Raw genomic sequence first — 72,089 nt, forward strand, 5'->3', positions numbered from 1 at the left:
TTTACCAGATGTGGATCAAGTACAGTAAAGGATCTTAGCATTAGGCGGACGACGTCGTGGTCCGTCCATCGCGTGCTTCCATAGCTCCTTATCTTGTTGACGAGTCTTGAGCCTGTTGTATGTATGGGTTGGCTCCTCCCCTCTTATCATCGTGAATCTCCCGAGTTCGCCTTCCACCAACTCCATCTTGGTGAGCATGGTGACGTCGTTCCCCTCATGTGAGATCTTGAGGGTGTCCCAGATCTGCTTGGCATTGTCCAAGCCGCTCACCTTATGGTACTCGTCCCTGCACAATGAGGCTAACAACATAGTAGTAGCTTGTGCATTTTTATGAATATGTTCATTGATAAACAAAGGACTATCCGAGCTATCAAATTTCATTCCACTCTCTACTATCTCCCATATACTAGGATGGAGAGAGAACAAGTGACTACGCATTTTGTGACTCCAAAATCCGTAGTCCTCTCCATCAAAATGAGGAGGTTTACCAAGTGGAATGGAAATTAAATGAGCATTGGTACTTTGAGGAATACGAGAATAATCAAAAGAGAAGTTTGAATTAACCGTCTTTTTTTCTCATAGTCGTTGTCGTCGTCCTTTTGGGAAGAAGAGGATTCGTCGCTGTCGTAGTAGACTATCTCTTTGATGCACCTTGTTTTCTTCTTCCTCCCATCTTTTCTTTTGTGGCTCGAGCTCGAGTCAGTGGGCTTGTCCTCCTTTGGATCATTGACGAAGGACTCCTTCTCCTTATCGTTGACCACCATCCCCTTGCCCTTAGGATCCATCTCTTCGGGCGATTAGTCCCTTTCTTGAAGAGAACGGCTCCGATACCAATTGAGAGCACCTATAGGGGGGGTGAATAGGTGACCCTGTAAAAACTTGAAACTTAATCCGCAAAACTTGATTAGGAGTTAGCACGAATAAGCCAAGTGGCTGGAGAGGAGAACTTGCACAACACGACAACCACAAAGAGATCAACACAGAGATGGCACAGTGCTTTATCCCGTGGTTCGGCCAAGTCCAACACTTGCCTACTCCACGTTGTGGCATCCCAACGGACGAGGGTTGCAATCAACCCCTCTCAAGCGGTCCAAAGACCCACTTGAATACCATGGTGTTTTGCTTTGTATACTTTATCCCGCTCGCGAGTAATCTCCCCAACTTGGAGCCTCTCGCCCTAACACTTTGATGTTCACAAAAAAGCATAGAGTAAGGGAGGGATGAGCAACGCACACAAGACACGAAATCAAAGTACCAACACGCACACAAGTCACAACAAGAGCTCACAACACAACCCGGCGAGTTCACAACTCAAATGGAGCTCTAGTTGCTATCACAAAGAATCAAATGCGCGGAATCGAAGTCTTGGTGCTTAGGAATGCTTAGAGAATGCTTGGTGTACTCATCCATGCGCCTAGGGGTCCCTTTTATAGCCCCAAGGCAGCTAGGAGCCGTTGAGTGCATTCCAGGAAGGCAATTCTTGCCTTCTGTCGCCTGGCGCACCGGACAGTCCGGTGCACCACCGGATACTGTCCGGTGCGGATTTCTTTCCTTCTTTGGCGAAGCCGACCGTTGGCGCTTTGGAGCCGTTGGCGCACCGGACACTGTCCGGTGCACACCGGACAGTCTGGTGCCCTCTTCTAGCCGTTGGCTCGTGCCACGCGTCACGCGCGGATTCCGCGGCCGACCGTTGGCCCGACCGACTGTTGGCTCACCGGACAGTCCGGTGCACACCGGACAGTCCGGTGATTTATAGCCGTACGCCGTTAATCACTTACCGAGAGCAGCAAGTTCGCCTGAGCCAGCCTGGCGCACCGGACACTGTCCGGTGCACCCAGACAGAGCTGACTTTGGCTGAACAAAGCCATCTTTAATTTCAACTTGATTTTTCCTGTTTCCAGCACTTAGACAGAATACATTAGTCTCTAAAACAATGTACTAAGTCTGAGAAACATACCTTTATACTTGATTTGTACTTTGTCCACCATTTAACACTTAGGCACTTGTGTTGGACACTAAATCACCAAAATACTTAGAAATGGCCCAAGGGCACATTTCCCTTTCAATCCCTAGTGGAAAAGATCCCAGTGGTCTATGACTACCCATATGTTTTTCCGGAGGAATTGCCAGGAATGCCACCTGATAGAGACATTGAGTTCGCAATTGAATTGCAACCCGAGACCGCTCCTATCTCCAAGAGACCCTATAGGATGCCTCCCGCGGAATTGGCAGAACTGAAAAAGCAACTGCAAGAGTTGTTGGACAAGGGGTTAATTCGCCCAAGTACTTCACCGTGGGGATGCCCGGCCTTATTTGTGAAGAAAAAGGATGAGAGTTTGAGAATGTGTGTTGATTACCGCCCTCTCAATGCGGTGACTATCAAGAACAAGTACCCACTGCCCCGCATTGATGTTTTGTTTGATCAGTTGGTGGGAGCCAAGGTATTATCCAAGATAGACCTTCGCTCGGGCTACCATCAAATCAAGATCCGTGCCAGTGATATTCTGAAGACGGCTTTCTCGACCAGATATGGGCTCTATGAGTTCTTGGTGATGTCTTTTGGGCTGACCAATGCCCCGGCTTATTTCATGTACTTGATGAACTCAGTTTTCATGCCAGAGCTGGACAAATTCGTAGTGGTTTTCATTGATGATATCCTGGTCTATTCCAAAAATGAAGACGAGCATGCTGAGCATCTGCACATCGTGCTTCAACGACTGCGCGATCATCGTCTTTATGCTAAGTTGTCTAAATGTGAATTCTGGCTAAGGGAAATTAAATTCTTGGGTCACACAATTTCTCAGGATGGGATATCAGTTGATCCTAAGAAGGTACAAGAGGTAATGGATTGGAAACCCCCGACTACAGTGAGGCAGATTCGGAGTTTTCTAGGTTTGGCAGGGTATTATCGACGATTCATTCCGGATTTCTCTAGAATTGCCAAGCCAATGACTGAACTGTTGAAGAAGGGAGTCAAGTATAATTGGAGCCACAAGTGTGAAGATGTCTTTCATACACTAAGGCAGCATTTGACAACAGTCCCAGTGCTAGCTCAACCTGATAACACCAAGCCCTTTGAAGTATATTGTGATGCTTCCGGTACTGGATTGGGATGCGTCTTAATGCAAGATAACAGAGTAATTGCTTATGCCTCCCGAGCACTCAGACCCCATGAGCAGAACTACCCTACACATGATCTGGAGTTAGCAGCCGTGGTTCATGCTCTCAAGATATGGAGACATTACTTGATGGGAGCTCACTGTAACATTTACACTGATCATAAGAGTCTCAAATATATTTTCACTCAGGCAGATCTTAACATGAGGCAGAGGAGATGGTTAGAGCTAATCAAGGACTATGATTTGGAGGTGCATTACCATCCTGGTAAAGCCAATGTTGTGGCAGATGCTTTGAGCAGAAAGGCCCAGTGCAATTGTATGAGCATGGATGCAAAAGTCACCACCCTGTGTGATGAGTTGTGCAAGTTGAACCTAGAAGTTGTTTCTTCAGGTGCCTTGAATTATATCTCGGTGGAACCCACATTACAAGAGCAAATAGTCAGGGCACAGATTGAAGACAAGGGTGTTCAGGTTATTAAGGAAATGATCAAGCAGAAAGCAGAAAAATACAAATGCTTCCGTCAGGACAGCAAAGGGATTCTATGGTTTGGAGATCGATTGGTTGTTCCCAAGGACCCTGAGCTCAGAAAGAAGATATTGGACGAAGCTCACCTTTCAAAATTCTCCATGCACCGCGGTAGTAACAAGATGTATCACGATCTCAGATCCTTATACTGGTGGACCAGAATGAAGAGGGAAATTGCCAAGTACATATCTAAATGTGACACCTGCCAGAGAATCAAAGCCAGTCATTTGAAGGCAGCAGGCCCTTTGCAACCCCTTCCTATACCATCTTGGAAATGGGAGGACATCTGCATGGACTTTATCATGGGATTGCACAATACCTCCCAGCACCATGACTCCATTTGGGTCATTGTGGACAGATTGACCAAGACCGCTCATTTCTTACCAGTGCATACCACCCACAAGACAGAAAAATATGCAGAAATCTATGTTGATCAAATAGTGCGTTTGCATGGTATTCCAAAGACCATTGTATCTGACAGAGGAGCACTGTTTGTGGCACGCTTTTGGGAGCAGCTACAAGAATCACTTGGGACCCATGTAATACGAAGCTCAGCATACCATCCTCAAACAGATGGCCAGACAGAAAGAGTAAATCAGATCCTCGAAGACATGTTGCGAGCCTGTGTACTACACTATGGAAAGGATTGGGACAAGTGTTTTTCTTTGGCAGAATTCTCCTATAATAACAACTATCAGTCCAGTTTGAAGATGGCACCTTTTGAAGCCTTATATGGGAGAAGATGCAGAACCCCGCTGAATTGGTCTCAAGCAGGAGAGAGGGAAATATTTGGACCAGACTTGGTACTTGAAGCAGAGGAAAAGGTCAGAGTTATTACGAAGAACTTAGAAGCTGCTCAGGCCAGACAAAAGAGCTATCACGACAAGAGAAGGAAGCCTCTACAGTTTGAAGTGGGAGATCATGTTTATCTTAAGGTATCACCCACCAAGGGTGTCCAGAGATTTGGGATCAAGGGCAAGTTAGCTCCTCGCTACATTAAACCCTATGAGATCAAAGCAAATTGTGGACCCGTAGCCTATCAATTGGAATTGCCACCCCACATGTCAGCAGTTCACAATGTGTTTCATGTATCTCAGCTACGGAAATGTGTTCGCCTACCCACTGAAGTGCTACCTGAACCAAACATTGAGATAGAACCAGACTTGTCCTACCAAGAGTACCCCGTCCAGGTATTGGACCAAAAGGAGAGATCAACACGGGCAAGGTCGATCAGAATGTATAAGGTTCAGTGGAGTCACCATTCAGTAGAAGAAGCTACATGGGAGACTGAGGATTTTCTACGCTCTCGCTTCCCCGACTTTCTGCCCCAAAGAGTCGGTACGTGACCCAAAACCCCACCCCCACCTGCCCTTTGAATACAAATATAAGAAAAACTTAGATGATAAGGGTAGTCTAAGTTGTGGTTTTGACTTAAAAAGGACTTCCTTCTGAAGTCGCAAAGAGAATGACATTCGAAGAGCAGTTAACTAGAGAGACTTGAGCAAAGAAAGGGGCAACACACCAGCACACCTTCTTGGCACCCCTCCAAAGGGCTCTCCCTAAAATCTCAGGACGAGATTCCTTTAAGGGGGAGGGCTGTAACACCTCAGGTGTTACTTAGGGTTTTCACTTAAGACTACACAAGCCAAGCCCTTCATCACATGTGGTTGAAATAGAGCAAAGTACCTCAAACTTGGAACTCAAGGTCCTAAACAAGTGCAACCCATCTTAGATATCATACCCTAACTTATCATGCACATCTAAAGGAGAGAGTTGCCCAAACCCTAATGCAAACCCCTTTGGACAATGGGAACCCTAGAAGTAAGTTGTTGGAACTTGCTCTCAGCAGCAAGAAGGCCAACAAGGGTGAACAGTGGTGACAACAGGGTTACGTGCACGGGGGCAATAGCTCTGTCAATCTAGCCTCTCACGGGCACTGTGCGGGGGTATTTATAGGTATCTGAGTGCCCAACGTCTTGTGTTAAGGACGCATGTGCCCTCAGACACCTAGTTTATCCCCGGAATATTCCCATAAAGTAGGGTTACAAGCTGTAATTACAAGTTAAGCCCGTAATACAGAGGCGGCCACGCGGGGCCCATTACGATGGGCCAGATCACACGTGGGCCTTGGGACTGAACGAGGCCGCGCCGTGGGAGGACATCGCCGCAGGCCTTCGTCAAGGTGCCGAGTCCTGCGAAGGGTGTCCCTGCCCGCTTTGACTCTGTTGGACCAGCGGCTGCAGCGAAGGCCTCGAGCGAAGGGTGGCGTCTTTGCCTTCGCCCCAACATTTGCCCTCCGAGGGACCAGTTCGACAAAGTCACCTGGTGCCGAAGACGTCGCTAGATGGCGGAGACGCTGCCCTCACTCGAAGTGGTTCCGCGGGGGTTTTTGATGTGACCGTTGATGGACGGCGTACTGTTGGATTGCGGGTTTCCCGAAGCGTCGCGGCCTGTCGGATTGCGGGTTTCCCGAAGAGCCGCGCCCTGCCTATAAAAGGGGGCGGGGGCGGCGCTGTTTGAACTTTGCCTTCCGCGCTCCGTAAAACCCTAGCCGCCCGCCGTCTTGCTGCTCCTTTTCCTCCGCTGCTCCCTTTGCTCGCCGGCGTTCTGGCTCGAGTGAAGCAGACCGCCCGCCGCCGCCGACGGTACGTAGCAATGCCATCCTCTTCTTCTTCCGCCGACGCCACGGCGCCGGCCGCCGCCTCGTCTGAGGAGACGTTGAGTAACGTGATGGTGGAGGAGTTGCGCGCCGGCGACTCTGTTGAATTTGGTGTGTCACGGATGACGTTAGCCCGTATTGAAGATATGCAGCGGTTGGGCTACTTTGGCGGCGGAGTCGCCCGTGCTCCGGGGACGGAGGAAGTCCCCGAGCCGGAGGGCGAGTTGGTTGTTTTCGAGGCGTTCTTCGTCGCCGGACTCCGCTTGCCTGCGCACCAGTTTGTCGGCGAAGTCCTGCGTAGATTCAGCGTTCAAATACATCAGCTGACACCGAACGCCATAGTGGCGCTGGCGAAGTATGTCTGGGCGACGACTTCGTACGGCAGACAGCCGTCAGTTGAAGTTTTTGCGAAGAATTATTGTTTGCATTGGCAGAAAAGGATGGTTGAGGACGGAGTTGCCCAGTTCGGGTCATGCACATTCACGCCGAAGACCGGCAAGACCACAATGCCAGTAGTGGAGTTGGTCCCGTGCGCCCGCAACAAGTGGGGCAATTGGAATGAATTTTGGTTTTATGTTGCTGAGGCTACTGTCGAAGGCCATGAAGGGCTCCCCGTGTCCGAAATGTGCTCTCACTATTACTCTGCGTATCCGCCTTTTGAAGTGCCAGAAGAGGATGCAGACGAAGGGGCCCTTTGGTGCGCCGCCGGTCAGAGCAGCGGTCGTGATTTAGTTGAAGAGTTCGTGGCGTACGGGGTCTGGCCCTTGGCGCACGGCTGGGCGCTGGGCGAAGTATGCCCTCGCCAGATGCCCTTTCACGGAGGAAGGGTGGTGCGAAGTCCTGCCTTCGCACTGAATTTGCGAAACCGTGACCCGGCCGCCTTTGTGCGTGATGCGGAGGACTTGGCGGTGCGGCTCGTGGGGCGTTACGTGCCGAGGACGGAAGGCCAGCGCAGCTTTGATATCCGCGGGTCAAATGAATGTTTGAACAGGGTCTTCGAATTAAATCAACTGCCGTACGACGGCTACCCTGGTCAAGACGAAGCGGACCGCCGTGGGAAGAAACCGGCGGTGGAGACCGGAGGCGACCCTGCGCTGGTGGCCGCCGCCTCCTCGAAAAAGAGAAAATTAGGTACTGCGATGGGAAGACTTGGGGTGTCTGATAGTTTCGCTAGAGAGTTAATGAGGACGTGTGCGGCCCCGAGGGAGAGGATGTCTTCGCCCGAGCTCCGGGAGTCTTCGGCTCGGATGCTGAGGGTTACCGGGGGTTGTTGGCCTAAAGACATTCCTATCCCCTGCGCGGCTGAGGAGGACTGTTTTACATCTCGTATGGTTCATCGGTGGAGAGTTTTTCCTTATGGGCGAAATATCGGTCATGTTGTGTGGGCAGTGATGGACAAGGATCGCCAAGGGGCGGCGCGAAAACGCCAGGCGACCGTGAGGGTTCACGAAGCTCGGCCGAAAAGGCAGCGGGGAACGGCGAAGGCTGAGGCCTCCGGCGGAGGCAAGCCGCCGCTGCCGGCGAAGGTGGGCGCCTCTGCGCCTGGCAAGGCGCCGGAGGCCCCAAGCTGACGAAGGTGGTGCCGTCTGTCAGCGGAGTGGCGGAGGCTGCGAAGGCGGCCCGAACGTTACCGCCGCCCGGCAAACGCGTTGCCGACTTCGGCACCGAGATTAATGTGGAGGATTATCTTGGGGGTAAGTCTATATAACTATATATATATATTTCCTTTTTTTTTTAATTTGTTGACGCGTTGCAGGGTCGGACGAGGGCCCGCTTGCTCTAGTTGTGCCTGGCGCGGCGATCGCGACGGCTGCGCCAGCGCCGAAGGCGGGGGGAGAGACCCTTGGCGCCGGAGGCGAGGTGTCTGCCCTCGCGCTGGTCAGGGACGAGGCGGGCGTGGCGACCCGCCGGCTGAAGGGAGCGACGGAGGCGTTGAGTCGAGCGACGGAGGCGCTGAGTCAGGTCCGCCGAGCTATGCCCTCTCCGCCCTTTTTTTTACACAACGGCCTTACGTGTGTTCTGCAGGTGGCTGACTTCACCAGCCGCACTGCGTCGGGGGCCCTTACGGCAGCTTTGTCTGCCGAGGTCGAGAGACTTCGGACGCAACATGCTGACGCTGTCCGTGAGAAGTCGGCCTCCGACAGCAAGTGCCGCAAACTGGCGGAGAAGGTGGCCGCCCTGGAGAAGGAGAAGGCTGACCTCCGGCGCCAGCTGGCGGGGGAGAGGAGGGAGGCCAACGAAGCCATCGCCAAAGAGCAGGCTGCGCAGGCGGAGGCCAGGCTGGCGCGGGCGGAAGGCAATATCGCCAAGGAGCTCGCCGGAGAGCTGCAGCGGCGGCTTACTGCCCTGGAGAGCCGCGCGGAGGGGGCCGAGGCCGCGATGCGACCGGAGGCCGACCGGACGCGCACGCAGCTCATGACTGCATATCGCGAGCTGGGTGTGCGGACGGGTGACTTCGAGGTGCCGGAGCGAGAGGCCGGACTTCGCTGTCTGGAATGGGTGCAGGAGGAACTGCAGGAGCTCCCCACTGTCTTGGCGGGGTTGATGTCGTTCACCTCCCTGGTCACCTGCGAGGCAGCGATGAACGCGCTCTCTCGCGAAGGCTGCCGGCACTTTGAGGCCCTCGACCAGGCAGATGAGGATTTTGGGCGAGATATCTTTGAGGTTGAAGACCCCGTGGTGAAGGAGTCCGCCGGGGCCCTCTATGACCGGATGTGGGGTTCATACGGTCGTGAGGTGGTCCTGGCGCGGGCCGAGGCTGCGAGGGCTCAGGTAACGCTGTTGTTTGCTCGGCGTTTGCTGGATGCGGTCTGTGTGTGTGTTTGCTGAACTTTTGTGCGTTTTGTCTTAGGCGGAGCGCGGCGAGCGGGTGGACGACTTCGGGGCGCTGAACAGCGCGCTGCCTGACCCGGAGACGACCCCTGCGGAGGCCGCGACTGGAGTCGCCCCGGGACCGACCCCGGAGACTGCGGAAGATGCACCAGGCGCCCCTGCATCTGCTGCGGCCGGCGAAGACCTTCCCCCAAAGGTGGCCGAAGGCGCGCCCGATGCCCCCGCAGCTGCTGTGCCGAGCGCTGAAGATCCAGCGGAGGTGGGGGCGGAGGCAGCGGCGGAGGCCTCGGCGGAGGCTCCCGCAGCGGCAGGGCCTTCGCAGGTGGCATAGGTGGTGTTTAGGGTTGAGGAATTTTTGGATGTTGTACTGAATTTTGGTTGCTGCGCAGGTTCAATATTTTGGGCCTGCGCACGCAACCGCTACTACTGAGTTTTTGGCGGCTTCGACCGCGGCAGATGGAAATGAATATGGTGGGTCTGTTTCTGAGTTTTTTGATTTTACTGACTCTGGGAGCTCGGTTGAGTGGACTGAGGAGTCGTCGGAGGAGGACTTGGATTATTTTGCGGCCTTGGACGTGGCTGCGGCGGAGGCTGCACCACACGCTGCGGACGCGCCAGACGTGCCCGGTCCTAGCGCCGGGCACCGACGACGAAGGGCGGTTGCAAAGCGTAGGATTAGTGCGGAGGAAGGGGCTCGGCTTCGCGTTAGTAGGGCTGGTCGGCAGGAGCTGCTGTCTTTGCCGGCCGCCGCGGGTGCAGGGGAAGGGGAGCTGCGAAGCCTTTTTGCGGGTGAGGAGCTTAGGATAATGTTGTTTAATTATAGAGAGATGGGGATTATTCCTAAGGTTGAGCCGATGTAGGGTGTGGTGCCCTCGCTTGTGTATGTGTAAGGGCTTGTAAAATGGAGTTGTGTGCCCTCGCGTGCCTGTGCCTGCGAGGGCGCTGTGTACTTTGTCTGGTGTGATTGATTATGCTGTGCCAGTATGATTATAATTGGTCTTGCTGTCGTTTCTGCTTTTGTTGTACTGGGTCGGCTGCGCCCTTAGGCGGCTCTTGCGCGAAGTCTTTGCGATAGGCTTCGGATTTTTGCGTGCTTGTGCTTAGTCCGGCTGCACCTTTAGGCGACTTCTGCGCGGATAGTCTTCGCGATAGACTTCAGATTTTTGCGCACTTGTTGTGCTTAGTTCGGCTGCACCCTTAGGCGACTTCTGCGCGGATAGTCTTCGCGATAGACTTCGGATTTTTGCGCACTTGTTGTGCTTAGTCCGGCTGCACCTTTAGGCGACTTCTGCGCGGATAGTCTTCGCGATAGACTTCGGATTTTTGCGCACTTGTTGTGCTTAGTCCGGCTGCACCCTTAGGCGACTTCTGCGCGGATAGTCTTCGCGATAGACTTCGGATTTTTGCGCACTTGTTGTGCTTAGTCCGGCTGCACCCTTAGGCGACTTCTGCGTGGATAGTCTTCGCGATAGACTTCGTATTTTTGCGCACTTGTTGTGCTTAGTCCGGCTGCACCCTTAGGCGACTTCTGCGCGGATAGTCTTCGTGATAGACTTCGGATTTTTTGCGCACTTGTTGTGCTTAGTCCGGCTGCACCCTTAGGCGACTTCTGCGTGGATTGGTCGCACGCGAGGGTGGCTAGCGCTTAGCCTCGCGGTGACTTCGAATTTGTCGAATGCCGAAGACCGTTGTCGCGGTCTTTTTTCGACACATGCTTTTGCGGGGGATTTTTCTCACATATATTACATGGCTCTGCCTCGTTAAAAACCTCACCCCCCGGGAGGAAAAGAGTGCGGGCCGGTACAAGATTGTTTGTGGTGAATTACAAGGGCGAACTCAGCCCTAAGTATTAAACAAAAAATTTACGAAGGTTGTCGATGTTCCAGGAGTGCTCCAGGTCCTCGCCATTTGGCGTTGTGAGCCTGTAAGCGCTGGGGGAAGCTTTTGTTTTGACTATGAAGGGGCCCTCCCACTTGGGCTCCAACTTGCCCTTGGACTCCGTCCGAGCTGTTCGGATGAGTACGAGGTCCCCCGCGCTGAACTCCCTTGGGATGACTGCGCGGTCGCGCCATGCTTTGGTCTGGGCTTGGTATTTGTTTAAGGCCTGCAGGGCGAAGACCCGGTCTCCGTCAATGAGATCTTTGGAGGTTGGCTCATCCACGTCAGGGGCGGCTGACGGAGCTGTGCGCGGAGACCCATGCTTTATTTCTTGCGGGGTCATTGCCTCCGATCCGTATAGAAGGCGGAAAGGAGTGAACCCGGTCGCCCTGCACTCGGTTGTGTTTAGCGCCCAGACTGCCTCTGGTAACAAGTCGGTCCATCTGCCTTTTTTTTCATCGAGGAGCATCTTCTTGACAGCTGTGAAGATTTTTCCCATTGGCACGCTCCACGACCCCGTTGGACTGCGGATGATAGACTTAAGCGAAGGCAAGCTTGGTGCCGATGGAAAAACAAAAATCCTTGAAATCTTGGCTGTCAAACTGCTTGCCGTTGTCAACTGTTAGCTCGGACGGTACTCCGAAGCGGCAAACAATGTTCTGCCAAAAGAAATTTTGGGCAGTCTTTGATGTGATTGTGGAAACGGCCCTCGCTTCAATCCATTTGGTGAAGTATTCGACGGCTACGAAGGCGAACTTAAGGTTCCCCTGAGCGGTGGGCAGGGGCCCGACAATGTCCAGGCCCCAGCGCTGAAGAGGCCATGTATGGGCAATCAGCTTTGTGTATTGCGAGGGGTTGCCTGACCGAGGAGAGAACTTCTGGCAGGCTTCGCAGGACCTTGTGACTCGATTTGCGGCGCAGATCATTGCAGGCCAGTAAAACCCTTGCCGGATCACCTTTGCAGCCAGGGCCCTTGGCCCCGCGTGCGAGCCGCACGTGCCACTGTGGACCTCGCGCAGGATTTGCATGCCTTCGGTTTCGGTGACGCATTTAAGCATTGGCTGACTGACCCCTTTCTTGTATAATTGGCCCTCGATCAGCGCGAAGTCCCGGCTTCGATGTCTGAGGCGCTTTGCCTCACTGACGTCGGTTGGATGATAGTATCCCTGTAGGAACAGGGTTATTGGGGCCCGCCAGTCTTCGGTCATGATTAGGTTGACTATACGGTGGCCCTCGCTATCATTAGTTATTTGGAGCCCTTCGGGGCTCCGGACGGCTGGCGTGCCGATGGTGTGAAAGAATACGTCGGAGGGCAGGGGCTCGCCCCTGGCGGCGGCCTTGGCTAATGCATCGGCCTCCTCGTTCTTGGCCCTGTCCACATGCTGTAGGGTGAATCCCTTGAACTGTCTCTCGAGACTTCGGATAGCCGCGAGGTATTGCATGAGCGCGGGGTCTTTTGCTGCATAGTCTTTCTCGACCTGACCGGCAACTATCTTGGAGTCTGTTTTGATGATACATGTGGTGACTCCGAGGGCCCTTAGCTTGCGGAGGCCGAGGATGACTGCTTCATACTCTGCTATGTTGTTTGTACATTTGTCGGATTCCAGAGCGAAGCTGAGGCGTGCTGCATATCTGTGTTTGACTCCAGCTGGTGAGGTGACGACTGCAGCGGCACCTGCCCCCGCATGACACCATGCACCGTCGCAATGGATAGTCCAGACCTTTTCTGTGGATGGGTCCGGCTGTGTTACTGGCCCAGTCCAGTCGACGACGAAGTCTGCCAGGACTTGCGACTTGATAGCTGTCCTGGGCTCGAAGCTGATGTGGTAGCCGGAGAGTTCGGCTGCCCATTTGGCAATCCTCACTGATGCCTCCGGGTTCCTGAATAGTTCGCCGAGCCCCCTGTCTGAGGTGACTCGGACCTTGAATGCTTCAAAATAATGGCGCAGCTTGCGCGAGGACATAACAACTGCGTAGGCAATCTTCTCCAGCTCTGTCATGTTGCATTTGGACGGTGTTAGGACTTCGGAGACATAGTAGACAGGGCACTGTCTGACTGCGCCCTCGACCGTCTGCTCCTGTACCAGTGCCGCGCTGACCGCGTGCGGCGAAGCCGCGACATAGAGCAATAAGGGGAGCGAGGAGTCGGGGCTTGTGAGGATGGCCAGCTCCGACAGGTACTGTTTTAGTGAGGCGAAGGCCGCTGCTTGCTCCGGTCCCCAAGCGAAGTCCTTCGCGCCGCGGAGTGTTTTGAGGAAGGGGAGACTTCGCTCGGCGGACCTGGAGATGAATCTGTTGAGAGCGGCCATCCTGCCTGTCAGGCGCTGGACGTCCCTGGCGGACTGCGGAGGCGACATATCGACGATGGCCTGGATCTTGGTTGGGTTGGCCTCGATGCCGCGGCGGGACACCAGGTAGCCCAATATCTTGCCCTGGCGAACACCGAAAACGCACTTCTCCGGGTTTAGGCGGAGTCGTGCATCTCGCATGTTCGCGAATGTCTCTGCCAGGTCGGCGAGATGGTCCTCCTTATTCTTGCTGGCGACGACGATGTCGTCCACATATGTGAATATATTTCTGCCGACCTGCCCCTCGAGCACTGTTTTGGTGAGTCTGGAGAAGGTAGATCCGGCATTCTTGAGACCCTCCGGCATTCTGACAAAGCAATAAGTGCCGAAGGGTGTTATAAAGCTGGTGCTAGCCTTGTCTTCCTCTTTCATGTATATCTGGTGATAGCCGGAGAAGCAGTCGAGGAGGGACATGACCTCGCATCCGGCCGCGCTATCGACTATTTTGTCGATCCGCGGCAACGGGAAATTGTCCTTTGGGCAGGCCTTATTGAGACTGGTGAAGTCTATGCACATGCGCCATTTTCCGCTTTTTTCTGCACCATCACAACATTGGAGAGCCACGTGGGGTAAGCCACTGGCTCGATGAATTTAGCCTCCAGGAGGCGATGCACCTCCGCCTTGGCGGCCTCTGTCTTTTCGTCTGACATTTTGCGAAGCTTCTGCTTTTTGGGTCACACCGAAGGGTCAATCCCCAAGCTGTGCTCAATTATGGCTCGGCTGACTCCGACCAGATCGAGGGCAGACCAGGCGAAGACATCTTTATTCTTGGCCAGGCAGCAGAGAAGTTTCTCTTCTTCAAGTGAGGTGAGGTCTTCGCTGATAGTTACTGTCTGCTTGGGTGTGGCCTGATCGAGGGGGACAGTCTTGGTCCCGTCTTGGCACTGCAACTGTGCCTTGTCGTGCTGCTTGTCGGTTGGGCTAGCCGGCGCAGGGACCTCGCGCTGGGTCGTGAGACAGTGTACGTTTCTCTGACCGGGCACGAAGTCCCGCTCTATGTTGCGCGCCGTCTGCTGGTTGCCGTAGATTGTGATGGCGCCTAGCGGGCCTGGTATCTTCATACATAGATACAACCCGTGGATGGCAGCTTCGAACTTGTTGATGGAGCCCCGGCCCATGATGGCGTTGTATGGATATACCATGTCGACAATGTCGAAGGTTACTTGCTCACTTCGGGCATTGGGCGCTACACCGAAGGAGAGGGGCAACTCTATCTTGCCAACTGGAAAGGTGCCCTTGCCGCCGAAACCATACAACGGGTTGTCCGAAGGCTTCAGCAAGCTGTGGCTTATACCCATGCGGTCGAAGGCGTGGAGGAAGATGATGTCCGCCTGACTGCCGTTGTCGACTAGGACTTTGTGTAAGTCCCAGCCTGCCACGCTGCAATTGATGACCATAGCGTCGATGTGGGGGGCGCTGCGCAGGTCGACGTCTCGCGCGTCGAAGGTTAGCGGTATGTGGGACCACTTCGTCTGCACGACTGGGCCAGTGACGGCGACATGGTTGATGCTGCGGTAGTGGTCCCGCTTCTGCCGCTTGGTGTCGAAGTCAGTGCTAGACCCCCCTGTTATCATGTGAATGACTCCGCGATATGGTTGATCGGCGAAGTCTTCCTGCTTTGGGGCATGGGGGATGTTTTGATGTTGCTGGTGTGGAGGTGGGGGTGGAGGAGGTACGATTTGTACTTTCTGATGGTGTTGGTAAGCGTGGTGCGGTGGATGCGGAGCGGGAGCGTGGATATATGGTGGAGGGGGTGGCTGGTAATTATGCGCGACAATTCTGGGATTGTCGGCTGGCTGCGCCCGCGCCATTCTGTCTCTGGTGGCCTTCGTCTCGGGGCAGTCTTTGGTCTGGTGGGCGCAGTCTTCGCCGTGGAAAAGGCAATAGAACCGGCGCGGCGGCTGCTGCGCCCGCCCTCGACCCCTGCCGCGAGTTCCATTTCCGCGGCCCTGGGGGGGATATTCCTGGCGGCGAGGGGGGTCAGCAGCAGGCTGTTGGTTGACGATGTTGTGCACTTGCTGCTGACTGCGGCCATCTCGACCGGAGTCTGGCTGCGGAGTCCTTGTCCACGTGCGGCTGGACTGCGGGGCGTCTTTGGGTTTCCGTTGTGACTCGACCTTGCGCTGGTGGAGCTCTTCGGATTTGGCATATTTTTCGAAGAGCTGATATAGCTCTTGCAAGCTCTTGGGTGGATCTCTGATACAATGGCTGTAGAGGACGCCGGCCCGAAGGCCACTGATGGCGTAGTGGATAGCGATCTGATCGTCGACAGAGGGCAGCTGCGACTTGAGTGTTAAGAACTTGCGGTAATACTCCCGCAGAGTCTCCTTTTCCAGCTGTTTGCAAAGCGAGAGCTCGGCCAAAGCGTCGGTGTCTGGACGGTACCCTTGGAAGTTGAGGAGGAACTTGTCCCTGAGACTTCTCCACGAATCAATGGACAGCGGAGGCAATCTGGTGAACCAGGTGAGTGCTGGGCCCTCTAGGGCGATGATGAAAGACTTCGCCATTGTGGCGTCGTCCCCTCCGGCTGATGCAACGGCGACTTGATAACTCATGATGTATTGCGCCGGGTCGGTGCTGCCGTTGTACTTGGGGTATGCCCCCGCTCGAAAGTTAGCTGGCCAAGGCGTCACTTGTAGGTGTGGCGCCAGGGGACTTCGTTCATCGAGGTAGTTGACCCCTTGGAATGGCGCGCCGTGCTGGGAGACGTAGTCATGCTGGGGGAAACGCGGGTTCTCCGGCTGCGCCCGGTGCTGCAGGGGTGGGCCATGCTGCCGGCCGAGGTGGCCTTCGCGCGTGTCCTCCGGTTGTGTGCGCTGTTGGAGGGGTGGCTCTTGCTGTAGACCGAGGTGGCCCTCGCGCTGCATCAGCGTGATCTCGCGCTCGAGGTCTTGGGCTTTCTGCTCCTCGTCGCGTATCATTTGCCGCACTTTGGCTAATGCGGACACACGCTGGCGCTTGGCCTCCAGTATCTCTTTCTGCCTCTGGAGATTGCGGTTCCTGAGGCGCAGGGCGCGCAGCTGCAGCTGTTCTTCTGTTGAGACGCCGAGGACCTCACCGTCCTCGGTGAGGTCCGCGCCTTCCAGTGGGGCGAAGCCTGGGGGCGGCTGCGACTGTCCTTCGGTTCCGCAGGTGCGGAAGGTGTCGTCTTCGCCGGTGTGGGGAACATTGTCTTCAGTGGGCTCTTGGTGGGTGGATTGGGTGAGGACGAGGGCCTTGCCCTTTCTTGCGGCCAGCAGTGCTGCCTTCGCAGCCTCGTCAGCCTTGGGGTTAGCTCTCTTGGGTGCCATCGCGGGTGGTTTTGTCGTAGCACGAACGGTGGGCGCCAAATGTTGGAACTTGCTCTCAGCAGCAAGAAGGCCAACAAGGGTGAACAGTGGTGACAACAGGGTTACGTGCACGGGGGCAATAGCTCTGTCAATCTAGCCTCTCACGGGCACTGTGCGGGGGTATTTATAGGTATCTGAGTGCCCAACGTCTTGTGTTAAGGACGCATGTGCCCTCAGACACCTAGTTTATCCCCGGAATATTCCCATAAAGCAGGGTTACAAGCTGTAATTACAAGTATGCCTTTACAAGTTAAGCCCGTAATACAGAGGCGGCCACGCGGGGCCCGTTACGATGGGCCAGATCACACGTGGGCCTTGGGACTGAACGAGGCCGCGCCGTGGGAGGACGTCGCCGCAGGCCTTCGTCAAGGTGCCGAGTCCTGCGAAGGGTGTCCCTGCCCGCTTTGACTCTGTCGGACCAGCGGCTGCAGCGAAGGCCTCGAGCGAAGGGTGGCGTCTTTGCCTTCGCCCCAACATAAGTATGAGCAAAAGGTCATGAAAACCATATGATCATGACTTGGGCCAAATATAAAAGTTGTAGTACACTTAATAACCTACAAATAATAGTTATAAAGTAACCCCAAAAAGATTTCAGAAAAGCCCCAAAAGGTTCACCAAAGGGTTGAGCACAAAAGAAAAATCAGGATTTTTCTAAGTCCAAAACCAACCCTTGGCCAAAGATCACACATGTTCACCCTCATTCAAACTTCAAAACAATTCGACCCAATTGACAAAGTGGCGCCAAATTACCTCTAAAATGCCCTGGAGAAAGTTGACGCCTACCCTAAGTCGTTTGACACGACTTGGCATAGCTTTTGTCCCGGTTTGGACAACTATGACATAGGCAACTTCTCACCCCTCTATCTCCCTACCCCGACCGTATCTTGGCTTGGAACTCACATCAAAAAGGTAGGATATGGAGCAGGGAAGAGACCGTACGCAGTGGTTTTGCCAAGATACGCACGCTATGGTGCTCAAATCCGCCGTTGAACCATGGCAGAAGCAAGCTCCCACGTGTTCGATGCGGGCTGACACTCGGGGGCACGCTCAGAGCACGCCCGTGCCCGAACCCCCGCGCGCCCGCGGCCGCCCATGACCACGCCCGCGCCACGGCTATAAAGCCCGTCCCAGAGCCCGGCTGTCTTCCCCGTTGCCTCCTCCGTACCACGCCTAACTCCCCCGAGCTCGCCCATAGCTCCGGTGACCTCCCCACGACCCGCCAGAGCCGCCCGAGGGCAACCACCGTGGCCAACCCTTTTCCCGCCCTCCTCCGCTCGATCCAAGCCCTCGGATAGCTCCCATGGGAGGCCGTGAAGCTTGCACGAGCTTGAACCGAGGACCCGCGCCACCGAAATAGCGCAATTGTGCTCGCCGGAGTTCAAAACCCCGCCGGCGCACGTGGACCGGGTAAGCCTCTGCACCATTTCCCAATTCGTTGTGCGCATGGCCTCTACATCACCCCATGGAGCTCCTCGTGCACTTTAATTGAACTATACCGTCGTGGTTTGGCCAGAATAGGAGCCGCCGACGACCCTCGCCGCCTGTGCTCGTGGCCAGGTAGCTCCGACCACCTCCGACGCTGACCCGCACACCGACGTGACCGTCGTGACCTCCCCGACGTCACTGACCACTCCACCGGAGCTCTACTGCCGTCGGTAAGCCTCGCCGCCATAATCTATGCCGCGGGTACTGTTTAAGCCAGCCAGGGAGCGCGGGTTAGATTTCGGCTAGGTCTAGGGGGTTTTGCGCAATGTCAGTGACCCATGCCAATAGTAGACCAAGGACTGTTTTGTGAGAGAAGAGGGAGAGAAAACCCAGGGGCCTCAGCGCAAACCTGTATTCTTTTCCATTTTCGAATTTTTTTTAAATATGGCAGAGAACTTAATAAATGCATAACTTGAAGAATAATCATCCAAAAATTGTCAAACCAATTTTGCTAGACTTTGGGAAATATGAACTATCAGATAAAAATAGTAAAACCCATAGTTCCTGTATTGTTTTCTAGAGTTTTAAATTAAATAAGAAAACTGCTAAAAACTTAATATTAGAAGGAAAAATAAAAATATTGTTAGACCAGGGTTAAGAAAAATAGTGGAGACACTAACTTAGTAGTAACACTGTTTAAAATTAGTAAACACTCCAGTGTGCAAGGTTAAGGGGGGTTTGTTCACTAAAGCTTGTTTATGCTCAAACTTAGGAAAATTTAGAAAAGGGATTAAAAATGAAAACCAGAGGGCAACCATATTTTTCCTGGCATGCCTAAGTTATGTAGTTCACAAGAAAAATCTATTAACCCATAGTCCAGTGGAAAGAAATTACACTCTCAATTATTCATTAAAAATAGAGAAAACTTTAAAAAGTCCTAAGAAAATAATCCTAAGGAGAAAACACCCCTCCCTTAGGAATGACTATTCTTTTGCTAAGAAGAACCTAGGAAAAATGAAAGTTCTGTTGTTTGACATTTTTCAATTAGTAAGTTATAAGTGTCTTTTTGGCATTAAACCTTAGAAAATCATAACTAAAAATCCACTAAGTAACCCTCTGCGATTTTTGGCACAAAAGCATGTTATGACCCATATATACTAGCAAAAATAACCCTTAGTACAGAACCCACACCTAGATAAGGGTTGTAGTGCAAAGTAACCCCTCTGCCCCAACTTTTGTTATTTTTGTCCAGGGCATGTTCTGTTTGTTTTTTACCTCAAAACTTTAGGAAAGACTTCAGAGCCCAATATTCACCCACTGTAATTTTTACAAGATTTTTGAAAATTTTGAAATCACTGTTGTAGTTCAAACCCACACTAGAATTCATAAATAGAAAATGAAGAAGGGGAAAATGAATGATGGAAATTAATGTCACCTTAAAACCCTTTGTAAATGGTCTACTGAAATATATAAGGGAAATACAAATCCACTATGCTTATCCTTAACAAAACCTAAACCTAGAGTGATAAGCATAAACCACTAAAAGCCACGTATGACCAAGAAACCCTAAGTTACTAACTAACTTAGTTTTTCTTCCTTTAGCATAATGTTGTTAAATCCTGCATAATCATGACATACATATTCATTACATTCAATAGACTGCAACCTCGCTGACGGAGAGTACGTCCTCGTGTCGGAGCAAGGAGCTGCTCAGGAGGTAGCCCCGGATCCAGCCCCAGAGCCTGCACCAGAGGATCTGCCTGCCACTGCTTTGGAAGGCAAGCCCCGGTTTATGCATAACCTGTTATTTATGCTATTTTACTACACTTAATGATTGTAGAATTGAATGTGCACTTAAGTGTAGGAGTTGTTTGAAACCCTAGTTGCATGATCTCAGGAATCCTATTGAGATGAATACTAGTATGCTAGGTCGAGTAGCTGCTTTATTAATTAGGATCTCGGTAGAAGTCGAGTGATTTTCTAGCACTCGCGCGAGGTCAGGAATTGGTTGTACCCACTTTCATATCATATTGATAGTTGGTCTGTGGACACTGATCCATGGGGATGCGTGGTCTACGAGATGAAATTGGAATAAGGATTAACGTGTGGATACCTGTGTCAAGCGTTTGAACGTACTAAGCACATACCGAGAAATATGGTAAATCGGTAAGCCTAGTACCTGAGTGAACCTGGCAGTGGACATATCCCCTCACGCGACCTGAGATGTGGTCTCCCATTCCGGTTATGGTGGGTACAAGTGCGGTCACTGCACGACAGCAGTCGGGGTCAGTGAGGCATTGTACGCCAAGGCGGTGAGCCCTGATCTGCTGACGGGGAATCGATGGGGACGGTTGATATGTGTGGGGACGGAGTGCCCCTACATGTCGTGTGTTTAGGTTTACCTTGCAAGGATAAAAACTCGATTCGAATCGTCTGCTTCTCGCAGCTAATGAGACTGCTTGATCCATTGTACTGCATTGAGTAACAAGTGGAAATGTGATGAGTTGACACAAGATGTTGATTGCTAAATATGTTTGATACCATGTATGAGTAGATAGTACACATTTAGCCTTAAGAGAGTCACACTTAAACTTGACAAAGCTAAAACTTGATTTATAAACTCAGCTAGTGCTTTTGGCAACCAAACCCCACAGCCAAACAGCTGCATGTCTAGAGGTAGAGGAGTAGACTCCTCACACCGGGTAAGTCTAGCTGAGTATTAGTATACTCAGCCTTGCTTGTGGCATAATTTTACAGGTTCTCTGGAGGACATGGTTGCTGGAGTGACTTGGCCGTCCATCTTGCCACCGGGTTGGACAGTCGAGTGGGATCCTGCCTCGGCTGAGGAGGAACATGAGGAGTGATGGGACAGGCTTCCCCATCTCTCTGTTTATTTATCGTTAGTTTTATTCCGCTGCACTTCGAACAATGATGACTACTTTTGCTGAAACTCCGATGATGATGTAATAAGTTAATACTCCTTAATGTATGGTTTTATGCTTTATTGTATTTGCTCTGTGACTCGCCATCGAGTGAGATTGTGGTACTTGATCCTGTCAGTGGCCTCGTCGGACTAGATCCGAGGGATTGACGGGTTATTTCCATTTAAGTGTGGTCTAGCCTTTGAGGCGGGACTTAGGCATTTAAGTTGGAATAATTCGGGCAGTTCCACCACAGTCAACTGCTCTAGAACCCTAACGGTTGGGTGACGTGGCGGCGCACCGGACAGTGTCCGGTGGCGCATCGAACTGTCCGGTGCGCCCATCGACAACAGCCTTCCCCAATGGCTTGTTGGTGGTTGAGGGCTATAAATCCCCCCCAACCACCACAACTCCAAGGGTCCAAGTCTTCTGAAGTTTTCATTCAATACAAGAGCTAGTGCATTCACTTCTAGACACAATTCAAAAGAATCAAAGCATCTCCAAGTCCCAAACTCATTCCAACCACCTAGTGACTTGAGAGAGTGTTTGTTCGTGTTCTTTGCGCTCTTGTTGCTTGGATCGCTTTCTTCCTTCCTCATTCTTGTTCCCAAGAGACTTGTAATCAAAGCAAGAGACACCAAGTGTGTGGTGGTACTTGCGGGGTCTAAGTGACCCGTTTGATTAAGGAGAAAGCTCACTCGGTCTAAGTGACCGTTTGAGAAAGGGTTGAAAGAGACCCGGTCTTTGTGACCACCTCAACGGAGACTAGGTTCTTTAGAACCGAACCTCGGTAAAACAAATCACCGTGTTTATCTGCTTGTTTTCCATTTGATTTGTTTTCCCCTTCTCCCAGACTTGATTTAAGTTCTAACGCTAACCCCGGCTTGTAGTGTGTGTTTAAAGTTGTAAATTTCAGATTACGCTGATTCATCCCCCTCTACGAGACTTTCACCCTTCATCTTCCTCCGCACACAAGCCCCACGATATCCTAATTCTTGTGACACCTAGATTATCCATAAATACAGATTCTTAGAAAATCTCTTCAGAAAAAAGTTGAACCAAACAGGTAGGCTTGTTTGGTTCAGCTTTTTTCTAACTAACTTTTCTAAGAATCTGGTTGTAAGGAGAATCCTCCTGTGAAGAGAATATGAGTATCGTAGGGATTGCATGCGGAGGAAAATTAAGGTGTCCATAAGGTTTAGGATCTACAAAGTGACGGATTCCTACTATTGCAATTACTCGACCAATTCTATGTTCATATTGATTTCGGATGGTTTTTACCAAATCGATTCTTATAGAAACGAGCTGAAAAGTTGAGCGTTTGACAATCCACAGCAGTTTCTAGTGACCAGAAGCTGAAAAAATCTGAAACAAACATGGGTGTAGCGACCCATGGCCCATAATTTTAGTTGAGGGCAAGGGCCAAGAGAGGCTAACAGCCCAAGGGACGGAGGAGGCACACACTACTGAAGGGTGGAGTCCGTGCTGAATTTTGACTCCAAGTTCTTATAAATAGATAGCAGATTTCTTCTTTCTAAGACGAGGATTAGAGAGAGATGACTAGTAGATTAGACCTAATAGATTATATAAAACAATAACTTTTAGAGATCTTGAGGAGTAGTTTTTTGTTGTTTTTGGAGAGCATTTTTTATACAAATCTTGATGATTAAAGAGTTAATTATGCAAGATTAATATGGTAACATTGTCCCTCTCTATTTGTTGATTAATTGTTTATCTAGTTTTGATCTTAGATTGATTTTCTTTCTTCAATTATTACCGATCAATTGATTCATCTAGAATTCTAGATCATTGTTAGAGCATATTTTTATTGGTCTACTAAATTTGGGATATTAATCTTTCCTGATTATTGTTTAACTCCGAAATTAGATATTGATTAATTTTGGTTACTCTCTGAAACGATCTTGTTTCTTTAATAACATTACATCCGGAAGTGCGATCAATGTGATTTCAGTTGGATTAGTTTTATAATTTTGTCTTGTTTAATTTGTTAAATTTTGAGATCGATCGGAGTTACGGATTTTAGTCAACAATGTTTTTACTAACATAACAATAATGCGGCCAGATTTATAAAAGTGCATTATTTCGGTCTTGTGATTAAGAGGAGTTGGGATATTTATTTTTAAGCTTCTGCAATCATTCAACCATTTTCTGATTGCTTATTCTAGCATCATACGATCCTACAAGTGGTATCGGAGCCGTATTTATAATCTAATTGAGCTTAGTTGGTGATTAGATTTCAAAGCTATGGATAGATATTCACAAAACCATGTTATTTTTGATGGATGTGATTTTTCAGATTTGGAAGGCAAAGATTGAGGCGTACATCTAAGCACAAGGATGGGCGTATTGGAAAAAAAGTTGCTAATCCTTTTTAGGTGTCTAATCAAGTTAATGAAACTAACCAGACGAATATGGATAAAAATAGCAAGACAAGAAACTTAATCATTCAAGGTCTTGGAAGAAGATACTTAATCGCGGCGTGCATCTCAAGTCAGCATATGAGGTATAGAAAGCACTTTGCGATTATCATAAAGCTTCCAAAACTATAAAAGAGGTGCATCAAGATATGTTTAAAAAAGAATATATGTGCTTTGAGATGAAACGTGGTGATTTGGTGAATCATTATATGAGTTCTTTACACACTAATAAAATTCTTAGCCATTAGATGTGATCTTGTTTCTTTAATAACATTACATCTGGAGGTACGATCGACATGATTTCAGTTGGGTTAGTTTCATAATTTTATCTAGTTTAATCTGTTAAATGTCAAGATCAGTCGGAATTAAGATTTTAGCCAACAACGTTTTTATTAATCGTAACAACAATGTGTCTAGGTTTATAAAAGTGTATTTCTTTGGTCTTGTGATTAAGAGAAGTTGGGATGTTTATTTTTAAGCTTATGTAAATATTCACCCACTCTGATTGTCTATTCTAGCGTCATACAATCCTACAACCACTCAGTAAGAACGTTCTGCAATGTAATATCAGGAAATTTGCACATGTGTATGGCCTTTGTTTTGTATCGATCACGTTCCCTTATCAAAGGATTCTGGTTCGGGAGTCTGGAATCAAATTGTGCCATGGTGGTTTTGAGCTGTCTAACAACTGCTGCAAAATAGCAGAAAAGTTGAGTGAGTAGAGCATATACAAAGTTAAAACATTTATTTTATATATAGGACAAGCAAGCAACAAAGACGTGCTCAATCAGGTTCTTCGATGGTTTTTCCCTGTCCTGTCTCCTGACAAAACAGCGCAACGGGTGACATCATATAAATCTATACTACTTATTAAGAAGGTAAGAGTAGTCTGCCATTCTGCCATCTACCTGTTCTGCCTTCGATCAATCTCCACCGTCTGTCATGTCCACGCCTCTGTCTTCATCGTCCGATGCACACGCCCGGTGTGCGTCGTTCCCCTGTCCGCGTGAGCAACCTAGCTCTCGCTCCTCCTTCCACAACCGTCGGCACCCTGCCTCCCGCCCCCTCTGTGCAAGCCGTTGCTGCCCTGCCTCCCGTGCCCACCTCCGCGCATCCGCATCCTTCTTCGTGGCCTCATTCCTGTCCACCTCTGCCTCCGCGGTGATGTCTTCAGCGCCGGATCTAGCGCCGACCGCCCCACCTTCGAAGCCTGCGCTGCAGGGATGGCAAGCAATCGCTCTCCCCACGACCTCCTCCCCTGGGTCAACAGACTTCCCCCTATCCCACCCCTGCGCTCCACTTACGTGACTCGAGCGCGACACAATCGAGGAATGTGTTCTTCCTCTAGGCGCCCCCGTGTATAGCTGACGAGAGGAGACGACGCGCACGCCATGTCAGGTTCGCCCACTGCTGCCATGTCAGGTTCGCCCGCTGCTTCCCCTTCCCCCGCTCCCCTGCAGCCCTAGATCCCCAATCAGTGCACGATTTCTGTACGGGACTGCTCAATTCGGTCTGAAACCTGGCGCCCTTGAAGAATCCGAGTGATTGGTACGACGATAGGCTCGATTAGGATCCTGATTTCGTGCGTAACCTGCGCGGGAGAACGGTCGGACTCCTCGTCGTCCCATGTCTCCCATGGTGGTCCGGGGGACGCGACCACATGGGTATGGACGTATGGCGTCGTGGATTTGTTGCTCTTAATTGATTGATTATGCTGTGTCGTCATGGGAGAGGGAGGAGATTCAGTTTGTGTCAAGAGGTGGATGTCGACATGTCTATTGGCCTAGCGCTTGCGACACTGCTGGTGTTGTTCGATCCTTGTTAGCCTTTGGGAGTTTGGGCCACTCTCTTCTATTGCACTTGCTTGGTGTAGCCTCCACGCGGTTCTAGCGCGGCACAACGCTGCTTGCCTGCTTCCCTCGGGGATATGCCAGTGTCAGGAAAATTGCAGTGTCTATGAGGATCCCTTTGCCCTGCACATTTCATCACTGCTTGGCACTTGGTGGGATCTAGGCATAAGCTTTTCTAAATATGTTTAACCCTAGATATGACATTGATGTTCAATAGCAAATTTAGCTCCTCCTTGTTACACAACCTAGAAGTATATGAAATACATCAGCCATTATGCCATCTACAATAAGTCGTGGATCACTGTCACTTGCATGAGCATTCGCTGTAGACTGTAGTCCTCAACTCATTTATCTGCTTATTTTGGTCCTCTAGCCATCTAGCATATTCTATGTCAAAAGTCAATGCTATGCAACAAGTTTATAATTTCAGATGCACTTCTAATGATGAAGATATCATTCAATCAAAATAGACTAATTAAATCCAGAAACACATAGAGCCACATAGATATAACAAATTGAAACATTACATTTCCACTCATGGCATGGTTTTGGTCTCCAGAGCTAGAAATGAAGATTCTCTGAAAGCGTAATATTCAAAGAGTCAAAATAACAGCACAAAGGCACTATTTTTGAAGCACTTGGTAAACATACATGCAACCAAGACAAAGTTACCTGCTGGCGATCTTTCTGGAATTCCTGCTCCAGTTGTGCAAGCTTCAGCTTACTGCTCTCCAGTTGCTACACATATGCTTTCCCCCAGATAAAAAACATTTTAGTTTTTTTCATTTTTTAGTGGCCTAATAAAAATTAAAAGGACTAAAGTTGTAGAAAGTATGTTACTATTTAACACAACTGAATTGCATACACATGAACCATGCATTCCATTTTTTATTTTGACTGTTTGAAATTTTTGTTGCACAGTGTGCTTAAATTTTTATCTTATTTGTGGCACCTGCTTTCTTTTCTCAGTTCAATATTTTGAACATAGGGGAGAGCAATGGAATGTGGAGTTCTACTAACCATTGAAATTTTGCATCAGACATTTTGTTTTATGCATATCTACAAGTGAGGTCAGGGTGTGTTGCGTATATATAATCTAGATAATGAGTGTGTTGTGTGTTTACTATGGTCGTTTCTGTTTAGATTTTTAATTACTATCCTATTATGCCTATTCTATTTTGTTATGAGCAATGTCATCAGTACACATGAAAAAGTGGTGAAGTGGCGAAGAATTTGTCCCCACATATTTAATCCTCTTGTAGATATATTATTTTTTAGTTTTGGTTTATGGCAGATGCAGGAGAAATTGTATTTTGCATCAAAATTGGTACCTACACAAGAATTAAATACACTATCAAGACATTTCACTGCATCTAGCTTGTCTATCACAAACTGTCCATGGATATTGCTAAACGACATGTTCTACTTTTGGACCCACTGCTGTTATTCTGTTTCTGCTATTCTATTTCTGCTATTCCATGGATATAGCTTGTCATTTTTGTTGTTATTCTGTTTCGGCTCCTTGTTTGTTTGAACTGAAGTTGATTCAACTTGTGAACTTGTGATGGCAAACATAACATCCCGCTGAAATTATGCATGTATGTACAGAAATTATTTGGACAACAAGATATCCTGATACAATGCCACTCAAGGATAAATCGATATTGCACTCTCAGATTTTGCAACTAGTAAGGGACTAAGGGTGCCGGAGGTAGCAGCTGTTTCGTTCATGTGGAGGGGAATAGAGAGGAAATAGCGGTGATTGTGGGCATGCTCCTGGGGATGGCGCCCCCCCTCTTCGACATCTCTGTCGTCATCGATGACGCCTTCCTTACAAAGTAAGTGGTCGTCCACCTGTCCTCGATTATGATTTGTTTATAGGGATTTAGTTACTCCTAATAGTAGTGTTTGCTGCTACACAGAAGCTAGGCCTATCTATTGATGAGATGTACACAAACATGCTTAAGCTTATATGGAAAAGTCGTGAGGTTTTTCTGCCCTGTAAACAAATCAATTAAAGCCCTTCTCATTTATTTGTTTCACCCACCACTTCGGTTTCATTCTATCCAGTTCTAAGCGTGTGGATTTTTTAAATGTTCTGGTAGTTATCAGGAGGCGTATTCAATTCATACAAAAAATCAATGTTTTTGTGGATTTATTTGTGTTCTCCTTGTTAACTAATCATGCGTATTTTTTTCTCCTTCAATTGAGTTTTTTTATCTCATGAACTGACCAGCGATGCCACTGTTGCTTTGAGCTGAAGTTGAATTGATGGAACTGAACTAATCACTTTTTGTAGTTACTTTTTTATCTTATCGTACCAGTTCCTTATCGTTGGATATTACCTGTCACCACCTTTTTTGCAGGAGATATTACAAGAAAATTAGTTGAGCCTATAAAGGTTACCGTACCAGTTCCTTACCATTGGAATATTATCTGTCACCACCTTTTTTGAGCCTATAAAGGTTTTCTCTAAGAAGGACCTACTTTGCATCTAGATAATAAGTGGCCAATCCGGATAACTGCAATGCAAAGAGTGGAGGATTTACTGCTCGGAGGTTCTTGAATGTTTCTTTTTTATATATGTTGGTTGTACTGTGCACTTTCAAATATTTATACTTCTCAGTTGAAGAAGTGTAATACTTCTTCTGAGGGCCTTCTCTATTTCATCTTTTTACCAGGTGTTGTAGACTATTTAGACTTTCCCATGCTAGAAGTTTAGTCATTTAGGAAAAAATATATGGTATTGCTCTGGCCATTCTCATTTCATCTTGTTTGATTATTGCACTTTATGCACAGATGGTAAGGAACTTTAAGGTGGCTCGTATACTACCAAGGATTATTGAATTTGCAAAGAATGGTAGAAGTGTTGTTCTTGGCACCAAGTATGAGAAACATCGATATGGTATTGCAACAAATAGTACTTGATGGGAGCCTACAAAATGTTTTCCCCGATTGAATTCCTTTCAGAATTTCACCATTAACAACATGAAAATTCTGGGTCCGAACTATGTTTGTCGTGAAGTTGCAGCCCTGTCGTTAGGCCCATGCCAGGACTTACTTTCGTGAACTGATTTTTAGGTTATCAAAAAATGGGGTGCTCCAAATAAGAGACCATATCATGTTTATTTATGTTAAACTTATTAGTGATCAGATTTCTCATAACTTGGATGTATATAGAAGACACAATAGAATGATTATTAGTGAGTATCAAATTCAGATGGTTATTTTCCACAATACTATTTGTTCTGGTAAGTTTTTATTGCTTCTTTATAGAATTGGTTGTTCTTTTCACAAGTTTTGTGTTATATTTGTGCACCTAACAATGCTCCTTTGTTTCTTCCTAAATTCTTGCGCTGTTAGTGCAAGTTCCAAATCCACTGTTTTGGCAGCCATTTATATGTGACATCATATAGATATATGGATATGGATGGTTGCACTCCCCTTTCCCTCTTCCCCTATCTCAATACATTGATACTATTAGTCTGTATCAAACGTGCACAAGGAACAGCCTTTCAAGTATGCTAAATTAGTTAAACTGAATTAGGCTCTTAGTTTTTGCATTTTCTTTTTAAGCTTTTAATTTTTCTTTGTCTCAAGGAGTGAATATCCTACAATTGTTTGCATATGACATATCGTGTACCTTTGAACTGTCCTCCGCCTTATTGTATGTTTGTTTCTCTGTCTAAAATGTTCAAATTTTGTATTTAGCTTGCGAGATAAGGCCTAAGTAGCGCAGTTACTTTGTTACATTATGGAAGAAGTTCCTGAGAATTCAGAGAAGAAACGATCTTTAGAGTATGCTATGGAAGATATTTGTTGTTCAATGCCATGCCATATATTACATTTTGCTGATTACCCTTGTCAAACTTCACTTGTCTACCTCTTGCAGGTTTTCTTTTATCACTTGCGAGACTTTTACTTGTGAAATTGACATTATTATGAGAACCTTGGTAGAGGATGTTGAGGTAAATATATTCACTTGTTAGCACATTTCTTTGGAACATTTTACTTCACAAGTTTATGAACTTCATTTTGTGTAACCTTCGCTTTCTTTCTGTTACAATTAATGGATTTGCCTTTTCATTTATAAAACCTGACCATCCGCATAGCATATTGTTAGTTGGTTACTTCAATAAGTACCATCACCTCGTCTCCTCTTATTCCTGATCATGGATAAATTTGGATTCATGACTTCTAAAATATTATTTTATTTCTAACCATCACATGGGGCCTCACAATTCCCTTCCCTTGTTGCATTATGATGAACTATGGAGCTCAGCCAGGCCATTTATCTTTTTAGGTGGTTATATGTTTGATGCTTTGGAAGACTGGTCCTCTAATGAATTATGTTCAGGTATTGCTGATCTGTTCTGTAAAATGTAGATTGTTGCTACTATGTATTTTTTCAATGTGTTGCTATGTAGCCTCAAGCTCGACCTGTTCTACCTGCTTTTAATGAATACTCATATTCTCTTTTACCAACCAAAGATTGATGATTGAATGTTTGCCCATGTAAGTCTTGGTGTGCTTACCTGCTTATCCATTGTTGTGTACTCCCTCTATCTCTTTTTTATCTTCCATTTTCACTTCTGAGAAGTCAAACGTATTCAGCTGTGACAAAATCTCTACTACTATGAAGAACCTAAAGGGGTAGGCTGCCTTCCTGGTTCTGCCGTTCTACCTCCCCCTCCCATCAATCTGCATCATTCGTACCATCCAATGGCCCGTGTGCGTCCCCTGCCTCGACAACCTAGCTTAACCCTAGCTCGCTCCCTTCGTAGCCACCTCTTCCTGCTTTGCTCCTCTCGCGCAGCAACCGCCCCCTCCACTCTCGAGACCGCGGCCCGACGCCGCGCCGCTCCTGAGACCGCGCCCCATTGCCGCGGAACGTCCTCACCGACGCGCCGACGCGCCCCCGAGCCTGCTTCCCGACACCACCCTCACACAACCTACCCCCTGTCACCCTCTGGACGAGACGACATAGGTCTGGAGAAGGGTCCAGAAACCGGTGCGAGTCCACCTGCGAGTCCACCGCGAATCCACACGATCGATGTCGTCCTCCCGCTTGTTTCGTCGTCGACCTTTCTCCAGTGGTTGAGTGCGACGGGGTTAGTGGCTAGGTCGTGCGATGCGAAATCGAGTCCAGAGCAGCATAGCAAGGCTGGTCCAAGCGGGTTGCCGGTGCTGTGACCTGCGTGCGTGGTCATATGCCTGGGCATTGTGCTGCTAGCTGCGGCGGGTGGGTGGCTGGTGGCATCGCATGGCGGACCCGACGCCTATAACCTCCAGGGCTTGCTTCCTCTCCATGGCGTGGATCTAGATGGTCCTCACGATAGAGGAGGAAGAGGTGCCACAGCAGTTCCCGAAGACATCGTCGACGTCCCTCACCACCTCGATTGGCGATGGCGACGACAGCCCCCCGCCACTGCCCACGCTAACGGCGGCGTGGACCTCACTGTCTTTGAGCAGTTCGAGCAGATGGTGTGTTGGCTTCTGCATGCCTCGTGTCTTCGGATACGTTGCTGAGCTCAGCATTGGTTGGTGATGGTTTTGGTTTGCCATTTTAAAGAATCATGTAATTATTAGCTTCCCTGGTTTTGGTTTGTAGGAGAGGAAGGCAGAGATACACAATGGGGCTATAGAGGATGGTCCACCGTAGATGGAGGCGGAGATATTTGCTTCCTTGGTTTTGGTTCACAATAGGTGCCTCGTTGTTTCCTCAGAATTTTTGCTTCTGCTGCCTTTGCTCTGCCAAATCCGAGGTACTTGATCAATCCCGGTGCTCTGGTGTCATTGTTTTTAGGTCCAGGGAAGCTGTGATGACGAACATGTATAACGACTTTGTGTAAAATTCAGTTTTTTCATACGATGGTTATTGCATATATATTACTAAAATTGCAGATTCAGTTTGTTCGCTGACTCAGGACAGCCCAACGATGTTGTCCTCGGCGCCGCCACCTCCATCTGGATGCCCGTCCCGGCGACCATGTCTTCGCCTTTGGCCACGACAAGAATGCGTGCTTCCAGGTACACGTTGCCGCTCGTCCGGACCATGGAGTCTGGACGGTCACCACCCGCGGCCACATCACGCTCGTCATTTAATGCTCACGCCTTGAATGGTTGCTTTGCCATTGCTGTGGCCGCAGTGGGACGTCCTGTCACATGACAATCAGGTTCAAGAGGTGTCACGCATTCCCAATGGCTCCAACCCCGGAAACTGCAGCCCCTGCTAAGGGTGAGAAACCCATCAATCATTTCTTGCTCCTCCGTCATCCATTAAATGCGCATTGTGATGTTGAGTTAATCCCTCTAGACGTGTCTATCATTGACGATCTTGACAATGGCGATGATGAATTGATGGTGGCGTGCAACATCACAGGGCCTAAACGTGAACCAGAATAGCATGCTGATCCTTCAGGAGAGCAGACAAACTTCTACTGCACAAGGCTTCTGAAGTTCACATCAATAAAGTTCTAAAAATGGTCATTTCATAGGAGCAATTGCAGAAGGTACTTGATGCTAGAATTAGTATTAAAGTATGGTCACAACATGTAGCAACATGAAAATTCTGCATTACACGTACTGCACCTATTGGTTTCCAAGCTAACTTTTTTCCAATTTATGACTTCTCATAGTGCAGGTCCATCTCCGCATATGGCATTGGTTTTCTACTGTTATCTGGGCACTGCATTGCTATTGCTTTAGTGGACAAATTTAAGCTAAAGTAAGTGTTTTTCTTGCTGATGTTACTAGAGTGATATGTAGCTCCTTTTGCTTCACTCTTTCTCCATGAACTGTAAATTTCATATAAACAAAGTTGAATTTGGCTATAAAATTGGTTATCGTTAGCTTGTAGTTATTTCAAGAGTGTTGTGTGACAGCACTGGGAGTTTAAAAGCTCAAATTTTATACTGGTTGCTTTGCTCCTAGCTTTTCAAGAGTGTTATTTTTTAAGCAACTGTAGAGATATTATATGAGAACAGTCTGTAGTTCTTGAAATTTACTTGTCATGTTTTTGTTTCATATGACAAACATATATACATGCATCCATGTGTGCGTGTACTACAAGTAAGCAAAATTTAGTTTACTTAGGTGCAAAATCATTTGGTTTTCAACTGAACAAGTGGCCTTATAGTGTTTTGAAGGTTGAGGTACCGGCAGAACATAATAATAACCATAATCTCGAAGGAAGTTTACCATGCAGGAGTGATCATGATGTACAACAACACAATGAGGAGTCAGACTACATGGGTAAGTAGCATTATGCAATTTCCACATTATTGTGAGGAGAATGGTGCGTTTTTCGGTGGTTTTCATTATTTGCTTGTCTTATATTACAAGCAGCATGGATGTTCTTTCATCCCATCGTATTGTAGCACTGCAGAATTATTGATGATCAACATGCGGGTTCAGTAGTTTAATTCTGAATAACACACATTTATGCAGCAAAAAAGCTATTGTAGTTTTGCTTTGTTTCTTTTTTGCAAGGATAGCTAAATTACTTGAACATGTGTATAGCTCACATCACATGTCTTGTTTTTCTTGTATGGTAGAAACATGGAGTTCTATTCTCCATGTTTTCCTTTTTCCCACATATATTCATTAAATCTATACTAATATAAATCGAGACTTTCTCCACTCCATTCGTGGTTTCCCCTCTCCACTCCCTGCTTAAACGGTAAAAATAAATTAAAATTGTGCACAAGTGAAGATTTGAACCACGATCGTTGGCTCCAAATAGATTCACACCCACCTAGCCAGCAGAACATACATATTTTTTATGTTTTATAATATATACTCAAACATAATATAAGATTTTAAAAATAGGGGGAAAAGAAGTTGTAGTAATGCATGGGCACTTAACTTGTGGATGCAGACCTGTTCACACAGAGTGTTTTTGCCATTCTATCATGTAGTGTTTTGGCCATTTTGACATGAGGTGTTTTGGCCATTCGGTCACAGGCAACAACTATACTGTGTTTTGGCTTCTCCGAGATAAGTATTCCCTGTACATATTCTCTTCCATAGACCAATACTTTATCAACCTCCATTAGCTTGGCCTCTACACCAGTTGCCAAGAGTAAGCTAGATGAATCTTGTGACAAATTGTTTTGCCGAGGATACTTGAAACATCGTGGTCTGTTACACACTTAGACACTTCAAGGTTACAAGGCATTTTACTTCCTGGTTGATATTACAAGGCATTTTACTTCTTCGTTGATAAAACATACCATGCCCATCCTTGAGTCCACTCTCGCATGTACCAATGTAACATGCCCTTGATGCATATTTACAAAAAAAAATCATACAAGTAGATGCCCGTGCGTTGCTATGGTTTTTATATATCATACAAGAGAAAATATAGCCTATGGGTCTCCAGCTTCACACAATTTTGTAGGACTTTGCACTTCATGTACAGGAAGATCCTACCAATTCTGACAGTGATGCTAAGAACTCAGGTTATATTTTTTTAACTCCATTCTTGTGTTAGTATGGCCTCATTTTGTTGATTAGTCTACGTATCATTTCAATTCCTTACCAGGAAGAACCGAGTTTCCAGCAGATGAAGATGCTCATAGTGTTGGTGATTGTGTAAAGGTACCCATACAATTGCAGTTTCATATTTTTTGATGCTCTATATATCATGAATAATTGATGAGTGTTTCTCACTAATTGTATTGTTTGGGATGCCTCTTCAACATGCTCTATGAGAGCTGCCATCACCCTATGCTCCTGGTTCTTGCTGGACAACATTATTGAAAGCATTTCACAAGTATTATAAGTTTATAATTAATTTAAATCATTTATACTTGATTATTTATATGTTTTGTGATGTGATGCGAGTATTATATGCCTTAAATCTCCTTATGGATGGTGTGTTGTGGCTGCTGATTGTATAGGTATTATCTTGTTTTGTACTGTAAAGAGGTAAACAGCCATACAAGTGATGATTTGGTTGTTTGCGGTCAGCCTAAAAAAACTTTAGTAATCAATTACTTTGTGCTTGTTAAGGTTAAACATTTGGTAGGGTGCATGTATGTTTGTCTAAAAATTCTTAATATATATTTTGTTATGGTTTGTAAACATACTGCAGTAGAAATAAGCAGTCAAAGTTCATGTCAAAACGGTGCTCTTGTGACTGCAGGGAGTAGTTCATACAAAATACCACACCTGTAATTCATAAAAATTAATGATAAAGGGAGCACTATGTGTGTTTTTTGGGTATAAACATAGAGATCATAAGGCAGATCTCTTCAGAGTCCAACTTGGGTGTGGCTGATGGAAGCATCAAATTTGTTTGGTACACACCGGATGTCGTTTGGAACCCAACACATGTGTGGTCGTCCAGCTTCACACATATTTGTAGGACTTGGGTATCCGGTTGCTAGCCAAATATAACTAGCAGAATTTGCACATAAGAATTTCTCTTTGTTGGTGGATCATGTTGGGTTCATCTAAGGCTTATGAAATTTGTTTGAGTAAAACTTTAGTAGTGGTGTTGCATCTTAATAATTCAGATGATTATTATGTATGTATCCAAGAGCCCAGGAGTATTCATGCATTCATTTTCTTTCAATGTTTACTGTGTGGTTTACTGTTCGTACCTTGTTTGACTTGCTTAGGCCTAGAGACTAAGGATGCTAGGATAAATGATGTGTTCAGCTATATCCGAGACATTTCCTGAGCCCAACCGGAGGTAGCTGCAGATGTTGTCTTTTCATTTTTTTTGGGATAAAACTACCCGTATGTGTCATGTGTATAATGTACACATCAAGATTCCTCCAATTTTATAGTTTGATTGGTTATTGAAAGTATGATTATGTAATTAGATTTCACATTTGGTTCAATATTAATATGCTATCCTGGTTTAGGTCCTTGACTTGTTTTCGACCTTCTTGTGAAGCTGCCAAGCATCACTATATCATAATTTGTTCACAACAGATGATTCTTTTTTCAGGAATCCATAACAGATGATTCTGACCACAATGTTTGTTTGTCAAGGCCAGAGCTATATTACTATGAAGAACCTAAGGGGTAGGCTACCTCTCCATTTTGTCTCCCGCGCAGACGTCCCACGCCCAGCCAAAAACTAAAAAAGCAGGATGCGAGGGAATTCGATCCCGCACCCCTTAGGCAAAAGTGAGCAGCAGCTAACGCTACACCATAAGTGTGTTTGTGTCTCCCGAATTGAAGTGATAGCTTTGAGCTCTCAACCTCCCGCCGCACCCCCCAAGTTCTCAATATTGTATTTTCACAACTGCTCAGATCCAGAATTTAGTTCCCCTTGTTGCTACCCCTCAAAGAATGGTTCTTCCTATGCTTCATGAGCTTAGTTTATATTTCTTTCTACTGTGTATATGTGTTGTGGGATTACATAGGCATTCGTTTACATGGTTTTTTTTAATCTACACAATAAAAGATTAGTCTGCCTCTTGTTTTTCAGTCATATGACTAATGAGATTAAATTGTACTCCTTTTTTGACAGCTATAATTACATAGGATGGGTATGCCTTGATAGAAACATTTTTTTACCTTCAATACAGATCTTATTGCTCACATTACTGATCATTAACAACATGAGATGATTATGGCTAAAAATTTATGTCATCAAGTGAACCCCAGATACCATTGAGTTCCTAAGTTCCAGCAATGTATTTTATCAATATATTTTATTATAGTGCTTCTACATCTCAACGTATCTTATCTTTACATGTTGACTCCGTAGCAACGCACGGGCATCCACCTAGTATTACAATATGGTTGGTCAATCTCTACCCATCAAGGTCCCCGAATTTATTCATTTTAGCCTTTTTTTACGAAGAAATTTCACATTTAGACCCCTGTAGGAACAATTCCCAAATTTGGACACTTTCTTCGGCGCCATGAGCCGTGGCATCAAGGTAACATGTCTCGGCGCCACAGATCTTGGCGCTGAGATGCTAGCCCCGGTGGCGTAGACGGATCGAGTTGACAGCTCACGTGGCAGACCTCGGCGCCGTAGATCTTGGCGTCGAGGTCTGTTATATAGACTAGCGTGTGTTTTCCTATTCCCCACGCTCGGATCGGGTCATAGACTATAGGAGGGTAGACTGGGGTCGCTGACTCGCTGGTGCTGGTGCCAGTGCTGTAGTGGTCGTGGACGTGGCTCGCGCTGGGACCTGTCGTGCCAAGCTGCTCTCCCTCCTGCGCTGCACATATGCAAGCAAAGAAAGGTTGTGGCGCGACGCGTCTAGTAGAGGAAAGGCTACATGATCGACTTGTGACTCACAATTGACTAGACAATGTCAGCCGCTGGAACGAAAGCAAGCGATGGTGTGCCTAGTATGCAAGCGATGAAGTGTCAGCCGCGGGAACAAAAGGAATTGACTAGACCTGTGACTCATTGGATATTTAATGTGTTTGGTTTGAGGTTAAAGTGGGATGAGGTGGGATGACACCGTCTCCTTAATTTTTTGGGATCACGTAGCCACCAAAAATTACTCTGGTGTTTACATCACCCAAAACCCCTACGTGACTCTCATCCAAACATTATAGAAAATGTGGCCGCTTCATTCCTCCATGTACATTCAACCAAACACACCCTAAATGTTATAAGTGCCCTTCTTGCCGACGTGGTGCTTGGGAGCCCACACATGCATGATCGTGCCCGGCTACGACTCGATCTCGATGGGACGAAGCCCTGCCATTTTCATCAACCGTGACAACACCGGCTTCTACGCGTATGTAGCTTTGTATCGTTGTTCTCTCTTCTCGGTCGCAGTGTCACACATCCTAGCTCGGCGTCAAGATGTGTGGCGCCGAGCTAGGTGTCACGACTCACGTCGGTTGCCACCTCGACCAGTGTCACACATCCTAGCTCGGTGTCAAGATGTGTGGCGCCGAGCTAGGTGTCACGACTCACGTCGGTTGCCACCTCGACCCGTCCATGCCAGCGGAGCAGACACCTTGGCGCCGAGCTGTGTTACATCGACGGCATGGCTCATGGCGCAGAGAAAAGGGTCCAAATATAGAATTAGTTCCTCCAGGGGTCTAAATGAGAAATTTCTTTGTAAAAATGGCTAAAATGTAAAAATTTTGGTCAAGGTCCATTTCCATAGAAGGCAGTCAATATGGTGCCGATTTCGAAAAAGAGCATAAGATCTATAGCTCGTCCTGAACACGAAAGAAACAATTTACAGCGTCAGGAACCATTTTCTTGTGCTCTCTGTCACTGATCTAGTCGCGTTTACGCAGAGACAGACAGGTCCACAAGATCCAGAAACACATCTGCACGCTGCCATTCAAGATCTTCACACAAAATATCCACGGGAATACACAAGCTCCATACACACAACAAGCCAGCATGCTATCTCTCAAGATCTTCACACTCCACGCAAACACACAGACTAATGTACAAGCTCCAGACACATTTCAACACGCGCCTTCTTAAATATCTGAAAGTTCATTCAGGAATGCTCAGGTTAGACTTGGGTGGGGGGGGGGGGGGGGGGGGGTCATACTACAGTCCCAATCTCCAACTATGAAGCACGACATCAACTAGAAACAACCAATCCTCGTAGACAAGTCCATCAGATATCTGGAAAGTGTTTTTGTCCCAAACACAGCAATAGTGTGGGGGGTCTTATTGCAGTATTAGACCAACATACTGCACACAGAAGCTGGCTCTTTAGAGTAACCCACTAGGTATATCAACCCTGTCTGTGGCCAGTCTTGGTCAGAAGAATAAAGTTAGCTTTTGTACAAACATCTCTATCCAATACAGCTACAAAAATGTAACTCTAGAGCATCATTCCTTTGGATGCCATGTCTGCGGAGGAACCACGGCCTAACAAATCAGCTCCCTTTGAAACAACCCACTAACACTTACATATAAAATACCAGCAGAAGCATGTTTCAATGCAGTGAGATTGTTGAACTACAGTTACAGCACTGCTGAATTATCAACGCCTGGTGATTCGAGGAAAATGTAAAGTCGGGAGATGGGTGCAGGTTAAGCTTCTGAGGAAGGTTGCATCACAGACACATGGCCTGCAGAAATCACCAAACCTCGTGTCAGAATAATAATTTATTGAAATGCTAATTTACCGCAATATTAAAGAACAGAATGTCATCAAAGAATAAATAATTCCTACTAGAAGGTAGATCCATTCAGTAAAGTAAACTTCGGGTGTTGAAAAGGCAATAACAGTATGATGGTGTATTGGTTTGGTGTCCTTAACTATTACCAAATCTGCTGTGAACTACTCTCAGCTTTGGACTTTTTAACTGCTGCAGTAGAATCACTAAATGCTGTACCAGGTGCTATATCTACTTTAAAAAAAACATGGCGCCCATATAGACTATAGTTGCCAGTGATCAATATGATGTGTTACTTCTTCAACAGAGAGATTTCTACGTTTAAGGAATGACGTTACATTAGCTATATTATCATGTCTTCATGGAAACTTGTATTATTCTCTTACGTTAACAAATCAGCACAGAAGTGCATAGCACAATGTAACTATATGTTTGGAAACGCCCTGGAGGCATTACATCTCAAATAGTAATATGGATTCTTGAATCCTGCATACTTTTTAAGAGGCAGCAACAAAACACAATAGAGAATACATGTCATGGCATATTATTTTCTCTCCCATCTTATGAAACTATATCTCGTTTCTTCTATAGAGAAAGAAAAGATACATATGTCACAGTATGGCTTACAAAACAAGGTAACCAAAGATTGTATCTTGTTTCTCTTATTTGGAGAGAAGATAGCTATGTCCCCATCTCATATTCTCACTTAGAAAACAAGCTAAGTAGGTAACCAAACACTAAAATTGGCATTTCCACCAAACAAAGTTATCGTATCTAAAAGAGCAACATATGAAGCCATAATGCAGAGTTGCTCAATAGGAATAATATGGAGGGCACAAAAATAGAAATCTAGTTACAAGCAAAGTCATAAAGGGGGTGTTTGGTTTGAGGAATCACTTCATCCAAAATGTGATGATGCATCATGAGTCCATTCCTCAAATTTGGTGGGATGACCTCATTCCTCATATTAGTACTAACTAAATAACTATAAAGAATGAGGTGATGATGGATCAACTCAATCCATTCCACAAACCAAACAAAAAAGTGAGGAGTGAGAAGACGATAGACTAGATCATTCCTCAAACCAAACAGCTTAAAAGTTCCTGGTGACAGAGGTTACAAGCATGTGAAAGGACATAGGCAAGGAAATACCTACTTTACAGGCAAACTTCTTGTTGTGTTGCCATATCTCCAGCATACCATAAACACTCTAATAAAGTCCTAGGCACTAGATTGGAGGGGTGGGTGCAGGATAGTCATAATACCGAACTTACAGATTTTTTTTCTAGACTGATAGCCTAATTCCAAGTAGTTGGTTAAGCAAACTATTCTCTCTTTTAGGTGCACATCCAGATTTAGTTTTCTCTTAAGAGTCCTAACACAGAACTAGTATATCCTGCTCACTGTCCTTTGCATACATGAAATAGTGACTGCACGCAATACAATCGATTCCAGCTTCAATGGAAACATTTAGGCATAAAACCATGTATGATTATTGTCCAATGGTAGATCAATTGCTAATAATACTGAGCAGAGCAAGCCTACCAAAAAGGTAAGTTTTAAATTCCAGATTTTCTACCATCCAAGACTAATCAAAGTAGCTACAGCTAACGGATAGATGCATAGATGTTTTGTAGAGCTCTGTATCATTGTCCTAAATAAGCAATAAACAAATATACACTAAGACATTGCCCAGCTAAATTTGGCAAATTGTTCCACCATTTTGATGCACACAGGATTTTCAACTACATGGGTTTCATCCGCATGGGCCTCTAGAGCATTTGACAGCATAGACCAATGAGTTACCACAAGATAAATGTTTACCTCAAGATTCTAGAAACTGAAGTTCCATGATCACAACAACACGATGCGACTCCACTATTAGTACCAGACTTCCTCCATAAACAACTTTAGAGCTGAGGAAGTTCTTGTGGGTTCTCCATTGATGCCCTTAATATCATGCCCGCTCTCCGCTTCTTATCATCCTTTGTTTCCTCTTTCAAGAAGAAAAGATCATCCCTCAGATCCAGGGCTCTTGAATTCTGAGCTGCTGCTAATGACTTATTACTAAATCCAATCTTAAGATGAACTGGAGCCCTCTCTTTTGGAACAATGTTCCTTTGATTTTGATCCAACCCAGCACTAGCATCAATCTCCCTGATGGTTCTAGCTTGAATAGCTGGTGCAAATGCCTCAAGGACAGAGAATTTCTTCTTTTCCGGAGGCATATCAACCTCTGATACATCCTTCTGTCCAGGTAACAATGCTGGCTCAAGAAATGGATTTCTCTTCGTCCCAGCTGCCTGTATCTCCTTCCCCTTCAGCGCATTATCATGTGCCACAGCTGGACGAAACCTATCCGCACCAGCCATAGCCAGCCTTCGCTGCAGGCTGAGCAGGGACTTCTCAGCTTTCCTTCGTTGCCGCACCTGCTCCACTTTGTCAACCCTGTCCTTGGTCGCCGGCGGCTCAACCCACACCTCCGTCGTCACATAGGTGTGCGGATCTGGGAAAGCAGGCAGCCACTCCGGCACGTGCTTCATCCCAGTCTCCCTCCCAGTCACAGTGAAGCTGGCAGAAGGCTGCGGCTCCACGCGCTGGATGGGGAACCTAGGCAGCGGCCGCGCGAACGGCACCTCGTCCTTGGAATGGACAAACGCCATGAGGTCCTTGACGACGCCAGAGCCGACGAGGCAGTGGCCCGTGGTTGCCGCGCCAGCGAAACCATACGTGTCGGCGCCGACCTCCTCGAGCGCCTGGATGACGTCTAGCTCATTAGCGTGCGCGCGGCCGGCGAGGTTGGCGTGGAAGGCGGCAGACCGGCCCAGGTGGGTGATATAGCGCAGGACGGTGTCGACGACCGCGTCCACCGCGGAGCGGTGCGCGCAATCGAACCCCGCGGCCTGCAGTGCCTGCGCCACCGCGGCCCGCGCCACCGCCCGCCCGAACTCGTCCCGGCTGCTGCCGCCGCCTCCGTTCATATCTCCGCTGCTTCTCCTCTCCCCCGCTTTCCAGCCACCCATGCCACCGAGGCGCCGAGCAGCTCGCCGGCGCGGGTTTCAGATACGGACGGCGCTAGGATTCAGATCCCTCCGACCACGCCACCGCCCAGCACGAATCGATTACTCAGGCTCAGCGACGCAGCGAATCGAGCTCCGCCAAGCAAACTCATAAGAAGAGATCTTGATTTGAGTTCGCGTGCCTCGATGAATTTAGCACCAATTAGCAAGTCATCTAGGAGTAAATTTTGATTTCATGAGATTTCTGCCAATTATTACCAGTTTTAATATTGGACTTCCTCCGTTTACCACTTCAAAGATTGGATCCACTATCTTTCTAAGGCAGAAATTTAGAATTTTACCCATTATAAGAAGTTGGCTTTGTACTTCACCATTATTAACCATTAGCGGGTAATAATGTTACGATTCTAGAGAGGGGAGAGGGTCGACGACGACGACAGCGTAAGAGGAGGGATTGGCGGCAATGGAGGCATGAGTAAGGTTAGGGGGCGGCGTAGACGCGCGGAGGGAGAGGCTAGGACCATAGGGTCAAGGGGATAGAATGATGTATGATAAATGATCTAAATAATATTGTTTGTTAGATTTAAGTAAGATAGAGAGTTACCCGGCGATTTGAATCATTGGTTTTGATGGTGTGTTAAGTATGGATGCAATTTGTTTGGTGGATTCAGTAGATGTTATAGGTGTACATGTGATTTAGTTAAATGGGTTTTTGTAAAGTTTAAACTAGTGAATTATATAGTGGTATAGATTTTGATGGATTTCATCTGAATGTCATTATGAAACATGTCACACATGCTATAATGCTATTTCGTCATTTAATAAAACGAAAAAAATGATTGAATACAATTTTGTACCCTATTTTTCCTCATGTGTCTGAGGCCGCTGATAGGGGGGCTTAACGTTGACCGTTGGAGCTCGACGTTCTACTTGACGACACTAAAATATCTCCACAAGCGACATCGTGTAGTTGCACTACACGTCGCCAGTGGCTTTCTCGAGGAGGATCAAGAAGCAGAGCAACACCCTTGACTCCATGGTATGTTTCACGTCTCGCAACTTCAGAAGTGTCTTCGTGTGCCAACCGAAGTCGTAGAAGTGGATGCTCTTGACCTTCAACCAAGCCTTGTCTATGTGGAACAACATTTGTGTGTTCTTGAGAAGGCCGAGAACAATGTCAAGGGAAAGAAAGTAAAGCTTGTGAAGATTCCGTGGGAGAACCATACCGAGGAAGAAGCGACATGGGATCCTAAGGATGTGATGCACGAGCAATATCTGGAAATCTTTTCACTTGAGTAAGTTATCTTTCCAACTATTCCAACCCCCACTGGCTATTTGAAGTTCCTTGTCTACTCTTGTGTATATGTGTATACAAAATTTATTGCAAGATTTGAGATAGCTTTTCCCTTCCCACCTTTCTTGTTGGAAGTTTCAAGGAATATTCATGGTGTCAAGGTGAATATGTCCTTCTCTAGTCCAATAAGTTTTAACAATTAACATGATCAAATGCATATAAAATATGTATGATACAAATCAATCCAAGTTCCGTAAATCTAAGACATTTAGCTCACTACGTAGCTCACAAAACCTCCTATCATCTAAGGGCTTGGTGAAGATATCGACTAGCTGGTGATCGGTGCTAACATGGCTTATATTGATATCTCCCCTTTGCTGGTGGTATCTTACGAAGTGATGCCGGATGTCTATGTGCTTTTGTGCAGCTGTGTTCAACAGAATTATCCGCCAAACGGATTGCACTCTCATTATCACATAGGAGTGGGACTTTGCTCAGATTGTAGCCAAAGTCTTTTAGAGTTTGTCTCATCCAAAGTAATTGCACGCAACATTGTCCTGCGGCAATGTACTCAGCCTCGACGGTGGATAGGGCAACGAAATTTTACTTCATCTATATTGCTTCGAAATAGTTTAATAAAAAAATTGAAACGAGCTAAAAATGTGAGCTTAGTTTGCTTGTCAAGTTATTTAATGTAGTATCCACTAAAAATAAACCTTGTTATTGTTTGCTAAGTAATCATTCCATGATGTGTGTTACTTGCCTTCTAAATAATTAAAAGTAAGGACAATGGAAGAATAGTTATACTTAGCAACAAAGAAAATAACCTACCCCATGAAAATAGCTTCCTTGCTATGTGAAAATAACCTTGTTGTTATAAGAATGACTATTCAATCTTGTGTGAATTATGTTTGGATATATTACCTCTTGAAGCTGGCAAATGTGTGATGAAAAGTGTATTACTCACTAGTTGAGTGCACCTCTTTTCATATAATGTTGATGTGACGATTTATTTACAAGTTCTTTCATCATTCATACTCATGAGCATTTGCACATATGTTTCCTTCTAATTCATGCATTCATTCATTAAAGAGTGACATTTCGGAGACCAAAACCAACGAGCCTCCTCCTAAAACTAGTGTGTTAGAGGAATCAACTCAAGCACCAGGCAAGCAGCTAAGCATGTTTAATTTCCTAAGTTTTGCACATTTAATATGTTATGGTTTATATTATGGGTTGCATATGATTATGTTTTGTATATCTATGGAAGTAACTTATTCATGCTTTTACTTTTCTTGATTAGTTGGGGTAATTACTCTAAAATCTTGTTGAAAGTTGCCTAGAGGGGGGGGGTGAATAGGCAAGTTAAAACTTTTTCAACAAAACTAGAAACGAACTAGGTAAAACCGGTTCAACCGGTTTGCACGAGCTCAACTAAAGAATGAGATATAAAACTGAATTAATCTCGAAATTCACCCAGTTAACTTTGGAAATGAGATGTTCTAAATGATCCACAGGGCTCAAGGTAGTAGATTTGAGAAGGGCACTTCTCAAAATCCACACACCAAAAAGATATAAACAAATCTTCCACGCAATGGTGAGAGAACGAAGAACACAAACAAACACAATGAGCAAGAACACAAGAGATACAAGATTTATCCCAAGGTTCAGTCACACCACCAAGGTGCCCTACTTCCTCGTTGAGGCGCCCACAAAGAGGCGGGTCTCTTTCAACCCTAATCCTCCCTTTGCCTACCACAAAGGTCAAGCCCACACAATAATCTTTGCTCAAACGAGCGGGTAATACAAACCTTCTTGTGGTCTTCCACAAGATTTGAAGACTCACAAGAGACACCTAGTCGTCTAAGAGCTAGAAGCTCCAAGGGTAATGAATCCACAAAGAACTCGATGTAGTACCAAAGCTCGAATCAAGAAGAACAAGAAGGATTTGGAGATGAAGCACAAAATCGCAGCTCTTCAATCTCACTCAAAGATTTCTCTCCAAAGATTTGAAATGGGAGAGGCAAGAGGTGTGTGAGAGAGAGTGGGAGGTGTTTCTCAGGTTGGGAATGGAGTCCAAGTCATGCTCTTCTATGAGGGAGAGAGGTAGGAGTGAGTATAAATAGGTGGGGCTCCAAAACTAGCCGTTTTTTACTTTTCTGCTCAAAAACCGGTTGAACCGGTCCCAAAATCGATTGAACCGGTTTTCAAAAAGCTGCGCACAGCTTTTTGGCTGACACAGCAAGCTGGCAGCAAAAAGTGAACAGTGCAAAAACCGGTTGAACCGGTTTTAAAACTGGTTGAACCGGTTTCCACCAGACAAAAACCGGTTGAGTGTCCGGTTGAGTGTCCGGCTGAACCAGTATTTTCTAGAGAGCAATTTTGGCCAAGATAGACTTAAAAAGGTTGTACTATATACTTTCACTAAGGATTAACAAGGGTAAAATGGAAGTTTTAGATCAAGGATTTTGAGCTTTAGTACCAACACCAACCTTCTTTATGGATCCCCCTTGATAGTACGACGATTCCTATACTCAAGTTAAATAAAATATAATTAGGTAAACTCCTTGAGTCATTGGTGTCTCAAGTGTGATTTCTCCATGGTGTTGCTTCATAAGGATCACAAACATCTTTGTCTCACCTTTTGAAGCAAACACAAATCGAGCCAGTGACTTGTGCCATTTCACCATATATGAGTTCAAATCATGGCTTCAAGTCACCTTACCGATGCATCAACATGTTGTAACTCTTTATAGCTGATTAGTTCATCGACTTAGTGCAAGTACTCTCTTCTTCACCTTAGCCATGGTACCTCGGTCTACAAGCCGTCGCTTGGCCTTCACCTTCGCTTAGTTTCTCGAAGCCCTTTCCTTGCTATCTTCACCCTATCAAGCCATTCTTGAGTCACATCCTATTGAGCATACATTGAGAGAATCATTTCTTCAATATTGTGAACCTTGCTTGAATGTCATCTAGGTATAACTGCTAAGATCAATCAAGCTCTAAGCTCTAGTTTGATTCTCATATTGTCGGCGTTTCGAACCCGGGGGGTCCCTGGACCGACGAGTAAATTATCGCCGCGTGCCCCAGCCCAGATGGGTCAGCGCGAGACGGAGCGCGAAGGGGGGAAGAAGCCGGAGGGAGACGGGCGTGAGAGGTGGAATCCCGCGGCCTTCGTGTTTGTCCCGCGCCCAGGTCGGGTGCGCTTGCAGTAGGGGGTTACAAGCGTCCACGCGGGGGGGAGCGAGCGGCCTCACGCGAGCGCCGTCCCGTCCTTCTCCGCGCGGCCAACCCTCGTAAGAGGGCCCTGGTCCTTCCTTTTATAGGCGCAAGGAAAGGATCCAGGTGTACAATGGGGGGTGTAGCAGTGTGCTAACGTGTCTAGCGGAGGAGAGCTAGCGCCCTAAGTACATGCCATTGTGCCAGCCGGAGAGGTTTTGGCACCCGGTTCGTGTGGTGTCGTGGCCGTCGGAGGAGCGCTGGAGCCTGACGGAAGGACAGCTGTCGGGGCTGTCGAGTCCTTGCTAACGTCCTCTTGCTTCCGTAAGGGGGCTGAGAGCCGCTGTCGTCATAGAGCGTGTGGGGCGCCATCATTGCTCGTATAGTGGAGCGAGCCAGATGGGACGCCGGTCTTGTTCCCCATAGCCTGAGTCAGCTTGGGGCAGGGTAATGATGGCGCCTCCTGTTGACGTGGTCGGTCCGTGCCCTGGGTTGGGCGAGGTGGAGGCTCCTCCTAGGTCGAGGTCGAGTCTGTCTTTCGAGGCCAAGGTCGAGTCCGAGCCCCTGGGTCGGGTGAGGCGGAGACCATTGGCTGAGGCCAGGGCTGAGTCCGAGCCCTGGGGTCGGGCGAAGCGGAGTTCGTTGTCCTTCGGGGCTGAGCCCGAGTCCGAGCCCTGGGGTCGGGCGAAGCGGAGTTCGTCGTCTTCCGGGGCTGAGCCCGAGTCCGAGCCCTGGGGTCGGGCGGAGCGGAGTTCGTCGTCTTCCGGGGCTGAGCCCGAGTCCGAGCCCTGTGGTCGGGCAAAGCGGAGTTTCCCATAGCGCCTGGGGCCGGGCTTGGCTGTCGTCAGCCTCACTCTGTCGTGTGGCACAGCAGTCGGAGCGACACAGGCGACGCTGTCCTCTTGTCAGACGGGTCAGTGGAGCGGCAAAGTGACTACGGTCACTTCGGCTCTGTCAACTGGAGGGCACGCGTCAAGATAAAGGTGTCAGGCCACCTTTGCATTAAATGCCCCTGCGATTTGGTCAGTTGGCGTGGCGATTTGGCCAAGGTTGCTTCTTGGTGAAGACTGGGCCTCGGGCGAGCCGAAGGTGTGTCCGTTGCTGGAGGGGGTCCTCGGGCGAGACGTAGATCCTCCGGGGTCGGCTACCCTTGCCCGAGGCTGGGCTCGGGCGAGGCGTGATCGCATCCCTCGAATGGACCGATCCTTGACCTAATCGCACCCATCAGGCCTTTGCAGCTTTGTGCTGATGGGGGTTACCAGCTGAGATTTAGGAGCCTTGAGGGTACCCCTAATTATGGTCCCCAACAGTAGCCCCCGAGCCTCGAAGGGAGTGTTAATACTCGCTTGGAGGCTTTTGTCGCACTTTTTTGCAAGGGGACCAGCCTTTCTCGGTTGCGTTTTGTTCCGGTGGGTGCGCGCGAGCGCACCCGCCGGGTGTAGCCCCCGAGGCCTCGGAGGAGTGGTTTGACTCCTCCGAGGTCTTAATGCCTCGCGCAATGCTTCGGCTGGTCTGGTTGTTCCCTCATCCGAGCTGGCCGTAGCCCGGGTGCACGGTTGGGTCCCAAGTTCTCGGGCTGGTATGTTGACGCTGTCAACGGTTTGGCCGGAGCCGGGTATGCGAGAGCAGCCCCCGAGCCTCTGCCCCTCGGCGAGAGGACGGTCAAGGACAGACTCGACTTTTTACATACGCCCCTGTGTCGCCTTTCCGCAAGGAGGAGGGGGGAAAGCGCCATGTTGCCCTTGGAGGGCGCCAAACATGGTGTCTCCAGTGAGCTGCTGACGGGTAATCCGAGTGGACGCCCGTGCCCCATTTGTTAGGGGTCGGCTAGAGGCCCGGAGGCGCGCTCCAAAAGTACCTGCAGGTGATCTGCCGAACCCGGTCCCCTTTCGACGGGGTCCGAGGGCTCGATGCCTCCCTTTGATGGGATTCTGTTACAAGATTGTTCCCGCTGGTCTCGGAAATGTCCTAGGGTACCTCGGGGGCATAGCCCGAGCCTTGGTTATGTATCGAACGTACCCAGGGTCATCCCTCGCTCTGTGTCTAAGGCGGCTGTGAACCCTTCGAGGGCCAGCCTACGAACCCCTGATCAGTAGTGGGCGCGGAGCCCGAGTGGCCTGAGGCGGCCGTTGAACCCTTCAGAGGGGCCGGCCTTCGAACCTCTGACCAGTAGTGGGCGTGGAGCCCAAGCGCTCTGAGGCGGCTGTTGAACCCCTCCGAGGGACCAGCCTTTCTCGGGGTCCGTTTCCTTCGTGGAGAAGGATCCCTTTTCGGGGTATCCCCCTTTCCCGGTCCTTGTTGTAAGAGAGAGAAAGAGGAAAAAAAGGGAAAGAATACGAAATCGGGATGACGTGGCGCACCTTTTTGACGCGGTCATTATGGCGAAGGTGAAGCGTCGCTCGCTTCTCCTGCCAGAGGTGCCGCCTGTCCCGCCGCGGAGTTAATGCGACGGGGCGGGTGGTTCGCGGGGCAGCCGTTGCGCGTGCGCGAGCCGTTCGAGGAACAGAACACGGGCGCGTCGTCTTCGCGCCGTGAGAGAGGGTTCTCTCGCTGTCCCACGAGGTGACGTGAGCTTGGCCGACGACGTGACCGCTGCTTCTGCCCGCCTGCCACCGCCATTACTGCCGGCCCAATTTTGGCCGCATCAACCGTCGTGCCCCCTCCCGCGGCCGATTGGCCCATGACCGATGCGCCTGGCTGGCACTGTTGGGTCGTACGCAGGGTTGCCTCGAGTCGCGGTACTGGTTCCGCAGTCGAGGAGGCGTGGCAGTGGCGCGAGCGGCGGTGCAGTTGCTCGCACGTAGCAACCGGCGCGCCGGTTGCACGACGTGTGGGCCTGGGCCTCCATGCTGGGCGCGTTGGAGTCGAAGGGGTGCGCCCACCTGGCGCGGTTGCATGCCGACTGCGTGGCTGTCCGCCCTTTCACCCGCTGGTCTGGGCGAAAGTGGAGGAATGCTTGTAACTGCTGGGCAGTTGCATGCACCGCGCGTGGCAGTTTGGCTTCTTCTGCTCTGGGCCAGCCTGCATGATGCGTGGGACCTAGCCCCCGCGCCGTAGGGGGAGGACCTTGGAGCGTGTTGGAGAAGACTCAGCCCGCGACGGCTGGGGACGCAAGTAGGGAGAGTTGCCTTTAAAAGGAGGGTGACCCCCTTGAAAGGCGACCATGTCTTCGTGTTCCCTTATGCATCGTGTCTTTCCACCTTCCGAGCCCCCGGATGGGGAACACCCGCAATCCTTCCGCCTTGTCATTGGAGGAACGCAACTTCGTGGAAGTTGGTACCTTTCAGCCATCGTTCGGCTTCAAGGATTTTCATCACGCGGCCCGGCTGCATCCCCTCGCCGGTGGTCACCCAAGACGGTGACCACCAGCCCCTGGATGGGGAGAAGCAAGCCGGGCTGCGATCTTGGTCCCGCCCTCAGCTTCAAGGATGTTCATCATCCTTGCTGGGGCGGAGAGCGAGGCGAGCCAGGGCTCTACCTCCCGCACGGGTCGGCTGGCCCCCTCCTCTTCCAGCTTCTGGTGGTGGAAACCATCCTCCAGCTCTACGGAGGAGGCGTCCTCCAGCCATGCCGGGGAAGGCGAACTGTTGCTGCCCAGCAAGGACGGGAGCGAGGACCTGTCGGTGCGCTTTGGAGCGGCCCGCGTTTGCCGGTGCGGCGTTGGTGAAGAGGCGGACGCCGCACGGCTCTTTGGCTTTGATGTCTGGTTCGCGTCCCTTGAGCGGGGACGCGAACGAGAGCCTTCCGGTGGCCGCGTCCGTCCTGGGACCATAGCTGCTGCTGCAGAGGTCGTTGGCGGGTCGCCCGGAACTTGTCGCCCCACAGGCTCCCCGGTGTGGAGGTTGTTCATACCCGCGGGGACGGAACCGGAGTTCCGTTTGTGATGGCACCTTGAATGCTGGTGTTTTGTTCATTGCGGCTGTCGGGGCCTGAACATGTATGTATTTTTGGCACGAAGCTGTGTTTTTTCCTCATTTCGAGCACTAAGACTCGCATGTCGGCTATCTGAACCACTTCACCAAGCGTGAGTTGCCTCGTGCAAAGGTGACGGGTGAGGTATCCGTATCCCGGAGGCATAGGAGTCCCTCGGCTCGGTCGGCCTTGCTGTCCGAGGCTTCTCTCGCTTAGTCAAATGAACCCTCGGCTGCTCTTCGATGAGCCGAAGCCGAAGGTAGCGGCGTCAGCACGGACAGAGGCAGAGTTGGCTTCAAAAAGAAGATTTGGTCGGCCGGAGCCTGGCCGGGTCGTCCACTGGCGGGACCGACGCCGGAGTTGAGTTGCTGAGGCCACAAACCGAGCTGATGTCCTTGGGGGACAGCTGGTTGAGGCTTTGAGGTGACCGGCTGAGCCGTCTGCTCGAGCCGGATTCCTGGAGAAGACCCTGGCGGCGATGGCCCGGGCGTGGTGCTGTTGTCGTCCTTCGGGGTGGAGATCCTCCGACCGCGTCGCCGTCCGAGGCTAGGTTGGACCTCGCTGAAGGTGTAGTTGACGCCGAGGGTGCTGCTGCTCCCTTCAATTGTCAAGATCCGAGCCTGCAGGATCAGATTATCTTGAAGTGTGTGTTTTCTGCGGCCGCCGAGGCCCAAACACACCATCGTCGTGTTGTAAAGCTGCGTTTCTTTTCCCCTTGTTTCGAGTATCTGGACTTGTTTGTCGGTAACAGAATTTTTTGTGCGAGCGAGAGTTGTTTTTCATGGAAGGTGATGAGTGAGGTATCCGTATCCCGGAGGCGTAGGAATCCCTCGGCTCGGTCGGCCTTGCCGCTTACGCGCACTCTTACTCGTCCATAGGGTTCTGTCACCGACACAGTCGAGAAGGCCCGAAGAATCGATTCGGCAGAGGAGCTTTCGAGCGTGAAGACTTGTTCGGTCCGCGGAATCACCTATCCGAGCGCGAGTTACTTATCGCAGAAGGTGATGAGTGAGGTATCCGTATCCCAGAGGCGTAGGAATCCCTCGGCTCGGTCAGCCTTGGCTGCTTACGTGTACTCCATCATTTTCAGGATCCACTTTCGAAGTAGTCGGAAAGCACGAAAGACATTCTGGCAGAAAAGATCTTTTTCCGAGGAAAATTTTGACGCAGAGGGGGTTCCCCCCTTTTAGCCCCCGAGGGAGGGTCGGGCTTTGCCGAGGCAAGGCTGACCCTTCCTTGATGACTAAACTTTGCGTGTAAACGAGGCGTATGAACGACTTGAAAGCATCTTAAGGGTAGAAGCGACGTAGCTGTTGGATGTTTCAAGCGTTGCTGTAGACCTCGCCTTGACTGTTGGCCAGCTTGTACGTTCCGGGCTTTAGAACCTTGGCGACGACGAACGGCCCTTCCTAGGGAGGCGTGAGCTTGTGCCGCCCTCGGGCGTCTTGTCGCAGCCGAAGCACCAGGTCGCCCACCTGGAGGTCTCGGGACCGAACCCCTCGGGCGTGGTAGCGTCGCAGGGACTGCTGGTACCGCGCCGAGTGTAGTAAGGCCATGTCCCGAGCCTCTTCCAGCTGGTCCAATGAGTCTTCTCGATTAGCTTGATTGCTTTGGTCGGTGTAGGCCCTCGTCCTCGGGGAACCGTATTCTAAGTCTGTGGGCAAGACGGCCTCGGCCCCATAGACTAGAAAGAACGGTGTGAAGCCCGTGGCTCGGCTCGGCGTTGTCCTCAGACTCCAGACCACCGAGGGGAGTTCCTTCATCCGTCGCTTGCCGAACTTGTTGAGGTCGTTGTAGATCCGAGGCTTGAGTCCTTGCAGAATCATGCCGTTGGCACGTTCTACCTGCCCATTCATCATGGGGTGAGCCTCGGCGGCCCAGTTCACCCGGATGTGGTGATCCTCGCAGAAGTCCAGGAACTTTCTGCCGGTGAACTGGGTGCCGTTGTCGGTGATGATGGAGTTCGGGACCCCAAAGCGATGGATGATGTTGGCGAAGAATGCCACCGCCTGTTCGGACCTGATGCTGTTTAGGGGTCGAACCTCGATCCACTTGGAGAATTTGTCGATGGCGACCAACAGGTGCGTGTAGCCCCCGGGTGCCTTTTGCAAGGGGCCGACTAGGTCCAGACCCCACACAGCAAACGGCCAGGTGATGGGTATGGTCTGTAGGGCCTGAGCTGGCAGGTGGGTCTGCCTTGCGTAGAACTGACACCCTTCGCAGGTGCGAACAATTCTAGTGGCGTCGGCCACCGCCGTCGGCCAGTAGAAACCTTGTCGGAAGGCGTTTCCAACATGGGCTCGAGGTGCTGCGTGATGGCCGCAAGCCCCCCGAGTGTATCTCTTGTAGGAGCTCCTGGCCTTCGGCGATGGAAATGCATCGCTGGAGGATGCCTGAGGGGCTGCGGTGGTAGAGCTCCTTCCCGTCTCCCAGCAAGACAAACGACTTGGCGCGCCACGCCAACCGCCGAGCTTCGGCTCGGTCAAGTGGTAGCTCTCCTCGGCGAAGATATTGCAGGTACGGGGTCTGCCAGTTTCAATCAGGTGTGACCCCGCTCCGCTCCTCCTCGATGCGCAGTGCCTCACCCTCGGAGGCCGAGGGTACCTCGGGCCGAACCGAGGGTGCTTCGGGCCGAGCCGAGGGTGCCTCGGACTGAGCCGAGGGTGCCTCGGGCCGAGCCGAGGGTGCCTCGGGCCGAGCCGAGGGTACCTCGGACTGAGCCGAGGGTGCCTCGGGCTGGGCCGAGGCCTTCTCGGGCGTGTCGTCGGTCTTGACGGAGGGTTGATGCAGGTCTCGGGAGAAGACGTCCGGGGGAACCATTGTTCGCCCCGAGGCTATTTTAGCCAGCTCGTCCGCAGTCTCGTTGTAGCGTCGGGCGATGTGGTTGAGCTCGAGCCCGTAGAACTTGTCTTCCATGTGCCGAACCTCATCGCAGTAGGCTTCCATCTTCGGGTCGCGGCAGTGGGAGTTCTTCATGACTTGGTCGATGACGAGCTGCGAGTCACCGCGAGCGTCGAGGCGTCGGACCCCTAGCTCGATGGCGATGCGCAACCCGTTGACCAGAGCCTCGTACTCAGCCACATTGTTGGACGCCGGGAAATGGAGGCGTAGCACGTAGCGTAGGTGCTTCCCGAGGGGTGAGATGAAGAGCAGGCCTGCGCCTGCTCCTGTCTTCATCAGCGACCTGTCGAAAAACATGGTCCAGAGTTCCGGTTGGATCGAAGCTGTTGGGAGCTGGGTGTCGACCCATTCAGCCACGAAGTCCGCCAAGACCTGGGACTTGACGGCCTTCCGAGGGGCGAACGAGATCGTTTCGCCCATGATCTCCACCGCCCACTTTGCAATTCTACCCGAGGCCTCTCGGCACTAGATGATCTCCCCCAGGGGGAAGGATGACACCACAGTTACCGGATGAGACTCGAAGTAGTGTCGCAACTTCCGCCGCGTCAGGATCACCGCGTACAACAGCTTCTAAATTTGTGGGCAGCGGATCTTGGTCTCGGACAGTACCTCGCTGATGAAGTAGACTGGCCTTTGGACGGGCAATGCATGCCCCTCTTCTCGTCTCTCGACCACAATCGCGGCGCTAACCACCTGAGTGGTCGCGGCGACGTAGATCAAGAGGGCTTCTCCGGCAGCGGGGGGCACCAAGATGGGTGCGTTCGTGAGGAGTGCCTTCAGGTTCCCGAGGGCTTCCTCGGCCTCAGGGGTCCAAGTGAAGCACTCGGCTTTCCTTAAGAGGCGGTACAGAGGCAGGCCTCTTTCGCCGAGGCGCGAGATGAAACGGCTCAGAGCCGCAAGGCATCCCGTGACCCTCTGTACGCCTTTCAAGTCCTTGATGGGCCCCATGCTGGTGACGACCGCGATCTTCTCCGGGTTGGCCTCGATGCCCCGCTCGGAGACGATGAACCCCAAGAGCATGCCTCGGGGGACCCCGAAGACACACTTCTCAGGATTAAGCTTCACGCCTTTCGCCTTGAGACATCGGAATGTCACTTCAAGGTCGGAAAGGAGGTCGGAGGCTTTCCTCGTCTTGACTACGATGTCATCGATGTAGGCCTCGACCGTTCGGCCAATGTGTTCACCGAACACATGGTTCATGCACCGTTGGTACGTTGCACCCGCATTCCTCAAACCAAACGACATGGTGACATAGCAGTACATGCCGAAGGGTGTGATGAAAGAAGTCGCGAGCTGGTCGGACTCTTTCATCCTAATTTGGTGATACCCTGAGTAGGCATCGAGGAAAGACAGGGTTTCGCACCCAGCAGTGGAATCCACGATTTGATCGATGCGAGGCAGAGGGTAGGGAACTTTCGGACATGCTTTGTTTAGACCAGTGTAGTCTACACACATCCGCCATTTCCCTCCTTTCTTTCTCACAAGCACAGGGTTGGCAAGCCATTCGGGATGGAATACCTCTTTGATGAACCCTGCGGCCATTAGCTTGTGGATCTCCTCGCCTATGGCTCTACGCTTCTCTTCGTCGAATCGGCGCAGAGGCTGCTTCACGGGTCGGGCTCTAGCTCGGATATCCAGCGAGTGCTCTGTGACATCCCTCGGTATGTCGGGCATGTCTGAGGGACTCCACGCGAAAACGTCGGTGTTCGCGTGGAGAAAGTCGACGAGCACTGCTTCCTATTTGGGATCGAGCTCGGAGCCGATCCGGATTTGCTTGGAGGCATCGCTGCTGGGGTCGAGGGGGACGAATTTAACCGTCTCCCCTGGCTCGAAGTTGCCGGCGTGGCGCTTCACGTCTGGTGCCTCCTTAGAGAGGCTCTCCAGGTCGGCGATGAGGGCCTCGGCGTACTCCACGCACTCCACGTCGCATTCGTACGCGTGTCGGTACGTGGGGCCGACGATGATGACCCCGTTGGGGCCCGACATCTTGAGCTTGAGGTAGGTGTAGTTGGGGACGGCCATGAACTTAGCATAGCATGGCCTCCCCAGTACTGCGTGGTAGGTTCCTCGGAACCCGACCACCTCGAACGTGAGGGTCTCCCTTCGGAAGTTGGAGGGTGTCCCAAAGCAGACGGGTAGATCGAGCCGTCCGAGGGGCTGGACGCGCTTCCCGGGGATGATCCCGTGGAAAGGCACAGCGCCTGCCCGGACCGAGGATAGATCGACACGCAGGAGCCCAAGGGTCTCGGCGTAGATGATGTTGAGGCTGCTGCCTCCGTCCATGAGGACCTTGGTGAGCCTGACGTCGCCGATGACGGGGTCGACAACGAGCGGGTATTTTCCCGGGCTCGGCATGAGGTCAGGGTGGTCGGCTTGGTCGAAGGTGATGGGCTTGTCGGACCAGTCTAGGTAGACTGGCGCCGCCACCTTTACCGAACAGACCTCCCGACGCTCTTGCTTGCGGTGTCGAGCCGAGGCGTTCGCCACTTGCCCACCGTAGATCATGAAGCAGTCGCGGACCTCGGGGAACTCTCCTGCCTGGTGATCTTCCTTCTTATCGTTGTCGTGAGCCCTGCCACCCTCCGCGGGTGGCCCGACCTTGTGAAAGTGGCGCCGAAGCATGGCGCACTCCTCAAGGGTGTGCTTGACGGGCCCCTGATGATAGGGGCACGGCTCCTTGAGCATCTTGTCGAAGAGGTTGGCACCTCCGGGAGGTTGCCGAGGGTTCTTGTACTCGGCAACGGCGACAAGGTCCGCGTCGGCGGCGTCGCATTTCGCTTACGACTTCTTCTTGCCTTTCTTCTTGGCGCCGCGCTGAGTTGACGCCTCGGGGACATCTTCCGGTGGGCGGCCCTGGGGCTGCTTGTCCTTCCGGAAGATAGCCTCAACCGCCTCCTGGCCAGAGGCGAACTTGGTGGCGATGTCCATTAGCTCGCTCGCCCTGGTGGGGGTCTTTCGACCCAGCTTGCTCACCAGGTCGCGGCAGGTGGTGCCGGCGAGGAACGCGCCGATGACATCCGAATCGGTGATGTTGGGCAGCTCAGTGCACTGCTTCGAGAATCGTCGGATATAGTCCCGGAGAGACTCTCTCGGCTGCTGACGGCAGCTTCGGAGATCCTAGGAGTTTCCAGGGCGCACATACGTGCCCTGGAAATTGCTGGCAAAGGCCTGGACCAGGTCGTCCCAGTTGGAGATCTGCCCCGGAGGCAGGTGCTCCAGCCAGGCCCGAGCGGTATCGGAGAGGAACAGGGGGAGGTTGCGGATGATGAGGTTGTCGTCGTCCGTTCCACCCAATTGGCAGGCCAGCCGATAGTCCACGAGCCACAGTTCCGGTCTCGTCTCCCCCGAGTACTTTGTGATAGTAGTCGGGGTTCGGAACTAGGTCGGGAACGGCGCCCGTCGTATGGCGCGGCTGAAAGCCTGCGGACCGGGTGGTTCGGGTGAGGGGCTCCGATCCTCCCCGCTGTCGTAGCGTCCCCCACGCCTGGGGTGGTAGCCTCGGCGCTCCCTCTCGTCGAGGTGGGCCCGACGGTTGCGGTGATGGTGCTCGTGGCCGAGGCGACCTGGGGCCGTAGGCGTTGTGTTGCGCGTGCGCCCGGTGTGGACCGAGGCTTCCCGCATGAATCGGGAACTCGCAGCGCGATGTTCCGAGGGGTACCCCTTCCTTCGGGAGGCGGAGCTTTCGGCCCGTCGGACCGCGGCGTCCTCCAGGAGATTCTTGAGCTCTCCCTGGATACGCCGCCCCTCGGCGGTTGATGGCTCCGGCATCGCGCGGAGAAGCATTGCCGCTGCAGCCAGGTTCTGGCCGACTCCACTGGAAGTGGGTGGCGGCCTTACCCTGACATCGTCGGCGATGTGGTGCTGGATACCCTGGGGTAGATGACGCACTTCTCCGGCCGGAGGTTGGCCCGCCCACTCCTGCCCGATATCCCGGCGGATCGGCTCAAGTGTTCCTGCTCCCTCGTCGAGCCTGGCCTGCATCTCGCGGATTTGCTCGAGCTGTGGGTCATGACCCCACGCCGGGACGGGGACCACAGCTAGCTCCCGAAGGATGTCAACGCGAGGCACAGGCCTAGGGAGATCGCCGTTCTCCGGCATACCAAGATGGTTGCCTTCGTCGGGACCCCCCCTAGATCGACGTGGAAACATTCACGACTTGGGCCGCAGTCCTCGTCGCCGAGGCTACGGCTACCGTCGGAACAGTCGGAAAGGCAGTAGTCACACGCGGTCATAAAGTCCCGCATAGCGCTGGGGTTACCAAGTCCGGAGAAATCCCAACAGAAGTCGGGCTTGTCATCTTCCTCGGGCCCCGAGGGCCCGTAAGTCAAGACAGCCGTCAGCCAGTCCCAGGGTGACCGCATACGATACCCCTGAGGGTTTGGACTCGCCTCTACTAGAGCGTCCACCAAAGCGAAGTCGCTTGGCGGGTCGAGGCTGAATCCAAAAGGTGTGAGATGGAAATCGGTTGGTACCTCTTGGTCGACGGGCGGTGACGAAGTCACGTCAGGGACTGACTGCACCGTCGTCTCAGGTACGAGGGTGACGCCTAGCAAGTCCTTCGCGAGTGTGCTGGTGTCGTCCGTTCGCTCGGGGTTGGCGTGTTGCGGGGAGACGGCGCTCGTCTTCGTCTCAAACGCGAGGTCGATGCCCGACGTGTCCCCCGTTGGGGCGCCGGCGCCGTCGACTCGCTCAACAGCCGACGAGGTGCCGCCTCCTGCTTGGCCTTGGTTGCCCCGCCCCCTCCTCCGTCGGCGGGGGAGGGGACGGGGTGAGCTCGAATGTTGTTCTTCCGCCACGTGGGGAAGACGTCGTCGATTCCGCCGCCGGCGGGCGGGCTGTCGGCCGCCATTGTCGCTGCCGCGCGGCGGGGGAAGGAGTATCATGTCGTAGCTGCCATCGAGGGACATGAACTCAAGACTCTCGAAACGGAGCACCGTCCTGGGCTGGAAAGGTTGCTGGAGACTACCCATCTGGAGCTTGACGGGAAGCTGTTCGTCAACACGCAGCAGGCCCCTACCTGGCGCGCCAACTGTCGGCGTTTCGAACACGGGGGGTCCCTGGACCGACGAGTAAATTATCGCCGCGTGCCCCAGCCCAGATGGGTCGGCGCGAGACGGAGCGCGAAGGGGGGAAGAAGTCGGAGGGAGACGGGCGTGAGAGGTGGAATCCCGCGGCCTTCGTGTTTGTCCCTCGCCCAGGTCGGGTGCACTTGCAGTAGGGGGTTACAAGCGTCCACGCGGGGGGGAGCGAGCGGCCTCACGCGAGCGCCGTCCCGTCCTTCTCCGTGCGGCCAACCCTCGTAAGAGGGCCCTGGTCCTTCCTTTTATAGGCGCAAGGAAAGGATCCAGGTGTACAATGGGGGGGTGTAGCAGTGTGCTAACGTGTCTAGCGGAGGAGAGCTAGCGCCCTAAGTACATGCCATCGTGGCAGTCGGAGAGGTTTTGGCACCCGGTTCGTGTGGTGTCGTGGCCGTCGGAGGAGCGCTGGAGCCTGACGGAAGGACAACTGTCGGGGCTGTCGAGTCCTTGCTGACGTCCTCTTGCTTCCGTAAGGGGGCTGAGAGCCGTCGTCGTCATAGAGCGTGCGGGGCGCCATCATTGCTCGTATAGTGGAGCGAGCCAGATGGGACGCCGGTCTTGTTCCCCGTAGCCTGAGTCAGCTTGGGGCAGGGTAATGATGGTGCCTCCTGTTGACGTGGTCGGTCCGTGCCCTGGGTTGGGCGAGGTGGAGGCTCCTCCGAGGTCGAGGTCGAGGTCGAGTCTGTCTTCCGAGGCCGAGGTCGAGTCCGAGCCCCTGGGTCGGGCGAGGCGGAGACCGTCGGCTGAGGCCAGGGCTGAGTCCGAGCCCTGGGGTCGGGCAAAGCGGAGTTCATCGTCCTTCGGGGCTGAGCCCGAGTCCGAGCCCTGGGGTCGGGCGAAGCGGAGTTCGTCGTCTTCCGGGGTCGAGTCCGAGCCCTGGGGTCGGGCGGAGCGGAGTTCGTCGTCTTCCGGGGCTGAGCCCGAGTCCGAGCCCTGGGGTCGGGCGGAGCGGAGTTTCCCATAGCGCCTGGGGCCAGGCTTGGCTGCCGTCAGCCTCACTCTGTCGTGTGGCACAGCAGTCGGAGCGGCGCAGGCGACGCTGTCCTCTTGTCAGACGGGTTAGTGGAGCGGCGAAGTGACTACAGTCACTTCGGCTCTGTCAACTGGAGGGCGCGCGTCAGGATAAAGGTGTCAGGCCACCTTTTCATTAAATGCCCCTACGATTTGGTCGGTGGCGTGGCGATTTGGCCAAGGTTGCTTCTTGGTGAAGACTGGGCCTCGGGCGAGCCGAAGGTGTGTCCGTTGCTGGAGGGGATCCTCGGGCGAGACGTAGATCCTCCGGGGTCGGCTGCCCTTGCCCGAGGCTGGGCTCGGGCGAGGCGTGATCGCGTCCCTCGAATGGACCGATCCTTGACCAAATCGCACCCATCAGGCCTTTGCAGCTTTGTGCTGATGGGGGTTACCAACTGAGATTTAGGAGCCTTGAGGGTACCCCTAATTATGGTCCCCGACACATATATTCATATATAGACTAATAGTAATATGGTCAAGCCAATTCATGATTCCTCATATCTTATTCACTTTGGCTTGACCAATCCTCTTAATCACTTCAACCTCTATTATGGTCATATTTATGCATAGTGATTTCTCAGGACTTGTCCATATAATCAAACCAATATAGAGACCATATTATATCCATTTGCATTCTCACTGGTTATTTGACCTTGTGTTGAACCTTGTTCACTGATCATTATACACTATTCAAGTATGTTCATCATACTGAATTTCCTGTTCAACACTTAGCAAACTTGTTAGACCTTTAAATGTGTTGTTATCCAAATCACCAAAACTCACAAAAGGGATGAATGCACTTTCAATCTCCCTCTTTTTGGTGATTGATGACAACACATTTAAAGCTTACATAAGATTTGATAAATAAGATTTTGAATCCTATGATATAGTTTCCTCCCCCTAAATTTGTGCATTTCAAAAAATACCAATTTTGTACTCAAATGCCAAAAGCACATATTTGGGTCAAAGAGTGAAGACAACTTATATCATACTATTCATGGGGTGCAGTGTGTCATAAAATAAATGTGATGCTCATGACATAGTATGCACTCATCAATTTCCTACATCTTATGATTTACTTATGATTCTCCCTTTTTGTTAATTAATCTCCCCTTTTCAAAAGTCTTCTAACACTTAGTTACATATGACTAAAGGTAAGCTTTAATGCACAATTTCTCCCCCTTTGGCATAAATCTCCAAAAAGGATACAAAGGATATAAAGGGAAGAAATTTTGATTAAGCAAGATTTAAACACGCTATCATGAAAAGGGTCCTTAGATGGCACAAAGGTAATGGATAAGTGTCAAAAGTGATGTACCTTTGCGATTTACCTTTTCAAGGGATTTCCAGACTTGTGTTGGATTTAGAATTCATTAGCAAGCTCTTGTTGGCATAAATGTGACATAGGTCCAAGATATCAAATGAAGATTGTCATACTAATTCGAAAGATAAATCTTGATACCTGGAGTTTAGATGTCACCTAGCATTTTCTTATCACAACAAGAGGCAACATGAAAATTTTACAAGTATGGATTGTACAACTAGTGACCATGTACAAAAAATACCAATTGAAAAACACCAATTGATACAATTTGATAGATGAACATATCACTAATTGCATATTACACTAAGTTCTCCTCAAGATTTATTGCACACATATATATGAATTCAATTGATACCAGTTGAGAGTACTTATTTGTAATTTAAAGTACCATTGACATAAATGAGTATCAATTGAACATAATCATGCAAAATAAGAAACATGTGTGTTATTTAATCAATTAATTTCTAGACAGGAGAATTTATAAGCTATGCTACTTCAGATATTTGTAATCCAAAAAGATGTGATACATATTTACCAATTTTAGATGACGTTGGAGTAGCATATACAAGAGAAACTCATTCTCTTATGAAATGTATAGAAGATACATTTATTGGAGCAAAGAATCTTTGATACCCATCAAAATTTGTAGTGGAAGCGATTGTCTTTGCTTGAAGATTCCTTTCTAATTTGAGACTACACACATAATAGACTTGAAAATGAAGTTAGTCTCAAAGATTCAAATTATAGACCATTCTCCCCCTAAATGTGTGCATACAAGTGATGAATACTTGTTCAGCTTATGCACTTGGACTTGTGAGGCCAGGGGATTAAGTTATACAATTTGAACCTTGGTACAAATAAAGTATGAAAATGTGAAATTGTACCAATTGAAGGAATTATTCATACTCAAAAAGTATACTAATAAACATGATATGCAATATTTAAGCCAAGATTCTTGAGAAGTTAGCATGTTTGATTCATACCTCACTAAGATGACTTAAGACTAACTTATGACATCACCACAAGAGGTATTAATCAAATATATAGAGATTCTTTAATCGTCACCACAAGTGCAACCTTATGATGTGACTTAAGATATTTCATATACATGCACACACTAGCATGTAAGAGCCTAGATACACAAATGTTATACAATAGTTCATGGAATGACACACCTTTGTTTTATGCCACATGGTCTCCATTATAATCATGAATTTCCATCTTAGCTTTTGATAGGCTTGACATTTCAAAGAGAAACTTATCCTCTTCAAACGATCAAAAGAAATTCATTTTCATTTCTATGGAACCATTCATCCTCATTTGATGTTCTCCAAGGTGTGAGACTACACAACATGAACTTGAAAGAAATCATTAGTCTCACAAGATATAGGCTAAACTCTCCCTCAATTTGTGCATGCAAGAGTACACAAAGTACACTTATGAACATCAACAATACGAGGTTAAAGGAGATGTTTGCACTATATCTTGGTTTAACATAACATGCTTTACATAGATGATGAAAATTATACCAATTAAAAGTTTAAGAGCTAAAAGTATATCAATTGAAATTTTGAAGGGTAAAGCATGCTAATATGAACCTCAAACCTCATAATGAAGGATATCATATAAATATGTCACTACATCTTCATTATTTGGTTGACAAAAAAATATAACTCCCTTCTTGAATCACTGTGATCTCTTTTCTCTTTACGATTTCATCCAACCAAGTGATCATGAACTTTATTCATCTTTGCTTGGTTCGATCATACTTGATATGAGACCCATTGAAACTCAATGATTGAAAGAACCAAGACTCTTATATTCGTAGATTTTCAATCCATCTTGAAAGCACTTGGAAGGACCTTGTTGAAACACTTAGAAAAGAGAGCATTAAAAACACAAGGGAGGGTTTCACAAATGATTATCCTTATATGTGGATGACAAATGAATCATCAATATTGAAACCCAAAAGGATAGACTAAATTCCTTTAAATTAGTGCACACATATAGTTGATGTCAAAGTTATATGCACTATTGAACATTTTATATTGCAAGGAAATTAACCTGTACTATGGTACATCCCACTAAGGATATAATACTAAAGCAATTGAATGAGAGTAAGTTTTCATACCTTGGCCTCTTATCAACCTCATCTTACTTTAGTTGAATAGTATCCTTTAAGCTTGTGATTTATCCAATTTAAAACAAGCACCATCTCTTAACATAGATTTTCTTTATTTCTTAATCAACAACTGATGTATACCCTCAAGTGCTTCCTCTTCCTTAGCAGCTACACAAGTCACAAAGGAGGTAAGGTCAGAAAATAATATGCACTTGAGATTCAGTTGTTACCACCCTTGCTACTGTCTCCAAATATGATTTTTACATCCATTATTGAGCACCCAGCTTGATCCATTGAAGAAGTGATCCTGCAAAACAAGTTTAAGCTTTGTATTTTGGTACCCAATTTGAATTGGGTCCTTTGAGATTAGTAGTAAGAGCTTTGAGTACCCACACAATCTTTATTTTGGCCTTTCTCTTTGTGTAGGCACCCACATATACTTGACAACCATCTTACATGGTTTCAAATCAATATTTAATCACACAGATAAAGGCTAGAGTTAAGAATAGGAGCCTTTTCTCCTTTTCTTGATACATCATTGTGTTGCCTTCTTGATGATGAACCTAGCTTGACCTTGGGTGCACCTAGCTTATCAAGGTTAGTCGCACAAGCATTCATATCATAAAGACAAGTTATGCATGGAGTTTACAATTTAGTGATCCAATTCAATGTCAAGCATATGGATACCGACTGAAGTAGATTTCTAAGATATAAAAATAAGGGTTTCCAAAATTTAGAGAGTATGGATCACTAATTGTACCTTTTACAGTTTAAAATTCATATCCATGTTAGTGCATATGTATGTCATAAATATCAACAAAAAGGATTCTTATGCACTTTTAGATTTAACTATAAGGGAATTTTAAACTGCCTCAGGAGTAGCTATTTAGAAAATAAAGATTACAATCCATATGAATTATATACAAATTTACCATTTTGGATTGTATTAGTATAGCTTACTCAAGGGAAACTTATTCTCTACGACACAAGATATATAATGTTCTCCCACTAGATATGTGCATCAAGTATTTGAATGACTTGCCACATGCACTTTCAATTCAGTTAAGAGTCTCAAGAGGAGTACATTACATATATTGGTCAAGGCATGACAAATTTTCAATGAATAAACTTATGCCTAAGAATACTTACCACCATATAGAACGTACCATTTGATATACCGATTTGAAAGATCTTACTATCGGTGGTGGTGTCATCGTAGTATTCTTCTTATCGTCATTTGTGGAGACTTCCTTCTTTATCTTGTTATCTCTTTTCCTTTTAATACTAGTTGAAAAAGAACTTTGAAAAAAGATATTAGTAGTTCAAGGAAGTATTTAATGAATGATGATCTTTAGATATGAATTGCAAACAAATCATCATTTATGAGGCATAAAGGCATAAGTTAAATTCCTTTTAAGTTAATGCACATGGAGGAGTGAATTAACAATATGCACCAATTTACAAATTTAAGCCAAAAGGAATTTAACCTTCATATTGACATTTCTTTCCATAGAACAGATAATTACAAATTGAAAGAATATCACTTGAAAGGAACAACTATTGATCAACTACCAATTGAAGCAACTAGTTCCATACCTTTTCCTTGAGCATTCCTAATCTTTCTTTTAGGTGAAGATTAACCTTTAATGCTTGTGATTTTACCAATCGAAAAAGCACAATCTCTACTTATGAATTTCCATGAAATATCTTAAAAGAGATTGCATTTGAAACACAAGCAATAGTTTCCTATTTAGAAACCTCTAGTATATGAATGACAAGGAGGTCACTAAAATAAGGAAACCTCATGATATGAACTAAATTACCATTACAAGCATCATGTGTAACATCAATTTAAATAAGATGAAACTAGCATGATTATTAAATTAAGTTTACAGGGCAAGTTTAATTCACAACATGGTGAGTGATTAATGTAGAAGACTCAAAACCAATTTTAACAAGAATGAATACATCGCATAGTATTGGTTCGATCTTCTTTGAATGTTTAATGGCACACTCCATTTGGGAAACACATTCTCATGTTGTGAAACTACATAAATCACTCGGATAAAAACATTAGTCTCACAACTCTAGTCATATAGAGAATTTCCCTTTTGGTAAGTGCTTTAAGAATTTGAATTTCTTACTTAGCACTCTATTCATTTAAGAACATGGGACAATCCTCTTTATGTCTAGGTCATAGCAATAATATGATAATTCATTTGAAATATGCCACAAGATACATACAACCAATTTAAAGCATGTAGATTGTCACAATATAAAAATATAAACTTGCAATCTACCATATGATTTGATCTTTTCTAAGGCAAGGTAAAATCTTTTAAGTTCGTTCTCAAGTGCTTCATTTTTCCTATGTGGCTACAAAAGACACAAAGGAATATACTAATTAAAAGCAATGTGCACTTAATAATTAATTGTTACCATCCTTTGGCTATCACTTAGTTTTAGGCCTTTTGCTTGATTCCGACAAAGGTTAATCCTTATTCCCTACAACACAAGTTCTTGCTAGAGATGAATATGAAGTTAGTGATATAACAACTCAATTCATCTTTGGGACAATCTTAAAAGAATAGTCAATGTAAGATTGATAGCTTGAGATAAGAATTAAGTTAAACCACTCAAGCACCCCAAAGCTTCATATCATCTCTAGGTACCTGCAAAACTTATTAAGTATATTTTGGTACCCATCTCATGATGGGTCCATCAAGGTTAGCCAATGAGGACTTAGGCACCCAAATAGCCTTGGTCCTAGAATGTGGTGAACTCATCACCTTTCTAGCACAAGAGTCAAATTTGGGTTTCCTAAGCATATCTGAATGTATTGACAAGTTAGGCTTAGGAATTTTACCCTTTGGACAAACCTTGAATAGATGACCTTTTTCACGGCAATTATAACAAATGTGGTGCTTGTCCTTGCAATGTATTTGCCTTTTGCTTTCATCCTTTTTGATGGTCATCTTTCTTGATCGTGCAAGGTTTTGGTTCTTCATGTGGGGGTATGAATCAATTTCATGACCCTTCTCCTTGCATCCATAGCACCTTCTATCGCTTTTCTTTGATCTTTCTTTGTTGAAGCACATAGGTACATTGTTAGAGCAAATAGTATGAGCATTAATTTTCTTACCATGAATTTTGCTCATGCCCTTCTTGGAAAGCTTGGTATTCTTTTGAAGGGGTTTTGTGCATGCTACGGTTGTCCCCTTCTCAAGCTTTTTCACCATATTATCACAGTTATGTTGAGAAGGTTGAGCATGACACTTTCCCTTCAAAAGAGTTAAGCTCCTTCTTAGCCTTCCAACTTCTTCCTTGAGCTCTTTATTTTCTCGTGTGATAAAAATATCACTAATTCCTGAAATTTCTAGCTCAATGGAAGATTGGCTTTCTTGAGAGCAACATTTGTTAGCACATGATAATCTAGTTTCTACTTGAGTACATGTGCATAAGTGAGGTTGGTATGATTTCAAATTAGTTAACACAACCTCATGAGCCATTTCTAACATGATATGTGAATCCATAAATTTATTATGAGAGCACACAAGCATATCATGTTTGTCTTGCAAAGCTAGATTTTCAATATTTAGCTTTTCTATTGTGTTCTTGAGCATAGCATTTTTATTTTCCAATTGAGCAATATATGATGAATTATTAACAACTTTAATTTGCTCAATTGAAATGTGTTCATACCTTTGGACCAAATCATCATGAGAGCACTTTAGCTTCTCATGCTCTTTGGTCAACTTCTCTAAGTCTTCGATTTTTCTGATGAGGAAGTCTTCTTGCTTATGAAGCATTTCTTTTTGTTCTTCCGCTCTTTTCATGAGTTTGAGCAAGCTCATCCGATGTTTCTTGCTTAGCTGAGCGAAGAATTGTTGAAGATCGTCCTCATCTTCACTATCACTTTCTTGCTCCTCCTCATCCTCACTTTCGCTTTCACTATCACTCCCATTAGCAATAAAGCACATATGAGAAGTGGATTTGAAAGACTAACCTTGTGAAGAGGTGGATTCGTCGTTTGGCTCCATCGATCATTTTCTTCTTCAATTTTGTTCTTCGCCTCATCTTCCTTCATTTTGAGGAACATCCTTTCGGCGATTCTCATGGCAAGATCTATTGCCCTAGGATCAACATCTGCAACAAAAGATGAAGTCGAGGCAACCTCAACTTTTTCAAGCTTAGAAGCACTTTCGTTTCTTAGTCCCCCCGACATGATCTTTCCTCACGCGGTTAAGCGTTAGAACGAGGATTAGGCTCTGATACCAATTGAAAGTTGTCTAGAGGGGGGTGAATATGCAAGTTAAAACTTTTTCAACAAAACTAGAAATGAACTGGGTAAAACCGGTTCAACCGGTGTCAAAACCGGTTCAACCGGTTTGCACGAGCTCAACTAAAGAATGAGATATAAAACTGAATTGATCTCGAAATCCACCCAGTTAACTTTGGAAATGAGATGTTCTAAATGATCCACAGGGTTCAAGGTAGTAGATCTGAGAAGGGCACTTCTCAAAATCCACACACCAAAAAGATATAAACAAATCTTCCATGCAATGGTGAGAGAACGAAGAACACAAACAAACACAATGAGCAAGAACACAAGAGACACAAGATTTATCCCGAGGTTCGGTCACACCACCAAGGTGCCCTACTTCCTCGTTGAGGCGCCCACAAAGAGTCGGGTCTCTTTCAACCCTAATCCTCCCTTTGCCGACCACAAAGGTCAAGCCCACACAATAATCTTTGCTCAAATGAGCGGTAATACAAACTTTCTTGTGGTCTTCCACAAGATTTGGAGACTCACAAGCGACACCTAGTCGTCTAGGAGCTAGAAGCTCCAAGAGTAATGAATCCACAAAGGACTCGATGTAGTACCAAAGCTCGAATCAAGAAGAACAAGAAGGATTTGGAGATGAAGCACAAAATCGCAGCTCTTCAATCTCACTCAAAGATTTCTCTCCAAAGATTTGAAATGGGAGAGGCAAGAGGTGTGTGAGAGAGAGTGGGAGGTGTTTCTCAGGTTGGGAATGGAGTCCAAGTCGTGCTCTTCTATGGGGGAGAGAGGTATGAGTGAGTATATATAGGTGGGGCTCCAAAACTTGCTGTTTTTGACTTTTCTGCTCAAAAACCGGTTGAACCGGTTTTCAAAAACCTGCGCACAGCTTTTTAGCTGACACAGCAGGTTGGTAAGAAAAAGTGAACAGTGCAAAAACCGGTTGAACCGGTTTCCACCAGACAAAAACCGGTTGAGTGTCCGGCTGAACCAGTATTTTCCAGAGAGCAATTTTGGCCAAGATAGACTTAAACAGGTTGTACTACATACTTTCACTAAGGATTAACAAGGGTAAAATGAAAGTTTTAGATCAAGGATTTTGAGCTTTAGTACCAACACCAACCTTCATTATGGATCCCCCTTGATAGTACGACGATTCCTATACTCAAGTTAAATAAAATATAATTAGGTAAACTCCTTGAGCCATTGGTGTCTCAAGTGTGATTTCTCCATGGTGTTGCTTCATAAGGATCACAAACATCTTTGTCTCACCTTTTGAAGCAAACACAAATCGAGCTAGTGACTTGTGCCATTTCACCATATATGAGTTCAAATCATGGCTTCAAGTCACCTTACCGATGCATCAACATGTTGTAACTCTTTATAGCTGATTAGTTCATCGACTTAGTGCAAGTACTCTCTTCTTCACCTTAGCCATGTTACCTCGGTCTACAAGCCGTCGCTTGGCCTTCACCTTCGCTTAGTTCCTCAAAGTCCTTTCCTTGCTATCTTTACCCTATCAAGCCATTCTTGAGTCACATCCTATTGAGCATACATTGAGAGAATCATTTCTTCAATATTGTGAACCTTTCTTGAATGTCATCTAGATATAACTGCTAAGATCAATCAAGCTCTAAGCTCTAGTTTGATTCTCATATATTCATATATGGACTAATAGTAATATGGTCAAGCCAATTCACGATTCCTCATATCTTATTCACTTTTGCTTGACCAATCCTCTTAATCACTTCAACCTCTATTATGATCATATTTATGCATAGTGATTTCTCAGGACTTGTCCATATATTCAAACCAATATAGAGACCATATTATATCCATTTGCATTGTCTCACTGGTTATTTGACCTTGTGTTGAACCTTGTTCACTGATCATTATACACTATTCAAGTATGTTCATCATACTGAATTTCCTGTTCAACACTTAGCAAACTTGTTAGACCTTTAAATGTGTTGTTATCCAAATCACCAAAACTCACAAAAGGGATGAATGCACTTTCACTTGTTAATGACTTAGAATGCTTAAAGTAAACTAGTTTCTCATGGTTATGGGATGGGAGTTTATGTAATGTTATTAAGAAAGTACTGAAGAAGTCTCTTTTATGTCAAGTGGTAAGTAAAAATGTTTAGTATAATGCGAGACTTGAGTAGGTTTTTAGGGTCGCAAGAATGGAGTCTTGTGGACATAGACCGCTTGAGTTGATTAAGGACCATCCATTGTTGACATTGGTTTGAGCAACTTTATTGTGATACCACATATCCTCTTATGGGGAGGATGAGCTGATTACCTTAGTTGCTCCACTCTTACGGACATGATCCTAGACATGTGGTCTTGTGTGACTTGGTAGAGGATGCTAGGGTTGTCCCCTGTGGACCTAGGTAGGCCTCCACATGAGCTAAGCGTGGATTCGTATGTTCGGAACTCTTTGGAAAAAGTTGACAAAAGTACCCCTTGTTCACAGTGGATGAGTCGTATGGTCCCTTTGTTGTGTGGGTAAAGCGAAAGGGAAATAGGCCTAAAAACCATTTCCACACTTGTTTTGGTAATTGAAAACCATCACAACCAATCGAGCTAACTAATTTGCTAAGTTACAAATTCAAGTACTAAGAAAATACTTCAAGGAAGATCAACCATCAAAACAGCATATTACAGACCGTCCGAGGCTCTAGTATGGACTGTCCGGGATAACGTAGATCATCCCGGACAGGAACTTTTTGAAAATACCACATGTATTTTGAACCATCCGGGCCCTCCTGGCAGACCATCCGCGACACCTCGATGAACTTCGGACAGGAACTATGCCAAATGCACACCTTTACTATGGGCTGTCCGAAGGAAAGTCGAGTATCGTCCGACACTATGCGCGGACCGTCCGGCCTCATGCGCAGACCATCTGCCCGTTGAAGATCAATCCAACCCAAAGGTGTTGGATTTGGTAAAATGATTTGTAGCGTTCACGCGGATCGATCGGAGGCATGATCGGACCGTCTGTGACAAGCTTTATCTGACATCTGACGATGCATTTAATGTGATTATAGCTGTTGATATAATCATTATAACTGACCATTGTGATTCAGTCATTGATCTTGCAGGGGCGGACCATTCGAACTAGGCACGCGGACCGTCCGCGTGTGGTAGAAAGTTAGCAACGGCTAGGAGGTGGTTGGTGGCTATAAATACAACCCCAACCACCCCTTCAATGGCATCCAAGCTTCCACAACTCTCATTCATTGCAAAGAGCAAGACTTCACTTCAAGCCACACTCAAAAGCCTCAAAACTGCTCCAAGTGTCATAATTGCGATTTGTAATCTTTAGTCATTAGCGCCTTGGAGAGACTCTAGAGAGTGTGATCTTGTGTTTTCTTATTGCTCTTGTTGCTTGGTTTTATTGATCGTGCTTTCTTCCTCCTGAAAGGGAAATAGGGTTAACCATTTTCAATAATTAATTTTGGTGGTTGACGGTCAACACAAACACATGGATTAACTAGTTTGTCTACAATTCATTTATTACAGGTGCATAAGGTTCAACACAAACCAAGAAAGAAATCAAGTTAGGGACACAATTCAAAAATGGAGCAATACTTAGAGTGTGCTGGAAAATGGTGCACCGGACACTGTCCAGTGCACCAGCCAGGCGCCCTCTGAACCAGCCACTCTCTGGAATTCCAGGATAGTCTCCGCTATAATTCACCGGACTGTCCGGTGAGCCAGCGGAGCAACGGCTCTCTGCGCACCAACGGTCGACTGTGCAGAGTGTACAGTGATGAACAATGCCACACAGAAGTTAGAGCAGCAAAGTCAGAGGTCATCGGACGGTCTGGTGTGGCACCGGACTGTCCGGTTCACCAAGACGACAAGGCACTCCAACGGTCAACTGCTCCGGACCCTAACGGTTGCGCTGACATGGCACGCACCGGACAGTGCACAATGACTGTCCGGTGGCGCACCAGACTGTCCGCTGCGCCCATCGACAACAGAAATCAACCAACGGCTAGAAGTGGTTGGGAGGCTATAAATACCCCCCAACCACCTCATCAACTCCCATCCATGCTTTCTGAAATCTTCATTCATTGCAAGAGCAAAAGCCCAACACTCCAAAACACAATCAAAGTAATCAATCCACTCAAAGTCCCCAAAATCAACTCTAGTGCATTAGGGCTTGTGAGAGGATCAATTGTGTTCATTTGTTTCTCTTGTCGCTTGAATTGGCCTTTTCTTTTTCCTTCTTATTCTCAAGAGACTTGTAATCGAAGCAAGAGACACCTAAGTGTGTGGTGGTCCTTCCGGGGTCTAAGTGACCCGTGAGATTAAGGAAAAGGCTCACTCGGTCTAAGTGATCATTTGAGAGAGGGAAAGGGGTGAAATAGACCCGATCTTTGTGACCTCCTCAACGGGGACTAGGTTCTTCGGAACCGAACCTCGGTAAAACAAATCATCGTGTTCACTTGCTTTGATTCTCGTTTGATTTGTTTTCTCTCTCTTACGCTTCCTTGCTAGTATTAATTTGAAGTTGACTCCCATACGTCATCTGCATTCTTTGAGCAACTCTTAGCAAGAGAAACATCCCTTTTACTTGAATTTAATTCTAATGCTAACCCCGGTCTTTAGTGTGTGTTTAAGTTTGTAAATTTCAGGTTTCGCCTATTCACCCCCCTCTAGGCAACTTTCAATTGGTATTAGAGCTAGTGCTTCATTAAGAGCCTTACCAACTCGAAGTGATGTCTGGAGATCACGCCAAGAGGGAGATCATGACCAGCGAAAAGCCCACGGGCTCGGGGAGGACTCTCTCAAGGGAGTCCGACAACAAATACAAGGAGGAATCTTCTTCCTCCATCAAGTCACATCAGAGAGGTGACAAGAAGATGGAAAAGATGAAGAAAGTGGTCTACTACGAGACCGACTCTTTGTCACCCTCCACATCCGACACCGAGTCGTCGACTACTTCTAAGCGCCATGAGCGCAAGAAGTAAGATGCCCCTATGCTATCCCCATATTTCAAAGCGCGCTCCATTACTTTCTGTACCCCTAGGCAAACCACCATATTTTGATGGTGAAGATTATTGCATGTGGAGTGATAAAATGAGGCATCATCTAACCTCACTCCATGAAAGTATTTGGGATATTGTTGAGTTTGGTGCACAGGCACCAAAGGTGGGGGACAAGGACTATGACTTGGACGAGTCCACCCAAATTAGGCACTTCAACTCATAAGCAACTTCTATACTCCTCGCCTCTTTATCTCGAGAGGTGTATAATAAGGTGCAAGGGTTGAAGAACGCCAAAGAAATTTGGGACATCCTCAAAACCGCGCACAAAGGGGACGAGGTGACCAAGATCACCAAGCGCGAAACGATCGAGGGAGAGCTAGGTCGATTCGTCCTCAACAAAGGGGAAGAGCCACAAGCCATGTAGAACCGGCTCAAGACGATGGTCAACCAAGTGCGTAATCTCGGGAGCACCAAATGGGATGACCATGAAATGGTCAAGGTTATTCTAAGATCCC

The 72,089-nt window shown here is 48.1% G+C and overlaps 1 protein-coding gene across 1 annotated transcript; it reads right to left on the minus strand.

Moving 5' to 3' along the window:
• Positions 1-37,584: 37,584 nt before the first annotated feature.
• Positions 37,585-41,904, minus strand: LOC103650604 (transcription initiation factor TFIID subunit 8). The gene is made up of 2 exons (XM_008676175.4): positions 40,230-41,904; positions 37,585-38,357 (listed from the first exon to the last, which is right to left on the minus strand). Exon 1 carries the CDS (start codon positions 41,426-41,428, stop codon positions 40,316-40,318), a length of 1,113 nt encoding a protein of 370 aa, XP_008674397.1. The 5' UTR covers positions 41,429-41,904; the 3' UTR covers positions 37,585-38,357; positions 40,230-40,315.
• Positions 41,905-72,089: the final 30,185 nt, after the last annotated feature.

Source organism: Zea mays, chromosome 3 (genome assembly GCF_902167145.1).
Source record: "Zea mays cultivar B73 chromosome 3, Zm-B73-REFERENCE-NAM-5.0, whole genome shotgun sequence".
Taxonomy (NCBI): Eukaryota; Viridiplantae; Streptophyta; class Magnoliopsida; order Poales; family Poaceae; genus Zea; species Zea mays.

Excerpts from the sequence above, each read along its gene's own strand:
- LOC103650604 (XM_008676175.4), bottom strand. The coding sequence starts at position 41,428 with ATGGGTGGCTGGAAAGCGGGGGAGAGGAGAAGCAGCGGAGATATGAAC.